The sequence below is a fragment of the Nycticebus coucang genome, chromosome 3, assembly GCF_027406575.1.
Source record: "Nycticebus coucang isolate mNycCou1 chromosome 3, mNycCou1.pri, whole genome shotgun sequence".
Lineage (NCBI taxonomy): Eukaryota > Metazoa > Chordata > Mammalia > Primates > Lorisidae > Nycticebus > Nycticebus coucang.
Genome location: NC_069782.1, coordinates 83,907,867 through 83,979,955, shown reverse-complemented (window position 1 = coordinate 83,979,955; position 72,089 = coordinate 83,907,867). Strand labels below are relative to the sequence as shown.

Genomic DNA, 72,089 nt, shown 5'->3' with positions numbered 1-72,089 from the left:
GTGTGTTTTGAAGTATCTTGTTTACCATGCCAAGAAGTTTTGGTTTTATCTTGAAGATACTGAGTATTTACTAAAAGATTTTGTAGTAGAAACTTTTTAGAATGCCGTATTTCTAGTTTTGAGAGTTCTTGGCTAATGGTGACAAGCAGAGAGTATGATTAGAGGGAGAGATTCTAACCATGGTTAGTTTCAAAGTAAAAATTGAACTGGACCAAGGTAAGCGGGTAAGAAAGGCTTGATTCAAGACTATAGATAATAGAAAGAGACACTTAACTAAATTGAAACAAACTGACACTCAACTAAATTGAAACAAACAAACGTCTCAACTAAATTGAGACGTTTTGAAGCACTGGGGTGATGCAGTGAAAAACTACTAGTAGAAGTTAGGGTGGAGATTGATCAATGGATTGTGTTGAGCCCATGGAAACATTTGTGAGTATCCAAATCTTTCCCTTTGAGATTAGGGATCTGTGTTTGCTAATCAGCATACCCATAGACCTTAGGCTCTTACTCTCCTATGGAGATTAGAGGATATAAGTGCTATCTTCTTCATGTTTGCCTTTCAAAGAGATGATCCTAGAGATCATCTCTAGAGGTCCTAGAGAAAGAAAGACTTTTTCTGGATTGTAAACTGGCAAGGGGCTATTTATAGCCAGTAAAGGGGGCAGAGAAAGAATTTATAAATTGCAAGTTTTGGAGAGTAAACACTCTAAGGAAAAGGAGAAGAGGAGCCTAGTAGCAGAAGCCTGTTTAACGTTTGTCAAGCTAAGGGAAATAAGGCAATTTTGATCAATTGACATTTAATTTTTTTAATATTATCTTGAAATTGCATCAAGTTCTTTGTTTTTAATCTCATCAAATCTCACAGCAATTCTGTAAAGTATATTTATTCCCATTTTACAGAAAAAGGCACTGAATCTTTATGGAGTAAGCCATTTGCACAAAGTCATCCTGCTGGTAAGAGCACAGTTGTGATTTCCATGCAGCTCTCTCTGTTGGGCCGACACTCCTACTCTCACAGTGACATGGAGACTGCTGTGGATTCTGTTACAGTGTGCAAATGGAGGAAAAACAAATCCTGAAGTTGTGACAGCCAGGTGAAGAGTTGATAACATCTGAGGGTTATTCTTAGCTGAAGCAGAAGTCTTTGTAGCTAGATCAAGGGTCCATTAAATACCAGGCTTTTGTTTTAGTTTCAATACCAAAAGCTGATATCAAAATACCAGATTTCTGGATTTAAGAAATAAATAAGTCATGGTACCTTTTCACGAAGACAGAAAAGACAGGAGTAGTTGTCTGCAGAAGTAAGATAAATTTGCTTTGGGAAAAGAGAAGCCAGCCATGATAACCAAGTACAAAAGGAATAAGGGATGAAAAGGAGGTATGGATTCTAATAGTCACTGATACATACTTGTAAGTTGAAACCCTTGGGATAAAAGCAATTTCTCAGGAATAGTGAGTAGTGAGAAGAGGAAAGAATAAGGATATTTTAGTTAGGAACAAGCAATGTTTGAATTAGTCAGGCTAGCTGTAATGAACCATATTGTCAACTACTGCGACTACCATTGGTCTCATAAAAATGAAGACAATCACAATTTCCATCGTGCTGAAGGCAATGTCTTCCAAAAATATGGGTGTTTTATCAAATTACAAAGCACATCTATATTTATTCATGACAGCTGAGGATTTCTTATCTTGTTTGAACAAAATTGTTGAAACTCAACAAATACTTGGAGGGAGAGTAATTTTTAAATGTAATGGTCATGCATGGGGAACTCATTAAACACTGGTTAGAAATGTAGGGGCAGAGAGAGTGTGATAGATTTCCTCCCAATCATAGGCTCACAGCTGACACTTCTAATAAAGAAAGCCAGGTTAATGAAAGAAACAGGTAGCAAATTTATTTAATCATAATTTTCAGTGACACAGGAACCTTCAGAACAAAAACCTAAAGACCCAAACACCCAAGGGAAAATAGTCTATTTTCCATGCTTAGACTTAACGAGGAGTGAGCAGCCCTGTAGGAATGCGATTGGATGAAAAGGGAATGATATTAATAGTAATAGACTGAGGGGGGAAATTCATCAAGGCCTATCTGTTCAGATACTTCTTGGTCTGTCTATGCAGGATTCTTTCCTTTCAGGTATTAGGCAGTACTTTTTCTGGAATGGTTTGTTTTTGTTGTTGTTTGTTTGTTTTTATTATTATTAAATCATAGCTGTGTACATTAATGCGATCATGGGGGACCATACACTGGTTTTATAGACCGTTTGACACATTTTCATCACATTGGTTAACATAACCTTCCTGGCATTTTCTTAGTTATTGTGTTAAGACATTTATATTCTACATTTACTAAGTTTCGCATGTACCTTGTAAGATGCACCGCAGGTATAATCTTACCAATCACCCTCCCTCCCCTCTCTTTCCCTCTTCCCCCTACTCTTAGGTTATAGCTTTCACGTGATAGCCATACATTAGTTTCATAGTAGGGCTGAGTACATTGGATACTTTTTCTTTCATTCTTGAGATACTTTACTAAGAAGAATGTGTTCCAGCTCCTGGAATGGGGGGTTTATGACCTACTATCAAACAGGTAGGTCGGGGAATTATTTTTGGCTGGCTTTTACACAGAAAGACAGGGAAAGGTTGTAGTAATATTTTCAAGTTTTATGTATGGCTTTGGAGAAAAGGTTTTCTTTTATTAGTTATTGTGCGTGTGTGTGTTGGTTTCTGTGGCCCACCTTGGTGAAAAAGAATTCACATGTCTATGGCTTTCCCTGGCACAGAATAAGGGGCAACAGACAGGAGGGCAGGGGAAGATCACAGAGAAACCACGATTCTGAGGTTGCTTTTGAGGACTTCGTGTTAGAGCATCATTTCCTGAGTCCCAACACAAAACATGAAGGAAAAAATATGTAAGACCCCAGGATCAAAGTTCAAAATGTCAAATTACAGTTTAACCTATTTAAGACACTGAGTCCTCAGAGAGATACGTATTTGCCCAAAGACTCTGAGGTACTACTGATTAAAAAGCTAGTTGAAAGCTACCCCCATGCTTTTAAATGCTTACCCCTATTTTGGGGGAGATTATAAATAAAACCTGACCAGGTATGATGGCTCATGCTTATAATCCTAGCACTTTGGGAGGCTGAGGCAGGAGATCACTGAGGTAAGTAGTTTGAGACTAGCCTGGGTGAGAGTGAGACCCTGTCTCTACAAAAAATAGAAAAATTAGCTGGGCATGGTGGTGTGTGCCTATAATCTCAGCTACTCGGGAGGCTGAGACAGAAGGATCACTTGAGCTCAGGAGTTTGAGATTGTAATGAGCTATGATGATGCCACTACAGAACTAAAACTTTACCCTTAAAGGTATTTTCTTTTTTGGTTGTTTTTACCCAATTTGTAATGTAGAGATAAGTGCAAATTTTTTTCTTATAATTGAAAGAAAATTTAATCACCATCAAAACATAGTCAAACTGAAAGTTTTATATATATTTTAAAGGTAAAATTTGGACTTTTATGAAAATTGTGAAAATATAATGAAAAAAATTCAAAAGCAACAGGGTTGAAAACAATTCAAATTTGGAGTCATAATAGGTAATATTTGTGTCACAGAAGGAGTTCCTAGAAATCATTTAAAAAATCTTAGAGTTCCCATGAAGTAATTGTGATTTTAAACAAATTTTCTTAAGAGTACAACACAAGAAGAAATATTATGTATTAAATAAATATAGCATTGATAACAAGTAAAATATGACTAACTACTGAGTAATTATTTTAAAAAGCAAAAAAATTCCAGATACTGTCCAAAAACATGAAGGAATTAAAAGAGACATGAAAAAGTTAATAACCTTAGAAACATTAATTTTACTCACCTGAAGTTACTGTAGGGCAATAAACCAAAAAAAAAAAAAAAATGCATGCGATATCCATCACATAGCTATAAGAAACAAGTATACACCCACACACTCACATATGTATGTGCTCTGAGATTTGTTATTTTTTTTCTTCTTCTGGGTTTGGGTTTGGTTTGTTCTTCTTTCTTAGTTCCCCAAGAGGTGAACTTAGGTTTTTTTTTTTTTTTTTTTTTTGGTAGAGACAGAGTTTCACCTTATCGCCCTCGGTAGAGTGCCGTGGCCTCACACAGCTCACAGCAACCTTCAACTCCTGGGTTTAAGCAATTCTCTTGCCTCAGCCTCCCTAGTAGCTGGGACTACAGGCGCCCGCCACAACGCCCGGCTATTTTTTGGTTGCAGTTTGGCCGGGGCCGGGTTTGAACCCGCCACCCTCGGTATATGGGGCCGGCGCCTTACCGACTGAGCCACAGGTGCCGCCTGAACTTAGGTTTTTAATATGTGACCTTTCTGTGTTTTTTGATGTAGGCAAGATATTACTCAAGATGTTACCAAGAATAATTTGGTAAATAATAACTCATACATTACAGAATATGATACACCAATAAATTATTAGACTATTATATATAATATATTGTTTCCACAAAAAAAAATCCAAGGAGAAGTCATTAGTCTGTCAGAAAAATTTCAGAATGAGAGTGGTGCCTGTGGCTCAGAGGAGTGGGGCTCTGGCCCCATATGCTGGAGGTGGTGGGTTCAAAAAAAGAATAAAAATTTTGGAATGAACAATAGGCAAAAATTTCAGAATTAGCAATAGGCAATTTACAAAAATAAATTAGTATTTAGGATGTATCAAGGATTTTAAAAAATTAGTTAAAAAGATAAATCCAAGGAAAAATGATGAGATAAAGTAAGAGGCAAATTGCACACACATAAAATAAAATAACTGTAGTGGTCAAAAAATAAAAAATAAAAAAGCTAAATCTCTTCAGTAGCAACTGAAATGGAAGGACAAAAATTCTACCACAGATTTGGAATTATCAAAATTTTATAGAGAATGCCAGAAATTGAAATGGCTTTGGGAGTGAGGTGGCCAAATAGAAAATGGTAGGTGACATCTCTTCACACCAACATCAAATTAAAAAGCTGTCTACCCAAGGAAGCAGCTTCAGAAAAGCCAAAATCAGATAAGAGATGAAAATACCTATTTTTTTAAACCGATATCAAAATATTAAGGGGGTAAAAAAATGTTTTTGTTACACGGATATCTTGTGTAATGCTAGCGCTGGGGCTTTAAGAACCATCATCATAATAGTGTTTACTGGACTCAACAAGTAAGTTTTTACCCCTCATCACGCTCCTACCCTACCCCCTTACTGGTTTTCAATGTCCAGTACATCTCTTTGTACCCATTGTTTAGCTTCAAATTATTAGTGAGCACATGTAGTGTTTGTTTTCTATTCCCAAGATGCTTCCCCTAGGATAAGGGACTTTTTTGTAACTTGAGACTTTACGGAATTTATCTGTTTTACAGGTGTTCCCATTTTTAGGGGGAATGCTTTCAACTTTTCCCATTCAGTATGATGTGGGCTGTGGGTTTCTCATATATGACTATTATAATTTTGAAATATGTTCCTCCTATGACTTATTTGTTGAGGGTTTTATTATTAAATGGTGCTGGATTTTTATCATATGCTTATCTGTATCTATTGATATGATCATATAGTCTTTGATTTTGCTTCTCTTTATGTGATGAATTGTGCTTACTGATTTGCATATTTGAACCATACTTGAATCCCTGCAATGAACTACACTTGATCATGGTGAATTATCTTTTTGAAGCACTCTTCAGTTCTGTTTGCTAGTATTTTGATGAAGATTTTTATTTCTATCTTCATAATGGATATTGGTTGGTAGTTTTCTGTTTTAGTTGTATCCATTTCTGGCTTTGGTATTAAGGTAATATTGACTTTATAGAATGAGGTAGGGGGAATCCTCTACTTCTTGATGCTATGGAATAATTTCTGTAGTATAAGTACAAGTTCTTCTCTGTAGATTTAGAAGACTTCAGCTATGAATCCATCTGGTCTGAGGCTCATTTTTGTTGGCAGTTTTTTTTTTTAATTATTATTAGCGCTTCAATCTTCTATTTACTATTATTCATTCACTATTATTTCTATTGCTTCCTAACTCAAGCTTGGGAGGTTGTTTCTAGAAATGAATACATTTCCTCTAGATTTTCTAGTTTATTTGTGTACAGATTTTTATAGTATTTATGGACAATATTTTCGATTTCTGTGGCATCAGTTGTAATGTCTTCTTTTTCATATATAATTGAGCTTACTTGAGTCCTTTATTTTCTGGTTAAGCTGACTAGTGGTATTTCAACTTTGTATTTCAAAGGACCCATTTTTTTTTTTCATTTATTCTTTGTATTATTATTATTTTGGTTCCTATTTCATTTAGTTCTGCTCTGAGCCTTGTTATTTCTTTTCTTCCTCTAGCTTTTGATTTGGTTTGTTCTTTTTTGGTTCTGTTGGATGTGACCTTTGGTTGTTAATGTGTGATCTTTCTGTGTTTTTGATGTAGGCATTTAAGGCTAGGAACTTTCCCTCTTAGTATTGCTTTCCCTGTATCCCAGAGATTTTTGAAAGCTTCTATCTGCTTTGTCATTCAGTTTGAAACATTTTTTTGATTTCCATCTTAATTTCACATTGACTAAGGAACCTTCAGCAGTGAGTTGTTTAATGTCCATGACTATTGTGTAGATTTGCATGTTGCTCTTGGAATTGATTTATAGCTGTATTTCACTATGGTCTGAGACTATACATGGTATAATTTGATATTCTTAAATTTGTTCAGACTTGTTTTGTGGCCTAAGGTATGATTAATGTTGCAACATGTCTCATGTACTGATAAAAAGATGGCATAGTCTGTAGTTAATGGGAATAATATTCTATGTATGTATGTCTGTTCCATTTGTTCTAGAATTCAGTTAAATTCCTGTGTTTCCTTGTTGATTTTCTGGTTTGATTATCTGTCCAGTCAGTGGGATGGTGAACTATCTGGAAATTATGATGTTACTATTTATTTCTTTGCTAGATATAGTAGAATTTGATTTAAGAATCACAAATCCTGTGTTAGGTGCTTATGCATTTAGGATTGTTATGTCTTCTTTTTGAATTATTCCCCTTAACACTATATAACGACCTATTTGACCCTTTCTACCAGTGTTGACTTAAAGTCCATTTTATCTGACATGAAAATGGCTACATCTGCTCACGTTGGATTTCCATTGGCTTGGAATGTTTTCCATCTCTTTTACCTTGAGTCTGGGAGAGTCTTTAGGAGCTCAATAAATTTTACAGAGCTAATGTATCTTTTTTCATTCATTCAGCCAGTCTATGCCTTTTATCTGGTGCAATAAGATTATTCTTTTTCACTGTTAGTATTAACAGTGGGATCTGTTCTGTTCATGTTTCCCAATACCTTCATGTTTTGTTTTCCTTCTTGTGATATTGTTTCCTTACAGCTATGACCTTTAACTTTGTGGTGAGTTTACACTGTTATGTATGTATTATGCTGTTGCATTGGTAATGCAGTTTGGAGTGTTTCCCATAGGGCATGTCCAGTAGTGACAAATTCCTTTTGTGTTTGCTTTTCTGGCATACTGCAGGTGTCTTATTCCAGTTTTTAGGGGGAATGCTTTCAACTTTTCCCATTCTATGTGATGTGGGCTATGGGTTTCTTATATATGGCTATTATAATCTTGAAATGTGTTCTTCCTATACCTAATTTGTTGAGGATTTTATTATTAAATGGTGCTGGGTTTTATCATATGCTTATTTGTATCTATTGATATAACCATAAGGTCTTTGTTTTTGCTTCTCTATATGTGGTGAATTATGCTTATGGATTTGCAGATTTGAACCATACTTGCATCCCTGAAATGAACTGCATTTGTGAAACTTAATTTTGCAGGTAAAAAATACTTCGCTGGTAGTTGTTCTGTTTAAGAAGTCTAAAAATGGATCCTCGGCCCTTTCTGCTTATAAGGTCTCTGCTTAGAATTTTGATGTTAGCCTGATCAGTTTCTTTTATAGCTTAGTTATTGTTTCCATCTTGGAGATTGTAGAATTTTCTTCTTCATTTGGACTATGACCAGTTGATAAGTATGTGTCTTGGAAATGTCCTAATTGCTAGAAATCTTTTCAGGGTTGTGTTGAATGACTACCTTGTATTTGGATATCTGAATCTCTGAGTTTTCCCACAATATTTCTCCTAAATTAGTTTTCCATGCCTTTTGCTTTTTTGTCTTCTTCAGGGCTCAGTTTATATAGTCCCACATTTATCATTCTTCTTTAGAGTTTTTTCTGCATCTTTGACTGGGTTAATTTCAAAGCCATTTTCAGGCTCTGAAATTCTTTATTCCTCTTGGTCTATCCTGCTGTTGAAGCTTTTGAAGTTCAGTAAATGACTGTTTTATTTCTGAAATTTCTGTTCTATCCATCCTTATGCTGGCTGCCGATTTTTCATATTTTCATTAATGTCCTAAAATATTTTTTTGGCTTCTTTGTGCTGGTTTTCAACTTCCTCTCCAATCCTATACATCCTATTTGCCATCCTTATTCTGAATTCCATTTAGGGCATTTTAACAATCTTCTTTCAGTTTGTGTCCTTTGCTGTGTGTATCTATCATGGTCATTTGGAGGTCTCATGCTAGATTGTTTTTTCATGTCACTAGAGTTCTTCTCTTGTTTCTTCTCATCTGAAGTGAATTGTCTCAATTCAGGGCAGAGAGGTTTGTGGCACACGTGTTCTTCTTTGGTGGTAACTTTCCTACTTAGAAGAAGGAGGGCTCCTAGATAGCACTTTTGTGAGCTACTCCAGAAGACTGACTCAGCAGGAGGTAGATGCACGGAAAGCCTAGGATGCAGCTATTCTGTGTTGTCTCCTCCTTCATCACTGGCACAGTCCAAGCCACCTCTGGGTGAATTCCTTTGCAGAGCCATGGTTATTCCCCAGGCTGCTGTTGAAAATTGGATGGGAAGCTGGGTAAGTCCCTCTCGACTGATGCTGGCATTGTGGGGGTGTGCGTTGCCCAGATCTCCCTGTAGTGGTGGCAGTGGCAATTGGGTGAAGCTATCTAATGAGGTGTTGTGGGTTATAAGTGGTAACTCCTCCAGGTGCAAGAGTGATGCTGGCTTGCAGCTAGCATTCCTTTGGTGGAGTGTAGGACTGAAAGGTCAGCTTATAACAGGGAGTTGGTTGAAACCTGGGGCAAAGCTACAGGTTGGGTCAATGGCAATGTGAGAGAAGGGGTAGAGCCTTGGGTCTGGCAGCAGCATGGAAGCAGAAGGAGTAGAGCCATGGGCCTGGCAGTAGCACAGGAGCTTCAGAGACAGAACCATATAGTCAGTCTGGCAGCATTGTGAAGGTCACATAGGGGGCAGGCGTGGAGCCCAATGGCAGTGCAGCAGTGGGAAGGGAGGAGCTGTTGGTCCAGAGACACGACCATGGGTCCCAATGCAATGCATAATCTTCTGGGACTATGCTGTGAAGCTCAGCATTGCCCAACTTAAATCCTAGAGGTAGGGTCATGTGGCCTGATGGTGCTGTGAAAGCCTTGGGGGCAGGACCATGGTGCTGGGCCATATGACTGCCAGGGATCACTCCCTGCCAAGATCCCACTGAAGTTGTTGCTGTGGGTCTTCTCTGGTGGCTTCTATGGTTTCTGTTCTGCTCCAATTTCCCTTGAGGGGAAGGGATTCTCAATTCCCAGTCACGGGGCATGTGAGAGCATTTGCTCTTCCTGCTCCCTCCGCAGAGCGGGAAGAGTGATACAGATGCAGTTTCAGCAAAGCTGAGCACTGGGTAGACCAGGCTTTCTGCACCTGAGGGCTCATAAAGGCATTAATCTGTGACTGAGAACAGAAACTACCAGGTTCCTGCCATGCCCATTCTCCAGTGCAATGTCACTGCACAGACTCCAGTCAGTTCTCAGATCAACCCAGAAGTCTATGGTGGTGGTGGTGGTCGAGTTCCCCCCAGCCCCCATGGCTTGGGCTGCAGTGTACACAGGGAGAGTGTGGAGCACCTGAGTTCTCTCCTATCCTTCCCCATGTGTGGATGCCTAGATACGTTCTGATCTTGCTAAGTGGATGCCCCTCATTTTCACCTTCACTCTGATTGTCCCTCTTTGCTTCTCTGATAATTCACAATGCTCTCTTAAGAAACACTTATGTCTAGGGACACTCATCTGTAGGTGGCCATCCACCAGCAACTATTGATTTTCTCCTTGAAAACAAATGCACCGGCTGCTTCCAGTCCACCATCTTCCTTCGTCCCTGTGGGTTTAACATTATATCAAGAAAAGATTCACTGAAAAGAGCAGAAAAGGATCTTTTTATTTTTTAAAAAATAAAAAAAAATTTCAAAAATTAAAAATAAGCTATACATCGAATTGTTTGTTTTCATTATTCACACAGAACAAATGCTTAGAACTAACTTTATTCAGACACAGTAAATTAGGATCTGCTATTGAGTGATGTGAACAGTGTGACTATTCTAGAAAGATAAATGTTATAGCAATGGTTTTGCTCTGGCTGTATTTGAAAATAATCATTAATGTTTTTAATACAAAAAAAGGCTTTTGTGAGAATAAATTAAAATTAAATCATTTGGGGAAGTTATTTGATAATGCCTAGTAAATTTGAACATGTATATTCTGTGAGAAATATAATTTCCAACAGTGTTTGTTTCTGCTGGGACAACAATGATAACAAACTTTCAGTGGCCTGAAATAACACAAGTATATTTTGCCTTCATTTCCCAGTGTAATAAGTGTAACAGGGGAGGCAGGAGCTCTTCCCTACATGTCATTCATAGAGACTAGGAGTCTTTCACCCAAATGATTCTACCATCCCTATAGCCTGAGTTGTCCACTTGGCCATCTATATTTGCCTGGAAGATGAGAGATGAAAATTAGAACGTAGATGACTGCTTGAGATGTTTCAGGGGTCATCTAGGAAGAGCATTCATCACTTCCATTGAGATTCTGTTGCCACAATTCAGTGACTTGGTTCCATATAAGGGAAACTATAAAACATGGCCTAGCTTTGTACTAAGGAGAAAAAGAAAATTAGTTCTCGTCACCAATCAACTTCTAAAGAAATTTAAATACATATACACAGGAGATAATAAAGGAATTCTAGTATAGCATTTTTAATAAGAAGAAAACTAACTCAGAAAGGAAAAAAAAACTATGTCTATCAACAGAAGACAGGAATAAAAAAATTTGTGACTTAGTCACGCAGTGAAATATTATACAAATCTTCAAATGAATGAACATACATATGTATATATCAATCAGTCCTCAAGACACATAAGACTAGTAAAAAAAGGATGTTACAAAAAGATAAGAATTTTTTTTTTTTTTTTTTTTTTTTTGAGACAGAGCCTTAAGCTGTTGCCCTGGGTAGAGTGTCGTGGCATTACAGCTCACAGCAACCTCCAACTCCTGGGCTCAAGCGATTCTCCCGCCTTCGCCACCTCCCAAGTAGCTGAGACTCCAGGCACCTGCCTGAACACCTGGCTATTTTTTGGTTTCAGCTGTCATTGTTGTTTGGCGGGCCCAGGCTGGATTCGAACCCGCCAGTTCAGGTGTATGTGGCTGGCACCTTAGCCGCTTGAGCCACAGGCACCAAGCCAAAAACAAAAAAAAACAAAAAAACAAGATACAAATTTTATAACACTTATGTAAGTAAAAAACCACGATTAAATTATATGTGTATGTTCTAAATGAATGTTCAAAAAGTAAAAAAAATACAGATGAGAAAAATATACATATAAGCTGGCTGTGCAATTGGAAGCAAGAAAATGATTGGTAAGTTTAAAAAGAACATTTGTCCTTGCACTGGTGTTTTACTGTTAATAACAGGAAGTTATTAATTCAGAACAAACTTGAAGTTGAAAATGATACTAGAAAAAAAATTGGAGGAAATTCGCAAAGAAATTTTATAAAGCATCACACAGCTACCAAAGATAATGAGGCATGATTCGACCCAGTTCTGGGATAATAAAAGTAAAATAGATAATGGAAACTGAGAGAATGAGATCACTTCCTACACCCACTTTTGTTCTGGGGCCTTTCCCAATAACAAAGAAGTGGAAGAGAGGCTGAACTGCACTTCGGGGAATGTGCGAAGTCAAGAGCATAAAAGTCAGACTCTAGGGCATCCCAAATTAGGAACACCCGGTCAACACCCACTGCACTGAACTGCACTCGCAGAGAAAGGGGGAACTAGGTGAACCCCTCTGATGTACAGTAGACCTTTAGGTTATCTATAGCATCTTGGCCATAAATTCTTAAAATTTGTTAGGTGAGCTCAGAGGGCTAGTATACCTGAATACCTGCCAGAAACAAGCACTTTCTCCAGAGTTAGACACAATTTTCATAGAGCTCAAATTATTTCTGCAAATAATTTTTCAAAATAATACACAGAAAAAAGTTTCTCTGGGCACATAGGAGGACAAGTCACTGTAAACAAGAAAAAAAGAAACTTGAACAACAAACAATTCGAATTGAGTCACGTGGCCAAAATTATGAGACAGACTTTAATACTAGTTTTATTTTGTTCAAGCAAATTAGAGCTAATCCTAAAAATCCTAGGAGGGAATAAATAGGAAACACAATGTTATCTTTGAAAAAGAACTACATGGTACACAATAAAATTAAGAGCTCAAAAAACAAAAAAAATTAAATCAAGAATTAGAAAATGATGACTTCTGGGTGGCACCTGTGGCTCAGGGAGTAGGGCGCTGGTCTCATACACCAAAGGTGGTGGGTTTGAACCTGGCCCTGGCCAGTTAGAAACAGCAATGATAACTGTGAAAACAACAACAACAACAAAAAGATGGATGACTTCTGAGCTGAATCTAGCCAAGAATCTATTTTTTATGTAGCATATGAGTTAAGAATGTTTTTTACATATTGAAATATTTACACTTTAAATGGTTATTTAAATGGTACCTTCTATTTTAGTTATTGGCTTGCAAAACCTAAAATATATGCTGTCTGGTCCCTTAAGACAAAGTTTGCAAACTTCTGGGTCAAACAATAAAATTTCTCCCACTGTATCTAAACAAAGTTGAAGTCAGAATTTTCAAAGATATTTTATGGGCCCAAAGTTCAATAGTAGCTCCCTAAAATGAATATAGAAATAATGAAAAAAATAAAGAACAAAAAATAAGAAATGAAAAACTTGGAAAAACATGACTAGTGAATATTTAATTGAAGTTAGAGAAGAAGAGAAAGAGAATATAACATATTTGAAATGATTGTCATTGAAAACATAACACAGCTTATTAATGACAATACTCCCAGATTGAGAAGATAAAAATCCAAATTCACATAAATAAAAAAGAAATCCACACATAGACCAATGTATTAATAGCAGAAGTTCATAAAAACTCCATAAAACCAAAGATAAAAGAGAAAATCTGCAAGGCAGGAAGAAGGAAAAATGAATAATTTTATCTTCTAAACAAAAGTTAAAGTTGAGAAATGACTTTGAAAAGCTGAAAGGGGTAATGTTATAAACTGAACTGTGTTCCCCCAAAATTCATAAGTTGCTGTATTTAGAAATACATTCTTTAAGGAAATAATTCAGATTAAATACAGTTATAAGGGTGAGATCATAATTCAATAGGACTCACATTCTTTTATGAAGAGCAAAGGATGCTACATTTCTCTGTAACAAGTATATCAATGGAATAGAAAAAACAATCCTGAAACACCGCCAAACATACATAATCTTTTTATTTTTGACCGAAGTGTTGGTTTAATTTAAAAAAGGGCAGTGCTATACCATCTGATGTTTATAAGAAGAGGAAGTTTAACCTCTCTCACCAAAAGTAATTGGCATCATATATTAATTAGTCTAATATTATTTGTAGACCAAAATGTGAAAGATAAATTTCAAGCATACAGAATAAAAATATACAAGAACATTTTCAAGACTTTTGTCAAAAATCTCTTACAATAAGAAAGACACTATCTTTATAAAAAGAAAAAGTGAGTTATAGTTCATCACAAATAAAATTTTCTTCTGATTAAAAATGGTTTTTAAAACCAAACAAGTTACACACATGCAGGAAATAATGGCAATCCATAATCCTACAAGAGAATTCATTTCCATAGTAAATGGAAAAATGCTTTCAATTTAATGATTAAAAGACAATCAACCCAAATAAATCAAATACATTACAAACATAGAAATGACCCTTAATCATATGAAAGTTATTAGTTTGGGAGTAATGTAAATTAAAGGGCAGTGGAATAGTGCTATATATCAACAAGAACGGCTATAAAAATTAGACTGACAGTATCAAGTACTGGGAAATATACAGAGCCAAAGGCATTCTCATACACAGCTGATGAAAGCATGAAATTCATAATCAATTCGGGAAACTATTTGGTAGTTTCAGAAGAAGCTAAATATACACCACCCTAGGATCCAGAAATTCTATTTTTATATAATCATAAACAACAACAAGAAAAATAAAACAAATGCTAGGGGATAGGTTTAAAGACTATATAGTGCAAAGAGTAAAATTAATGGGGGAACAACATCAAGATTTATGTGTTACAATAAGTAAATACAGTTCTAACACGTTAAATCGAGCCACGAAGAAAAATAGAAAAGTAATGGAAAAGAAATTGTATTGGCAGAGGCAATAAACAATAATTTTCTAAATCTCCTAAGAGATATTGAACGACAAACATTCAAGAGTTACTTTTTTTTTTTTTTTTTTATTGTTGGGGATTCATTGAGGGTACAATAAGCCAGGTTACACTGATTGCAATTGTTAGGTAAAGTCCCTCTTGCAATCTATAACGAAATACACTGAACTAATCATACCATGTAAATTATGGTACCATGGCTTCAAACTACCCAAGGAGAACAATCTTGCTTCTAAAGAAGCCAAAGTGAGGCTAATTGCTGACTTTATAACAGAATATAAATAAATGATATCTTTAGATTTCAAAATAATAACAAAAATAATAATCTTAACCTATATTCTAGGGAAAAATGTAGAAATAGCATACAGAAATAACAAAGCTAATGGCATTTGCACGCATTAGACATGGTATTGTAAACATGCATGCTATGCCAAAAGACTAAAAGAAAAATATACAAATAATAAAAATGGATATAAGCAAGAACTAGAGTTTTTAGAGGTTAAAATATCTAATTTCTGAAATAAAAATTGTATTGAATGAGAATAAAGTAGATTAAATACCACAGATGAAAATAAAAATGTACTGGAAGACATAGCAATATAAATTATTTAAAATGATGACAGAGATGGAAAAAGAGAACAAAAAAATGATCAAAAACAGGGTCTTGGGAGTTTATAAAGATATTACAAGGCATATAATGTGTGTAATTGAAAATTGTTATACCTAGTATAAGAGGAATAAGGGATAAAGAAAAATTACTTGAAGAGAAAAATAACCAAAAGTTTCTAAATCTGATAGAAACTCTGAAGTAACAGGTTTGAGGAGTTCAACAAATTATATCCAGAGTAATCGATTGCATGTGCCCACACACACACAACACATATCAATGTATGCACATCCTACGCAAATGACAGAACACTAAACACACAGAAAGAATCTTAAAAGAGAACAAAGGCATAATATGTAAAGAGAAACAACAAGAAAATATTGAAGAGATTTTGCATCAGAATTATGAATGTCATTGTTTAATTGAACACCATGTTTAAAGTGCTAAAGGGGCAAAAATATACAAATATTACATTTTGCCTTTTAAAAGGTAATATGAAGATCTGTTTAAGCAAAAGCTGGAAGAATTCAACACCAACATACCTAAATTACAAATTGAGGAATGTTAAAAGGATATTCATCAGGAGGAAGGCAAATGCTACCAGTAGGAAAAATTGGCCGTACTCGCAAAAAGAAAGAGAACCAGAAATGGTAAATAAATGGGTAAATATGTCATGTAAGTTAGAATGTCTTTAAAAGGTAATTGATGATGTAAAGCAATATAGTGTGTTGTGTGGGTTAAAACATCAAAGCAAAATAAATGAAACAGTAGCACATAGAACACAACAGCATCAAAAACTCATGTATTATTGTCAGGTTTTTACATTATATAGGTAGTGTCATAATGTTATGTGAGGAAAAACTCTGTTAAGTAAAGTCACATATTTCAACACTACACAGAGATTGAGATACCTAATTAAGTCAGGATAGATGTAAGGATAAAATGAAACCCTAAAAATAATGAATTAGAATAAAGCCCATAGAGAAGAAAAAGCACATTAGAAAATAAAGTAGCGGGCAGCGCCTGTGGCTCAGTTGGTGGGGCGCCGGCCCCATATGCCGAGGTTGGCGGGTTCAAACCCGGCCCCAGCCAAACTGCAGCCAAAAAATAGCTGGGCGTTGTGGCGGGCGCCTGTAGCTGCTCGGGAGGCTGAGGCAGGAGAATCGCTTAAGCCCAGGAGTTGGAGGTTGCTGTGAGCTGTGTGAGGCCACGGCACTCTACTGAGGACCATAAAGTGAGACTCTGTCTCTACAAAATAAATAAATAAATAAGTAAATAAATAAATAAAGTAGCACAATAGGGTGATTATAGTTAATAATTTATTATATGTTTTAAAATAACTAAAAGAGTGGAATTAGAATGTTCCTGACACAAAGAAATAATAAATATTTGAGGTAACGGATGCTCCAATTACCCTGATTTGATCATTACTCATTATATGTCTATATCAAAATATCACACATAGAGTGGCGCCTGTGGCTCAAAGGAGTAGGGCACCGGCCCCAAATGCCAGAGGTGGCAGGTTAAAACCCAACCTCGACCAAAAACTGGAAAAAAAAATACATATCCCATTAATAAATATGGCTATTATGTAACCATAATAACTAAAAATAAAAAAATTCAGAAAAAATAAAAATTAAAAGAATAACAGGCAAATAAAAAGATATAAAAGAGAAAATAAGCGGCACAATAAGTTTTAAACTTAAATTTATTGGTTTTATGTTTAATATAAATGGTAAATGGCAGATATTGACAGCCTGACTAAAAAGCAAAATACCCCACTTGCTATATATAAGAAATTAGATTTAATTATAAAAGGCTAGATAGGCTAAAATTAAATGGACAGAAAAATATGTAACAGGCGCACATAAAGAGAGTTATTTCACAATGACAAAGGGGTCCAGAGGACATAAAATTTCTAAACATCCATTTTAAATCTCAAAAACAGAGCTTTAAAAAACACAAGGCAAAAGCCTGATCAAACTGAAAGGAAAATTAGACAAATCTACAATTCTGGCTGAAGATTTCAATACTCCTTTCTCAGTAATTGATAGAATAAGTCAGAAAATCAATAGAAAAATCGAAGACTCTGGAATATCTAATTGACATTCGCAAGGCCTGCGCAGGAAAAGCAGAATGCACATTCTGTTCAATTGCATGTGGAACATTCACCCTGATAGACCATCTACTAAGATCTAAAATGAGTTTTAATTTCAAAAATGTATACAGGGGACATTTTCTTAAGACTAGAAGTATATTAGAAGAAAGTTACATACAGATTCTGAAAAGCCCCCAAATAATTAGAAATTAAGCAAAACACACCTATATAATTATATAGTTCAAATACATTATGTGTTTATACTAAAATGAAAATGAAAGCATTATATATCAACATTTGTGTAATTTATAGGAAGTAGTTGAGAAAAACATCTAAAAAGGAAAATGCTATCAGCTGATGTTTTTATGATGGTAAAAAACTGGGTATTTTTTCTTTTAAAAACCATGGTTTGCTTTTTTTTTAACTATGTCATGCTATTACTATACATTAAATTTGACATATTCACACACAAAAAAAAGTTAATAAGCATCATAACCATGATATTTCAGCTCTCTTCAGGGTAGTGGTCCACCTGTAAGAAAACAAGCTCTGTGCATTTTAGAGAGGGTTTATCTTACAGTTTGGAAGTAACCACCTTTTTCCTGGGTCTAGGCAGACAAACAAAAAATTCATGTTACGGTAGAAAAAACTCAAGCTAAGGACTTGCTCTCCTCGACAGATTTGCATGTTTCAATTCAGTGTTTGCTGATGGGAGAGGGTGATTGTCATTAAACTGTTTTTATGCTTTATACAGATGGCTTTAAATCAACAGCTAGGAGCTTATATTTATGTTGTGGCAGGCTGTCATTTGTTTTCAATACTATTCTTATATTCTTTTTTATTCCAAAAGTGTCAACTCATAAAATACAGAGATGAATAAAATTTACCTAAAATGTTCATTACAACATTCACTAAAGATTCCAGGGTTAAACAAAACATTAGCTAAAACTAGGAAGTCTCCTTCACTCAAATTAGAGTATATCACTATAAAACATAATTTTGGGTTACCAACTAACACCTAAAAACTGGTCTAACAGAGAAATTTTATCTAATCTAACACAAAATTTTTTTATGTACCAGCTATTCAGCAGCCACTCTGGTGAGAGCTGCATAGGTCACAGAGAGGTATAGGTTCGGAGAGGGCAGGGAAATGGGTCTCCCCTCAGGACACACTTGGACACATGCACGCTTTGTAGTCTCTGATGGATTCCTATTGAAAATGCCAAATGCAAGATCAAGTGGCCCATGTCACTTCCCCAAAGTGAAATCTATCTCAGCTCAATTTAGCAGCAGGAACACACCCATGTGAGCTGTGTGTTACTTGCTTCCCTTCCCTTCCCTTCCCTTCTCTTCTCTTTCTCCCCATCCACTATGTAATGAGCAGGTCCCAAATGGCTCTCTGCTTCCTGAGTCATGTTGCTATCCTCTTTGGGATCTGGGAATCATAAGCTTAATCTTTTCACTGTTTTGCTTTGAGTAGCCCTTACTGTTCCACCCCTGACTACACAAAACCTAACTTAAATACCCTACTTAAAAAGTTGTAACACATAGAAAACACACACACAGAGATGCACAATAACATGACTCACCTAATAAATCATTTGAATAACCTCATAACAATTAGAAAATTAAATTTATAATTTAAAAACTTTCAAAAAAGAAATCTCTAAGCCCAGATGGTTTCACTAGTGGATACTACTAAGTACTTAAAGAAGAATTAGCAACAATTACCCCAATATCTCCAATAAAACATAAGCACATGAACATATCCCAATTCATTTTATAAAACGAGTATTACCCTGATACCCAAACAATACAAAGACTGTTTAAAAATTACCGAAAAATTATTTCTCATAAATAGAGACAAAAAATCCTTGACAATACATTGGCACATAGAATTTAGCTATATACATATACATACATACATGTATGTGTATATATTAATGTATATTTACACATAATATAATCAAATGGAGTTTGTTGTAGGGATGTAAGGCTGGTTTAATATTCAAAAATCAGGCTGGGTGCAGTGTAATCCTAGTACTATAATCCTAGTACTCTGGGAGGCCAAGGCAGGTGAATTGCTTAGTACTCTGGGAGGCCAAGGCAGGTGAATTGCTTAAGCTCAGGAGTTGGTGACCAGCCTGAGCAAGAGCAAAACCCTATTTCTATTAAAAATGGAAAAACTAGCCAGGTCATGGTGGGCAGCTGTAGTTCTAGATACTTGGGAGGCTGAGGTGAGAGGATCGCTTGAGCCCAGGAGTTTGAGGTTGCTGTGAGCTGTGACATCACAGCACTCTACCCAAGAGCAATAGAGTGAGACACTGAGGAAAAGAAAGGAGAAGAGAGGAGAGGAGGGGAGGGTAGAGGAGGAGAGAAGAGGAGAGGAGAGGAGAAATGAAAAGAAAAAACTAGCCAGGCATTGTGGTGTGTACCTGACGTCCCAGATACTCAGAAGGCTGAGGCTAGAGGATGGATTGAGCCCAAGCTTTGAGGTTGCTGTGAGCTATGATGATGCCACAGCACTCTATACAAGGTGATGGAATGAGACTTTGTCTCAAGAAAAAAAAAAAAAAATCAATCAATATAATTAACCATATTAAATAGTGAAAATAAAAAATATTATATAGGGCAGCACCTGTGGCTCAAAGGAGTAGGCGCCAGCCCCATATACTGGAGGTAGCAGGGTTCAAACCCGGCCCTGACCAAAAACTGCAAAAAAAGAAAATTATATGAACATATTAATTTGACATAATGCAATATACAGTCATATTTTTTAAAATATTCACAAAATGAGATAGAGGAAAAAATTCTGAACTTAAGACTATATACAAAAATCCCAGAACTAAAATTATTGATATTAAAATTATAAAAAAGAATGAAAACTGTGGCTCACACCTGTAATCCCAGAACTTTGGGAGGCCAAGGTAGGTGGATAGCCTGAGCGCATGAGTTCAAGACTAGCCTGAACTAGAGTGAGACCTGTCTCTAAAAAATTAACCAGGCATTGTGGAGGGTGCTTGTAGTCCCAGCCACTTGGGAGGCTGAGTTAAGAGAATCACTTGAGCCTAAGAGTTAGAGGTTGCTGTGAGCTATGATAGCAGAGCACTCTACCGGGGGCAACAAAGTGAAACTCTGTCTAAAAAAAATGAATGAAAACTAAATACTTCCATCTAAATTTGAGAGCAAGGTAAGGATATCCACTTTTACTGTGCTTCTACAATGTAACAATAAAAGAACTAGCTTCTGCAGTAAGCGAAGAACAAAAAAGGCATACTTTCTAGAAAGGTAGAAATAAAAATGTCATTATTTCATAAGACATGATTGTGTAGTTCCAGGACATTTCTAAAATCCTCGTAGAATGAGTCAAGGAGTTCAGCAAAGTCCCAAGATAAGAGATTGAAATATAAAAATCAATTATATAGCTATATACTACAAAGGAAAATATGGATACTGAGATTACGAATACGATATCAGGGCCTCTTTGCTCTTTTCTTTGTGCAACAATGGGGAACTATTTTCTGTCTATGGGGAACATGTCTTTCTCTGTAAGCCTATACTTTGTCCTTTCTCTACAAACTTATCTTTCTCTTTGTCAATAAAACTTCCCTTCCTTGCTAAAACTTGGAAAAAAATAAAACCAACATCAGGCCTGTGCAGTGGCTCACATCTGTAATCCTAGCACTGTGGCTGCAAGGCAAGAGGGTCTCTTGAGTTCAGGAGTTCAAGACCAACCTAAACAAAATGAGACCCTGTCTTCCCTCAAAAAATGAAAAAATTAGTTGGGCATTGGTGGTGCGTACCTATATTGGTGGTGCGTACTCAGATGATTGAGGCAGGAGATTCCCTTTAGCCCAAGAGTTTGAGGTTGCTGTGAGGTGGGCTGAGACCATGGCACTCTAACCTAAGTGACAGAGGAAGATTCTGTATCAACACAAAACAAAACAACAACAAAAGCAGCAGCATATACAACAATTCAAAAAAGGAGAGAAACACTGAAGTAGGAGTCTAACAAAGAACGTAGAGATCTTTATGCTAAAAACTGTGAAACACTGATTTAAGAAATCAAGTGAGAGACATACTGTGTTTATGGACTGGAAGATTCAATTTACTAAAGATTTCAACTTTTTCCAATTCAATACGTAGGTTTGACAAAATTTCTATCAAAATTCCAGCAAGATTTTTTTATGGATATAAACATAATTATTGTAAACTTTATATTGAAATAAAAATATACTAAAATAGAAAAATACTTAAAAGGAAGAATAAAATGGAATAAACCAGTGTATGCACTTCTAAGACTAATGATATAGCAACAACAATGAAAACATCATGGTATTGGCAAAAGGAAAGAAACAAAGGTCAGTGGAATAGAATAGAGAACCCAGGGATGAACCCATACAAATATGCCCTATTATTTTAACAAAGGTATAAAAGCAATTCAATGGAAGAAATATACTTTTTCAACAAATTGTATTTGATCAATGAGGTATCCACAAGGGAAAAAAAATCTTGACATTATGACAAAAATGTTAGACATTATACAAAATTAACTCAAAATATATTACAATCTTCAATGTAAAATACAAAATGATTTATCATTTAGGGAAATAAAACAAAGAAGAAACTTTTTGAAATCTAAAATGAGACAAAAAAATTCAGTTTTGATACTAAAAGTCTGATAAAAGAAAAAATGATAAATCAGGCTACATGAAAACTAGAAATTATTTTTAAAATCAGACCTTGTTAAGAGGATGAAAATACAAACTACAGATTGGGGAAAAATGTTTTCAAATAGCATATACCATGTATCAAATATCTAGAATATGTAAAAAGAGAAATTATTGAGGTAAGATAATAAAAAAGAAACTCTAGCTAGAAAATGGACAAAATAGATTAACAGACATTTTATCAAAGTGCATATAGAGATAGAAAATAAACATATGAAAATTTATTCTTCATAATTAGCACTTAGGAATATATACATATATATTGAATTGACAATAATTATCAATTCGTATCTATCAGAATGAGTAAAACAACAACAACAAAAAATGATGACAACACCAAATACTCGTGTGAATGTGGAAGACTGAATCATATGTTACTGGCAACGATGTAAAATGGTACAACCATTGTGAAAAACAGTTTGGCAGTTTCTTAAAAAGAGCTAAATATGTAACTGTCACATGACTCAGCAATTATATTCCTGGGCATTTATCCCAGAACAACAAAAACTTATGTTTGTGCAGAATCCTGTATGTTGATGTTTACAGCAATATTATCCATAACAATTCCCAAATGGGGAGGAAAAAAGATGTCTTTTGATGGGTGAATGAATAACCTGAATAATTTTCCAGGGGATTATGCTCAGTAGTAAAAAAAAACAAATAAAACAAAAAAGAAATCCCCCCAAATTGCATTCATATGATTCCGTTTACATAGCTTTCCTAAAATGACAATAGTATAGGGATGGAGAAGGGATTAGTGGTTGTCTGGATTAAGAAAGGAGTGAAGAGTGGGCAAGAAGTGGATGTAATAAAAGGACAACATGAGGTATCTTTGCAGCAAATAGAAATATGTTGTATCTTGCCTGTATCAATGTCAGTATGTTGATTGTGATATTAGACAGATTGAGCATTCCTCTTAATCCCCAAATCTGAAATTCATAATGTTTCAAAATCTGAAACTTTTTGATTTTCATATTTCTGAGAATAAAGTTTCTTGTAATATTCATTAAGGATTTTTTGGATTTCTGAGGAGTCTGTTGTTATTTCATCTTTGTCATTTCTGATTGATGAGATTAGAGATTTTACTCTTTTTTTCCTGTTTAGGTTGGCCAAACGTTTATCTATTTTATTGACCTTTTCGAAAAACCAGCTTTTTGATTTATTGATCTGTTGTATTATTCTTTTGTTTTCAATTTCATTTATTTCTGCTCTAATTTTGGTATTTCTTTTTGAATGCTGATATGATAACACCAGTACAGAAATTCTGCACCTGATCTTATGTGACAGATTACAGTCATAATGCAAGTGCACAACACACAAGTTTAGTCATTGTCCTTAAGGGAAAAAAGACCCTCCGAGTCCCTCATTTGCTGCAATAGATCTTTTCTGCACACACTCACATTCCCCAGGCAGACACAGCCACCAAAGTTAACAAAATGGCACATGTGCGGGTCAGACTTGACAACAGCAGATTCCCCAGGGTGCTCCATAGGGGGCTAAGTCCTACATGCATTGTGCACTGGTTGCTATATGTTTGTTTTGTTTGTTTATTTATTTTGCTTATTCTCTGCTCTGTGCATAACGATATTGTTGCAAATGACAAGAGGCCTGTAGATACTCCGATGAGTAACAGTGATGAGAGAAAAGGTAAGCATTTCTGCTAACCTACAGAGAGTCAGGCTGTTACAGAAACTAGGCAGTGGTATAAATATGAAAATATCTTACAGAAGAGTATGGTGTGTGTTCATCATATTGACAGGACATATTATGTCCATCACAATGACCCAAAGAAACAGAAGGATAAAATGTTGAAGTTCTATGCTAAAAATGATGCATGCAAGTTAATGAAAAGTAGAAAAATATTGCACAAATCTAAAATGAAGATCTTGATCATATATGAAAATGTGGACCCATCAGTGTCACAGTAAATACCTGTCACTTCATGGTATGTTTATCATGAGAAATCTATCACAATGAACTGAAAATTGAAATGAACTAGGCATATTCAACAGACTGATTGCAGAAATATTTAAGAAAGGACATTAAAAATTTGTGGTGATAAGGCATCTGCTGATCACAAAGCAGTAGAGAAATTCATTTATGAATTTTTTGAGGTTGTTGATGAAAATCTGACACCAGAACAAGTCTATAATGCTGATGAAACACCACTGCGTTATTGGCCCAGAAAGACACTAATTACAGCTGATGAGACAGGTCCTACAGGAATTAAGAATGCCAAGGACAGGGTAACTGTACTGGGATGTGCTAATGCAGCAGACATGCTTAAGTATAGACTTGCTGTAATAGGCAAAAGCTTGTCTTTGTGCTGTTTTCAAGAAGTAAATTTCTTACCAGTCCATTATTATGCTAAAAAAAAAAAGCATGGATTACCAAGGACATCTTTTCCAATTTATTTCACGAATATTTTGTACCAGTGGATCATGCTCACTGCCGAGAATCTGATAGGATAATAATTGCAAGATTTTGTTATTTGTTGACTACTGCTTATGCTCCAGCTGAATATCTCATCAAATGTATTGTTGATGTCACGTACTTTACCCTAAATGACTCTGCTATTCAGCCATGTGACCAATGTATCTTTCCTGCCATGAAAAGTAAATATAAAAATACTTTTTTGAACAGTGTGTTAGCAGCGGGGAACAGAGGCCCCTTTGTGGAAGATTTTTAAAAGAAATTTAGCATGAAAGCTGCCACCTGTGCTATTGCCAACACTTGGAACAGATTGACTAAAGACACAGTTGTTGTATGCCTACAACTTCTGGCCTGTGACTACGTTCGATGAAGATGATGAATAAGATGGTGACCTATAAGGATTCCATATGCCAAATGAGAAAAAAATAATGCCTGAGCTTCTTACATATGCAAAAACACAGCCTTCAAATCCATCCATAAGTTAAAGCGGATATCAAAGCAGTCTTTAACATCCAGAAAGAGGTTCTATTTTTTTCAGAGACATATTTCAGAGTCATATTTACACTTTTTTCAAGGACCAAAAAAAGGAGGAACCTAGAGATGGATTTGCTCACTTACCTTTGTGTATGCACTCTATTGAACACAGAATTATCTTGTAAGTCAAAAGAAGAGTGTGACCTATTTTTAGACAAAGGCTTTTGTAAATTTTATGCACCATGGTAGAAGGATATTTTAAGCCCTAATTGAACTAAACCATCTCATTACCTGGCTATACTGACCAATGAATGTTGCCATGGCAATGAAGCAATCAAGTCAGCAGAACCTACTGTGAGAATTTTCCATTTCCAGATGCTTTATCAACTTCCATCTTGCTCATCTCCAAACACTTTGTAATCAACTAGGATATAAATAAAATACTTTAATGGCACAGACACAGCCTCCACAAAGTGGGGAAAAAAGATATTTTTTTTAAAACTCTTATGCCACACATAGTGCTGTATAATTTACAAAAGAAGCATTTAAAAAAAATGCAATAACACTTAGGTTCTCAATAGCAAATTAAAATCTTTAGGGATCTAGGTATTAAAAAGTGTAAGCTTTTAGAAATAGTCAGATTAAAATCAAAGCTCCAACAATGAAATGTTTTGCTGGCTGCACAATTGGCCTCAAATATAATTATAGCATATTTAAATAAAAGGCTTTGGGCCTAAATAAGACTTATAGTTTAGTAGAAGTTAGATGTCGGCACAGAGTAGGTAACTGTCAGGCTCAAAAATAAAATCTAAGTATGGGAGTTCAAAGTAATTTCAATTTATATCCAAAAATTGAAATATATAAGCATAAAGCAACTATAAAATGTTTAAAATTTTTATCCCACATATTTACTACTAATACTCTTTCTCTAACTCAGCAGTTCTCAACCTGTGGGTTGTGACCCCTTTGGGGATTGGACAACCTTTTCACAGGGGTTGCCTAAGACCATCCTGCATATCAGATATTTGCATTACTATTCATAATAGTAGCAAAATTACAGTTATGAAATAGCAACAAAAATAATTTTATGGTTGGGGGTCACCACAACATGAGGAACTGTATTAAAGGGTCACAGCATTAGGAAGGTTGAGAACCACTGCTTTAACTTAAATGCCAATATAAATTGTTAAATCCTAAGTTATTGTAAAATTATGTTCAAGAGCAGAAAGAAGGGGGAAAACCAGAAAAATTGTATCCCTGCAACCGTTTTTTATTGTCATTTGCCATATGGGACAAAAACTACATGGAATAAAATGCTTATGACAGGATTTAAAAGAGAAATTTTGGATTAAAATAACAATAGATAAATCAATATGTGTTTTCTAAATGTCTCATTGAATTTTTCAAAAAGATGTGCTAAAATATAGTACACAATCACACCAAACCAAAATAACACAAGACAATATACTAGAATATAGAGTTAATTTATACTAACCACATATTGTATGCTACATAAGCAGGTGGTATCTATGTGCATTAGTGTACACCCCAAATCTAGAATAGTTAGTTCTTAGCACTTCTTAGGTTCTCAATAAACATTTGTTATTGTCATTGTTAACTGTATAATTATTGAGAATTGATTGAGAAAAATCTTTCTGGACTACATACCACGTGTTTTTCCCAGATATCATGGACAGCTGGCAAAGAGAGTAGGCAAACACGATTCCTCATCTTAGTAATGACACAGGCATGCACGGATCAGAGGAAAACCTACTATATAATTTCTATTATCTGAGCCTTTCAGAACAAGAATCATCACCCTATTTTCTTGTAATAATTCTCCTTACGTTTATTTGGCTCCACAACTCTCAAGATTCCACATAGCAAGAACAAGATAAAAATGCAAGGTATTATACGGCAACTTTGTAAATAGAAACAGAATTTGATATAAAATTCAGGAGCAATTCTTTCTAGGTTATTCATATTTTTACATCCTACATGATACAAAGAGAATTACAGCAAACAACATTTGCTACTTTGGCTTCATCCTACAATTGGACTGTCAGAGCAAAGTAGGTTCAATTGAAATTAATTCAACAATCCACATAAAAAAAGAATATCAATTCACACAACAAACCAACATGGGGTGATATACTCTCATTTGTATCAGATCTGATCTGAGTAGGAAAAGATATTAGTATTCAAGTGGACAACCATCCCTGAAGCTATGGTTGCTGGGTGCATGCTTTCCTGAGGCCAACATGACTGAAACAGAATAAGAGCCAAAGAAATTATTAATAGAACATGTGAAATACTACTTCAAAACTTGGAAAGATTCACAGAAAAAATTATCAAAAACAAATTTTCTAAAAGGAAATAAAAATTATATATGTGTATATGTTTATATACACACATATAATGTCATACCATTGACTTTGTATTTTATTTCTAGTTATTTTCACTCACTAAACATAAATATATGAGTTTATTCAATGAAATTAAAATGTAGCCTATAAGATTTAATCTTCCTAAAAATATGATTTTAGCAAAAAATGTCTTATAAATGTCTAGAACACTGTTTCTTTGATCACTGATGAAATTCTCCTACACTGCCTGGTTAGCAATGCTGTTCTATGACCATTTTGGCAATGTTATACAGTTTTTACAATCTTTCAAATCTTTTTGTTTTGTTTATTTCAAAAAGACTCCCATTGCAAAATGTGGTATACCTTGGACAAAGAGAAATAAAAGTGTCAGTTGGAAATTGACTTTTGTAGAAACATTTGTACTAGTACTCTATCTCACCAACTATTGGTCTGTGGCCGAGATGAAACTTTATCCCCTCAACCCAACTGATTTTCCATTGCTGGTCTCTGTGGCAGAACTCTGCTGTTATTTTCTTTCTCCTTTATGCACTTCATTTTCTGCATTACCAAGAAAGCCAAAAGGAAAACCTTTCCATAATAGTAATAGTTTGGATTAAGAAAAAGATATGTAGCTCAAGTGGCTAAGGCATCAGCCACATACACCATGGCTGGCGGGTTCTAATCCAGCCTGGGCTTGTCAAACAGCAATGACAACTATAACCAAAACACAGCTGGGTGTTGTGGCAGGTGCCTGTAGTCCCAGCTACTTGGGAGGCTGAGGCAAGAGAATTGCTTAAGCCCAGAAGTTGGAGGTTGCTGTGAGCTATATGACACCACAGATCTCTACCCAGGGCCACAGCTTGAGGCTCTGTCTCAAAAAAAGAAAAAAAGGATATAACTCTTGTAAGGAAAAATAAAATGTTAATTTACCAATTAATTCTTTCTTCTCTGATCTTCTAACCTATCTAGGCTCCCTTTTTCTCTCACCTTTCAAGACACAACCTCTCCAAAGTAATTATACTGTGAATTTATTCTGATTCATTCTTTCTCATTCTTTCTTACTTCTCATAAATTTCCATAATTACAGTTTTCTATACACTGGTTTATATTTTTATTTGGATGACATGAAGTTATCTCTTCCACAAATTTCTATGTCAGGAAGATAATTTACTAGACTTTTCTAGGATATGGGATAAAATCATCTCCTGTACTTTAATTTTATTTTTCTTCCTATACTCTGTTACGTATCAAAAATATTCCTATAAATATTGGAAGTATTACCTTAGTTATTTATATTTTTCTTTTTTCCTTTCTTCTAAACCCAATTATCCATAAGGCTAAATAGCTCTGCTAATCTTTCAGTAAATAAAATTTCGAAAATTTTTCTGGAACTATTTTATGAGACAAGATTTAGGGCTAAGTGCTTCTTTAGAATCACCCTGCCTAGTCAATCTTTCTGGTTTGAGAACGTAAACTCCCATCCCATCTCATGATTTAAAGTAATAACTTTGTGGTAAGAGCCAAAAAATACCTAATTAGCCCAGTTGTCATTAATGTGTTTTGTGGACAATTAAGCATGACCAGTTTACACAGTAGAGATGACTTTCAGAGATAGAAAATGTGACTTAAGAAATGTTAAGGCTAAATTACATGAGGGGATTCCTGATGAGATTGCCTAATGCATTAGAAAAATGCAAAATAATCTTGCTCATGGTCCGATAAAATCTATGCAGACATATTTCTGACTTGCAGTAAAAATTTTTAATCCTCAAATTTCCTGTTTTTCTATGCACACACTTCTTCCATTCTTTATATTAGCAAACTTTTCACTACTTGGCTTGTGTCAGGCACAACATTTTCAAGGCTTCCTCCCTGCTGATTTCTCTCTCCTGATGAAAAATTCAGTTGGCCTATAAAATGCTGTTTGTTTTGAACTTGATCAGTTTCCTTGAGACATGAGCTCACATCAGAAACATCTTCCCAGATGCTGAGGCACACACTTTCTCTTTCTGGATCCCTGGGAGACATGAACTTTGGTTAGCCATCCTGGCAATTGGAGTTTCTGTAGCAATATGTGGCTAGTTTTCTTCAAATCACGGCAATGTCCAAGTACCCACACATTTGCCTAACAAGGTAAGAGAAATGTTCTTTGACCCATTGATACACTGAGACATCACTCACCAGTGATGATTTTTCTGTGTGGTCAGAGGGAACAGTTGGGGTCTCAGACTGAGCATCTGATTATCACAGAACCATGCACGAACATAGCAAGTGTCTTTCCTTGGCTATAGCCAGATGTCAGCCTCAGGATAGCCACTGTTGACTAAACTTGATGCATTCTTAGTATTAGTAACTTCACATTGCTTAACAAACAGTGGAAGTAAAGACAACTACGGTTTTTTTGTTTTTGTTTTTGTTTGAGCACATATATATCACGCATAGTATATAAGCAATGTACAATGACCTTGTTGTCTTAGTCCATTTTTTAATTGCTGTATACAAATACCTGAGACTGGGTAATTTATGAAGAAAAGAAGTTTATTTGGCTTATAATTCTATGGGCTGTACAAAAAGCATGATGCCATCATCTGCTCTGGTGAAGGATTCAGGGAGCTTCCAATCAAGGCAGAATGCAAAGAGGAGCTCTGTGGGCAGATACCACATGGAGAGGCAGAAAGCCAAAAAGAGAGCAGAGAGTGACCAGGCTCTGTCCAGCAACAAGCTCCTGCATGAACTAAAAGGGTGAGAACTCATTCAGTGTCACTGGAAGGTCACCAAGCCATTCATGGGGCATCCACTCCCACAATTCAAATCCCTCTCACCAGGTCCCATGTCTAACCTTGGGGTTTCAATATGAGACCTGGCATAGCTAAACAAATCATATCCAAATCATAGCACCTTTGCTAGAAATACTATTATAACTCTTCAGATGAAAAACACAAGGCTCACTGGGGCTCGTAACCGATTCATGGCCATGTCACTTTCCATTTCAAATATAGTTTCTTTAGATTTTATCAGTTTAAGGGGTCCAACATCCTCCCCAATATACACTGGGGGCTTTAGAATCTCATCCACAGTTTTCATTTCTGCTCCAAACACCTGCCTTCATCTTAAGACATTTCAGTGATTTGATTTTTACTTTACAATCCAATCCTTATAAACACTGAATTTTTTAAATTTAGCAACTTTTGCTGTCACTTCTTAGAAATTCACTGTGCTGGTGACTGCAACAAGCCCTCCAACATTTAACCATCCATTGTCATCTAGTCCTCCAAGATCTAAAATGATCTCTCTACCTCATCCTTCTCTCTAAAGACCTACTTCTGAACTACCTTTTCTTGAGCCTTGTCATCTTTACACATTAATACCTCTGTTGTCTCTGCCACAAAACTCTAAACCTGACCCTGTTTATCCTACATTTCTACTCACTACTCCTTCTAGAATACACAGATATTCTGGTCAAAGAGATTCAAATGGGCAGACAGGCTCCGATATAAATCCGATATAAATCCATGATTCTCAAGTCTCTTAAAACTTTAAATCAGATTATGTTGTTGTATATTTTGTAAACCTATCTTTTCTCTCTCAGTATATCCTTCCAATTGACATATAAGCATGTCACATATTTCTCCCTAAAAACACATACACATACAAAAATATCAGAATCCTGTAATACCTTCTAGTCTTTGCCATTTCTCTCCTTTGCTTTGCATCCAGACTTCTTGACTATTCAACATGTTTATGTATTCTTTTTTATTCTGGATATGTCCCACACAATACCATTAAAAGAGCTCTTAATGACTTCACCTATTTTTGAGGCCAGCAGGCATTTTTAGTCTTCATCATACTCAACGTGTCCACAGCATTATAAACCATGTTTTTTGTCCTCCTATGGACATCCTTGTGTTGAATTTCTTTCTACCCTTACATCCTCCCCTTCTCTTCTTCTTTTTAAGGTTCATTTTGTTCTTCATAGAACTTGTTAATGACTATGAAGAACGAAATTTCTCAAAATAAGGCCATGCTGTAACTAATTTCTCCTAGCAAGTACATGCAACAATGTACATACTTTTAATTTCTAATTGGATGTAGTTGACTGACAAATGAAATCTCTATAATAAGCTACCCAAAATGAAACTATTTTCAGTGTTTAAAATGTTATATAATCCTTGCCATCTAATATCGAATACATATTGAAAAACTTTAATTTGTCTCATTGCTCTAGAGGTAAGCATCTTAGCATACGTTCAAGACCCATAGGGTTATGTCTCCTCATGCTCTGTCTTATTTTACCATCATCTTATGCTAACCTTTTTATTACGGATATATCCCACCCAGTCTTTCTCCCACTAAAAACTTTTAAATGCTTCCTTTGAAGCCTTTCTTTGTTCTCATTAATCTGAGTTATCTTACTAAGTCATCTTACTAATTCTCTTATTATCTCCCAATCATTTGTGTTAATTTGCATGATTCTTTGGTTAATATCTGACTATTTCATATGATAGTAAAGTTTTTTTGTAGATGTTTTGCTCACAATTTTATTCCCAATGTCTAGCTAAGTTGCTTGAATGTAACAGGTATTTGCTGAATAATTTCTAATAAATAAATCTTTCCCCAAATACTAGACTTCTAGATATCTCTAACTACTTCTTATATTCATTTTGTGTGTCCCAAATCCATCTTGTAATTATTTTATTTTATTTTATTTTTTGACAGAGTCTCACTCTGTTGCACTGGGTAGAATGCCATAGAATCACAGCTCACTGTAACATCAATGTCTTGGGTTCAAGAGATCTTCTTGGCTTAGCCAGAAGATATAAACCCAGGTGGTTTTATATCTTTAATAGACATGGGGTCTCAGTCTTGCTGAGGGTGGTCTTGAAATCCTGAGCTCAAATGATTCATCCTCCTCAGCCTCCAAAAATGGTAGGATTACAAACTGTGAGCCATTATTCCTGGTAAATTTATTCTAATACACTATATTCCTATTGCTTCACACACACACACACGTGTGTGCACACGCACACGCACACACTCCCCTACTACAGGCATGCCTCTGGATATTACAGTTCTGTTCTAGACTATCATGATAAAGTGATTATCAAAATAAAACTATTCACACAATTTTTTTTTTTTTTTTTTTGGTTTCTTAGTGCATATGAAGGTTGTGCTTGGGAACAGCTTCAAGATATCTGACAAGAGGAACCTGGCATTTGCCTCTACACAAAGAAGACCCAAAATAGCCAGAAAATAATTGCACTTCAAATACAGAAAGTGAAAGAGGTCATTGGATAGAACAGATAAATGACAAGAAATATTTGAAGTATTTAAAGAGAGAGAGAAATCAGCAAGCTGGCTTTGCTTGAACTTGATGGGAGAGGCTCCCAAGTGAGAGCAAAGAATAAGCAAGAGAACCTGTTTTCCACACTCCTACCACAAACTCTTACAATCATAGCCACTGGAGACACCTTTAATGCTCACTGCCTCTGAGCTGGCAGGAGTTCGTGTCACAGCATTAATTCAGAGAAGGAGCACATACTGGCTCCTCCACACGTGCCAAGAGCCCAAGCAGCTGAGTCATGTTTCCATCTAGAGAGCCCAGCCCCCACTACACTGCATCCTGCCCTAGGTCTCTATGACTGCTTCATCTCCACATCAAGGACTGTAGTGGTACAATATTGGTTTGACCCAGTAGTGGTCAGGAACCACAGCAATCTAGCTGGCAATGTCCTATACTCCAGGAAATGCGAAGTCCAAGGGACTGAGGCAGCCCCTGGTACTGCCCCTAGTCCAAGTGACTAAGCATGAGACCAAGGACCTGGGGCTTGTGCTGACCCATCATTCTCCTGGGATCTATGTGCACAGCACCATGGTGGCCCTAGCAACTGGCCCAGCATACCTGTGACTGAAGCCCAAGCAAGCTGTCTGAAGGACTGGGGGTTACTACACTCCATTCACCACAACAAGCATCAAGTATTCTTTTCCAGAAGTCTAGGGATGGGCCTACCAAGCCTGCTTCAACCATAAGAACCAGCACTCACTCAGACATGCCAGCTGAGATTGGGACATCTAGCCCATTATAGCTACTACTAACACCACTGTGTGCTACCTGGGAGCCCAAGGGTTGTCCCACCATTGTTCCTAACATTGCCAACATCATGAACACTGCCAAGAGGTACAAGGACACACATCCTACCTCTGCCATTGCTAGCACCAGAACAAGCTGCCAAGTCTTAAAAATCAGCCTTTCAGGATTTGTTAATACCAGCATGTGCATATGTAGATCAGATTCCCACAGACAGACACAGTTGGCCTTCCACTGCTACCACTGAGGCACAAGAACTAGACAACCTGTCATCCATATCCCCAGAAAAGCCTCTCCACAGCCTTCACTAACAACCACAGCCTAAGCTACTGAGGAAACCATAGACAGCATTGACACTATTCACAGGTGAAGAAATTACACAGAGACCATATCACTGCACTCAGAATCAAAGCAGAAGTGCCCTCCCAACCCATACCATAGACGTATCTCCAGAAAATAGTCTTCCTCTAAAAAAGCCAATTAAAAATATTGGAAGAAGTGACTATTACACCAGAAGCTCATATAACAACATAAGGACACAAGAAATAGAAAAAAGCAAGAAAATGTGACATCTTCAGGAACACGGTAATTCTTCTATGATAGATTCCCATCAAAAAGAAATTTATGAAATACCTAAAACAATTTTTAAATAATTATATTAAAGAAACACAATAACATACAGGAGAAGACTAATTACAGATACAAAGAAATCCTTTAAAAAGTTCAAAATGTGAATGAGAAATTCACCAAAAAGATAGATATCATAAAAACAGAATTGAATGAATTTTGTAACTGAATAATTAAATTAATAAAATAAAGAAATAAAATCATGACTTTCAACAATACATAGATGAAAAGAATTTCAGAACTTGAAGACAGGACTTTAGAAAAAAAAACATTCAGACAAAAAAATAAGGAAAAAAATAAAGAACAATGAAGAAATAAAATATGAGATATTACAGAAATACAAAAGATTATTCAAGACTATTACAAACAAATATATGCTCACAAAATAGAAAATCTAGAGTAAATGGATAAATTCCTGGACACATAAAATGCACCAAGATGGAATCAGGAAAAACTAGAAAAACTGAGCAGATCAATAACATGTAATGAGATTGAATCAGTAATAAAAAATTTCTCAACAAAGAAAAGCCCAGGATGGGATGACTCATTGCCAAATTCTACCAAACTTATAAATTTTAGCTAATACCAATTCTCCTCAAATATGTGAAGAGGAGGAAATTCTTCCTAACTTATTTTGAGAAGCCAATATCACTTTGACACCAAAGCCAGGCAAGGACAAAAAACAAACAAACAAACAAAAACTTTTAGGCCAATATACCTGATGAGCATAGGTATGAAAATACTCAACAAAATGCTAACAAACTGAATCCAAAAGCACATCAAAAATATAATACATTTTTTCCAAAGGGTTTGCTGCCAGAGCACAAGTGTTGTGAAAATTTCCCACTAAAAGCAAAAATGGAAAAGACTCATATTCCTTCATCATCACTGGACACAAAGATTCAGGTAAGTCTACCACTAGTGACCATCTGATCTACAAATGTGGTGCTATAAACAAAAGAACTATGGAAAAATTTGAGAAGGAAGCTGTTGAGAGAGGAAAGGGCTCTTTCTAGTATTTCTGGATTTAATATAAACTGAAATGAGCCTGAGCGTGGTATTACCATTGATATCTTCCTGAGACCAGCAAATATCATATGACCATCACTGATGCTCCAGGACACAGAGACTTTATCAAAAACATTATTATAGATACATCTCAAACACATGGTGATGGCCTGATTATTGCTGCTGGTGCTGGTGAATTTAAGTTGGTATCTCAAAGAATGGGCAGACTCATGACCATGATCTCAGCATACTAATTGTTGGTGTTAACAAAATGAATTCCATTTAGCCACCCTATGACCAGAAGAGATATGAGGAAATCATTAAAGAAGTCAACACTTACATTAAGAAAATTGCCTACAACCCTGCCACAGCAGCATTTGCACCAATTTCTGATTAGAGCCAAGTGCTAACATGCCTTGATTTAAGGAATGGAAAGTCATCTGGAAAGACAGAAACGCCAATGGAACTGGGCTGCTTGAAGATCTACATTGCATCCTACCACCAACTTGTCCAACTGACAAGCCCTTGGGTCTGCTTCTGCAAGATGTCTACAAAATTGGTGGTATTGGTACTTTCCTTGTGCATCAAGTGGAGACTGATACTCTCAAACCCAGTGTGGTGGTCAATCATTTTGCTCCAATCAATGTTATAACTGATGGAAAGTCTGTTGAATTGCATCATGAAGCTTTCAGTGAAGCTCTTCCAGAGGATGTTCATCATAAGGCTGTGGGATTGGAGCCAGCAAGTCCCCTGATCCGCTCTGTGAGTTTGGGCCCATTGCATCCTCTCCTTCAGAAAGGGCAAGCCAAATTCTCACATATTGTAAACAATTTCAAAAAGACAACACACACACACTCTCACACACAAAAAAACAATTTATAGCCAGAAAAGGATCTGAATAAATATTTCTAAAGAGGTGACATACAAATGGCCAAGGCTATGAAAAAAAAAAAATCTCAAAATCACTAATCATCAGAGAAATGCAAATCAAAACCATAATCAGATATCATCTTGCCCCAGTTAGAATGGCTATTATAAAAAAGATAAAAAAACAACAGATGCTGCTGAGAATGCAAAGAAAAGAGATATATGCTGTTAGTGGGAATGTAAATGAGTATAGCCATTATGGAAAACAGAATGGAAATTTCCATAAAAACTAAAAAAGAAACACCATACAATTTAGCAATCCCACTACTGTGTATTGTATTTACTCAAAGGAAGGGAAATAAGTATAACAAAGAGATGCATGCACCCCCCGCCTGTGTTTATTGCCACACTATTCATAACAGAAAAGCATGGATCAACTTAAGTTTCCCTCAAGAACTGAATGAAAAAATTGCATTATATATACAAAATGTAGTATTATTCATCCACAAGAAAGAATGAAATCATGTCACTTGGAGCAACATGGATGGAACTGGAGGTCATTGTGTTAAGTCAAATAAGCCAGGCACAAAGAGACAAACACATCTGTTCTTACTCATTTGTGGGGGCTGATGAAGTTGATCTCAAGGAGGTAGTGAATAGAATGGTAGTCATTAGAAGGTGGGAACAAGGATCAGGGATATGTGTGAAAAGAGGTTGGTTAATGAGCACAAACATACAGTTAGACAGGAAGATTAAGTTCCAATGTTCAACAACAGAGTAGGGTGACCATAGTTACAAACAATGCATTGTAGGTTTCAAAATACAAGAAAAGAATCTTTGCTTAGATTATGCATAGGAATGATAAATGCTCAAGATGATTAATAGCCTAAATACCATGCGTTGGTCATTACACATTCTCCAGATGTAACAAAATGTCACATGTACCCTACAAAAATGTATAAACATTACATATCAAGAAAAAAATAAAAAGCTATGCTTGCACTCTTCTGGAGACAAAGATTCAGTAGCATTATGTCTAAAATGACAATGTACATACCTTAATTAAAAAATATTGTTTTTCTGGGCAGCGCCTGTGACTCAGTGAGTAGGGCACCAGCCCCATATGCCAAGGGTGGTGGGTTCAAACCCAGCCCTGGCCAAACTGCAACAAAAAAATAGCCGGGCGTTGTGGCGAGCACCTGTAGTCCCAGCTGCTCGGGAGACTGAGGCAAGAGAATCGTGTAAGCCCAAGAGTTAGAGGTTGCTGTGAGCCGTGTGATGCCATGGCACTCTACCCCAGGGCGGTACAGTAAGACTCTGTCTCTACAAAAAAAAAAAAACATATATATTGTTTTTCCTGAAAAATGCTAAAGATCATTTACATCTTCAGCAACAATCCTTTTGCTGTTGGAGGGTCTTGTTTTGAAGTTGATGGCTGCTGACTATGGTGGTTGGCAAAGGTTGGATGGCTGTAGCAAGTTATTAAAATAAGGCAACAATGAAGTTTACCTCCATTGACTACCTCATAAAAGACTTCTCTGTAGCATGTGACACTGTTTGAAAACTTTTACCCAGAGTAGAACTTCTTTCAAAATTGAAATCAATCTTTTCAAACCCTACCTCTGTTTTATCAACTAAGTTTAAGTACTATTCTAAATCTTTTGTTTCCATTTCAACAATGTTGACATCTTCACCAATAGTAGGTTCCAGCTCAAGAAACTGGCTTCTTTTTACATCCATAAGTAGCAACTTCTCACCCAGTTGAGTTTTATCCTAAGACTGAAGCAATTCAGTCTTCAGGCTCCACTTCTAATTTTAGTTCTCTTGCAATTTCTGCCACATCTATAAGAACTTCATCCACTGATGTCTTGAACCCCTCAAAGTCATTCATGAAGATTGAAATAAAGGTCTTCCAAACTCCTATTAATATTGCTATTTTTCCTTCCTCCCATGAATCACAAACATTCTTATGCTTGTGCCATCTAGAATGCCATCTAGAATGGTAAAATTTTCCAGAAGGTTTTCAATTTACTTTTCTCAGACCCATCAAAGGAATTACTATCTGTGATAGCCAGAGCCTTGAAATGTACTTCTTAATAATAAAACTTGAAAGTCAAAATTATTCTTTGATCCAGGGGTTGAAGAATGAATGTTGCATTACCAAGCATGAAAACAATATTACTTTCTTTGTACTTCTCCATCAGAGATGGTGGGTGACCAGGCACATTGTCAATGAACAGCAATATTTTTGTATTGTGTGGGATTCATCTAGGGTACAAAAAATTAGGTTACACTGATTGTAGTTGTTAGGTAAGCAGCAATGTTTTCAAAGGGATTTATTTTTTATTTGAGCAATGGGTCTTAACCTTCGACTTAAAATATTTAGTGAACTATTATAAACAGATGCTGTCATACAGGTTTTCTTCTTCCATGTATAGAACACAAAACATAAGCACAGTAGACTTAGAATATTTCTTAAGGCCCCTTAGTATTAAATAAGCATTGAATCAACATAAAGTCACCAGCTGTATTAGCCCCTAACAAGAAAGCTAGCTTGTCCTTTGAAGCTTTGAAGCAGACATTGACTTCTCTTTAGTCATGAAAATCCTAGATAGCATCTTCTTCTAATAGAAGGCTGTTTGTCTACACTGAAAAATCTATTGTTTAGTATAACCACCTTCATCAGTTATCTCAGATCTTCTGCATAACTTGCTCAGCTTCTATCTCAGCACTTCCTGCTTTACTTTGCATTTTTATGTGATGGAAATGACTTCTTTCCTTAAACCTCATGAACCAACGTCTGCTAGCTTCCAACTTTTCTTCTATGGATTCTTCACCTCCTCTGCCTTCCTAGAATTGTAGAAAGTTATGGTCTCCTTCTGAACTAGACTTTGGTTTAGGGGAATGTTGTGGCTGGTTTATTCTTTTACCCGGGAGGCTCAAACAGTCTCTGTATCAGCAATAAGGCTGTTCTGCCTTCTTTTCATTCTTGCATTCATTGATGAATAGCACTTTTTATTTCCTTCAATAACTTTTTTTTTCCTCTTACAACCTTGCTAAGTGTTTGGCGTAAGAGCCCTGGCTCTCAGGTTATGTCGGCTTTCAATATACTTTTATCACTAAGTTTAATAATTTCTTTTCTAGCTTTTGATTTAAAATGAGAGACATGTGACTCTCCCTTTTTTTTTTTTTTTTTGACACTTAGAAGACCTTTCATTGTTGGGTTATTACATGGCCTAATTTCAATATTGTTATGTCTCAGAGGAGAGGGAAGTCTGAGGGAGGATGGGAGATGGGGGAACAGCCAGTGAGTAGAGCAGTCGTAATCCACACAGCATTTATTAAATTTGTTGTCTTATTTGGGTGTGGTTTGTAGTGCCCCAGAACATTGACAACTGCAATATCAAAGATCATTCATCACAGATAATGTCATAACACACAGAAAAATTATTTAAAAGTTTCAAATATTGAAATAATTACCAAAATGTGAAACAGAGACAGAAAGAAAACACATGCTATTGAAAAATAGTACCAATAAACTAACTCTATACATAGTTACTACCAAAAATCTACAGCATCTGCAAAGCACAATAAAAAGTGAAGTGCAATCAAATGTGGTGTATCTATAGAACAGCATCATGGACCTTGTCATTCAAAACCAAGATCAAAAGGTTTTTTTTACAATTTGTCTTTTAATTTCTTTAGCCTTTGATGGAGAAAATTACAAATTATTATTTAAAAACATTAAATAAATAAAGCTAGGGAGAAAGAAAACTCTATACTGTAAATACTATATGACTTTCCCCAAAGTTACCAGTAGATTCAGTGCCATTTTGAACATAATACCAGCAGGTCTCTTGCCACTAGTGGATAGGAATAGACTGATGTCCAAATTAACATTGAAATATAAAGATCATGAAATACTATAAAAAAAAGAAGAAAAACTTAGAGAATATGTTTAGAAGAATAAAAATAGTAGATATTAAGATATAAAATTGCAGAAATTAAGATATTATAGTATTAACAAAAGGACAGCTTTATTATTCAATAAAAGTGAACCAGAGTCCAGGAACATACTAACATATACACAGAACCCCAAGTTTGACAAAGATGTTATTGCAAAGTGACAGGAAAGCATAGCCTTTTTAAATATATGGTCCTTAGGAGGTTATGTGTGCTTAAAATGAAATCTGGAACCCTACACCCACAAATCAATTCAAGGTGGATTGTGCAATCATATATAAACAAATTTTCTAACAGAGAGCTTCATGACCTTGATATAGGAAAAGGTAGTACCAACAGAACTCCGAAAGCACTAACCTTAATGGTAATATTTTAATGTTGGTCTACATGAAAATTCTGTTTATCAAAACACACCAACAGGAAAGTTGACTGAGCAAATGACAAAATAGGAGAGCCTATTAGAATCCCTGTAACTTACCAAAATATCCTACATAGATTATAGAGAAATGAATGAGAAAAAGAAATACACACAATAGAAAAAAATGCATACACATTTAACAAGAATTTCAACAAAGATGATATTCAACTGGCAAATAAACATATAAAAAATTGTTCATTTTTAATGTAAACTGAAACCCCACCAGAATGGCTAAAATGGAAACAACTGATAATATCAATTGGTGAAAATGTGAAGTAACCCAATTCTCATGCTTGCTAGGGATTAGGGGTATATTTTGGTAAAACTGTGGAAAGTTTTCACCATCCATACTGAAGCATATGCATGTTGTATGACCCAACAATTTCATTTCTTTGCTAGTTTACAAAATTGTTTGCATATATATAGCAAAAACGATGTACAAAAATATCCATCCCAATTTTTAAAAAAGCTCCCCCAAACTGCAAACTACCAAACATGTCGATTAAAAAAAGAATGGATAAATACATTGCAGAGTATTTTATACAATAGAAGAAACTGTGAGAGAAAATTATCTATAATAATGCATAACAAAATGTTTGAATTTATCAAACATAATTTTGAGCCACAGAAATCAGACACAAAAGATTGCATTTTGTACTATTGCATTCATATAAACACAAAACAGACAAAACTATGATCTTAGAAGTTTGGCTGGTGGATAGTGACCAGGAGGGGGTGCAAGAAATGCTTCTGGGGACTGAAATCTTTTAATTTTTGGTCTCAGTGCTAGTTACTTTTTTACTTCACTTTGTGAAAATCCACCAACCTGTATACACTTACGATTTATGCATTTTTCAGTATATGAAATTCAAAAATAAAATAGTTAATCTCATTTTTCTAACATACCACATAAATATCAGTTGGATTCACACTTTTTCATCCTGCTTTTATTGTCTTACTTAAGTTTCTCTTCAAAATTGTGGTGGCTTGACAACTGGTCTCCCTCTACTCAGAGCTGTCCCCATGCAAATACCTACAAAAAGCTGTTTAATGGCAAATATAATCACCCCAGTGGTCTATTTAAAACTCTGTAGAAACTACCTACTTATAAAACCTGCTATTCAAGCTTCTTGCTGACACATCTCTTATTATATCTATTTGCCTGAAACTTCATGTATAGCTAACACTCATTTTCTTCTGTGTATTCTCTGTGTACAGTAGGAATTGTCATATATTGTTGTGGAATGTTCAATGGCTTATACTAAGCCGACAGCTGAAACCAGTTCTGCATGGTTCTGCAACTCATATTTTTCCATACATTACAATGCCTACCACTGCATATATAGAGATTAACTTTCATGTTATGGAATCAGTGTTCTTTAACTTAATAATGTTTACCTTGAAAGAACAAGATTTAAAAAAAAGAAAAAAACAAGCAAAGCTATTATAATTCATTTTAGTGCTTTTCGCCATCTCACAGTGCACTTAAAATAGCAGAAACTTTAACCTTGTCTTTAATCCTGAGAGCAAATAATAGGCCACGGGGCAAAAAAATTAGCAGGGAAGGAGAAAAACATAATCATATTAACTTTTTTTAAATTAGAGTAACAGTAGTGGTGAGGTAGATTAGAGAAGTCAAGGCTGGAAGTAAAAGGAATAATTATTCTATATAATTAATATAGGAAAACCCACTATTAGCTTAAAGACAAACTAAATAATTAATAAAGCCATATCTCATTTTATTCTGCCTTATTGTGCTTCCCTGATATTGCATGTTTTTAAAAATTGAAAATTTGAGGCATCCCTATGTCAAGTAAGTCCATTATTGCCATTTTTTAAAAGCATGTGCTCACTTTATGTCTCTGCCACATTTGGGTAATTCTTCAAACTTTGTCATAATTACAACATCTATGCATATAATTATTATCTCTTCTGATAATCTGTGATCCATAATATTTGATGTTACTATTGTAATTACTTTGATCCACAACCATAAAAGATGGCATTCAACTCAATAAATGTGTATATTCTAACTGCTCTGCTGACCAACTGGTGTCCTATTTCTCTACCTCTCCTCAAGCCTCCATATTCCCTGAGACACAACAATACTGAAATTAAGCCAATTAATAGCCTGACAACGGTCTCTAAGTGTTTAAGTGAAAGGAAGAGTCACATGTCTGTCACTTTCAATCAAATGCTAGAAATCATTACACTTAGTGAGGAAGGCATATCAAAAGCCAAGAGGCTGAAAATTATGCCTCTTGCTCCAGTTAGTAAAGTTTTAAATGAAAAAAAAAATGTTATTGGAGAAAATTAAAAGTACTACTCCAGTGAACATATGAGTAATAAGAAAGGAAAATGGCCTTACTGATGATATGGAGAAAATTTGAGGGGTATGAGTAAAAGAACAAACCAGCCACAACAAAAGCAACCAATATTATCTTAAGCCAAAGGCTAATTCAGAGCAAAGCTCTAATTCATTTCAATTCTGTGAAACCCAAGAGAAGTAAGAACGCTCCAAAAGAAACGTGGAATATTAGTGAAAGTTGATTCATTGAAATTTAAGAAACCATCTTGAGACAAGGAACAGAGGACTCCAGCCACCTCTGGGTGGGGTGTTCTGCCCAGAAACATCACTCTGGTAACACAGTGAAGTAGTAGGGGACTCTAGGAGCCAACAAGGAGGAGGTCAGGAGCAGTGAAAGACTGGCACAGAAGGTGAGTAACTGAATATGGGCAGAGGCTGGCTGGACCTTCTGCAGAGAGCTAGAGATAGGGAAAGCTTTTCCTGCAGTTTTTTTGTTTGTTTGTTTGTTTGTGTTGACTTGGGTGCTCACCAGAGCTGTCTTGAAAGAGCTTAAGTGACCAAGTGAACTTGAACAGCACCCAATGGCCATGACTGAATCACTGGGTGGGGTGGCACTCCCACTGGCTCGGCTACTAGCAGGGCTTCGTCATTGTGGGAGAACATCAAGGGAGGAACAGCCTGCAGAGTCCTGGTGCAAGGCTAGTTTGGGATGGGTTATGTGGTTCCCACAACCCTGGAAAAGTGATTTTGTGGCCTAGGGGCACTATTTGGAAGTTTGAGGTGTATCTCCTAACAATTCTGGCAAGAGTTTCAAGCTCACAACCTCACAATCCTGTGGGGATGGAATGCTAGCAAAGCAACCAAGCCATGATTGAAGAGCAAATAAATCAAGAAGATGGGGCCAGGTCTCCTTGGGAACTAGATAGTGGCTTCCTGCCCTCATCTAATACAGCAAAATCAGCCTGCATGCACTGCATCTTCAAACACCACAGCACTACGTGGGGTCCAGGAAATATACCACATTATACACCTTTTCCTCTTTTTTCCTATCTTCTTGGAGCACCAACTGAAGTTCAGGCTTATACAGGAATTTATTGCAATATATACATACATATAGATAGATAGATACACATCTTATCTCAGGTTTTTTTCTTAGGCCTTATTTTTTGTTTTTGTGGGGAGGGTATTTTATTTTTTCATTTTTACTTTCTTCAATACCAAGGGCTACATTTTTGCTATAGTTTTTCTGTCCTTTTTATTATTTCTTTTCTATTTCTCCACTTTTTACTCTCCTTTGGTAAAGATTTTCATACTTTTCTCAACTTTCCCACAAAAATTTCACAAATAACTAAGCTATTCCTTTTTTACACCTATGTAATTTTATTTTTAATTTTCTTAATCCATTTTATTATTATTATTATTTCTTTTTTTCTAATCTGTTTTATTCTATTTCACTCTGTATTCTATTTATGGAACAGAGCCTCATTGTGAGGTGTCATGGCACTGGTCTGGATCAAGGTGGCCTTGAGCCCCTAAATTAGGATGTCCTTCTAGCTGCTAATTTTTCTCCTATATTTGGTGGAGATGGGGTCTTGCTTTTGCTGAAGCTGGTAAGGAGCTCCTGACCTCAAGGACCCCAACATCCTACCTCTCCAGAGTCTGGGAATTGTAGGTGTGGGTACAGCACCTTGCCAAACATCACCATTTCTTTAGTCTCTCTCTTTCTGTCCTTTTTCACTCCTTTTTAAAATATTCTCCTTTTACCCACCCCTTTTTTACTCTTTGTCTTTTTCTTTCATTTCTACTATCTTGATCTTTTGCCTTCTCTTCCCTATGGCATTAAACCAAAAGGGTGCTTTAACATCTAAACACAGAGACAAGCTAATTTTGTGAGAAGCTTCTTCTGGTGAGAAGAAAAAGTAGTAGGAAAAGAAAGTGAACAAGAAGAAAACACACATGAGGAAGAACCAACAAAAAATTCTGGCAACATGAACAACCAGAACAGAGCAAGTGCTCCAAGAGGTCATGAGTTAGTTACCACAGAGGATTCCACCCATTAAAAAATAATGAAAATGACAAAAAGGAAATTTAAAATATGGATGGCAAAAACAATGAAGGGAATTGAAGAAATGTGAAAAATTGACAAACTGAAATCCAAAAATAAACTCAAATAATGAATGAAAGAAATGAAGAAATGAGAAATGATACATTGATGCTTAAAGAATTGAAGGAGTCAATCAGGGAACTTAAAGATGTAGTAGAAAGGATCAATAACAGATTAGAACATGAAGAAGAAAGAATCTCAGAGGTAGAGGATAAGGCTCTTGAGATAATAGTGGCATTTATAGAGGCAAAGGAATAAAAGAGAAATGACAGAGTGATTGCATAGAGAATGATGGGACTTCACAGGAACAAACATTAACAAATGGGACTTAATTAAACAGAAAAGCTTCTGAACAGGTAAAAATACTATAATTAAATCAAACAGACAACATATAGAATGGGAAGAAATATCTGCAGGATACCAATCTGACAAAGGATTGATAACTAGAATTTATAGAGAACTCAAATTAATTAACAAAAAAAGAGCAAACAATACCATTTATCACTGGCCATGAGACATAAACAGAACATTCTCTGGGGAAGATTGATGAATAGGTAACAACACATGAAAAAAATGTTCATTGTCCCTAATCATGAGAGAAATGCAAATCAAAACCACCCTAAGATATCACCTAAACCCACTGAGAATAGCCCACAACACAGAGTGGGAAAGGTGAAGACTGCTGGTGTGAATGTGGAAAGAAGGGAACACATTTACACTTCTGATGGGATTGTAAACTAACACAGCATCTTTGGAAAGAAGTATAGAGAATCCTCAAAGAATTCAATTAGATATCTCATTTGATTCTACAATTCCATTGCTAGGCTTCTACTCAGAAGAAAAAAATTATTTTATTAAAGGACATTTGCACTGGATTCTTTATTGCAGCTCAATTTACAATCACCAAAAATGTGGAAGCAACCTAAATGTCCATCAACCCAGGAATTAATTAATAAACTGTGGTGTGATGTATATACATATATATGTATATACACACACACATTCATACCATGGATTACTATTCAGCTACAAAAAGATGGAGACTTTACATCTTTTGTATTAACCCGAATGCAGTTGAAGCATATACTTCTTAGTAAAATATCACAAGAATGGAAAAGCAACCATCCAATGTACCCAATACTAATATGAATTCAGTAGATGATCTAATACATGCTCACACAAAAGGAAAACTCAATTCAATTCAAGTTGGAGACATGGGGAAGGGGGGAGGGGGAGAGGAAGGGAGGTTAGGGGAGAAGGGAGGAGGGGGGATTGGTGTGCTCCCATTTAAAGGACAAAATGTAAGGGTATATGGCAAAATTTTGGAATGTGGGACACAACTGCAACAGGGACTCTACCTAAAAAATGCAAACATTGTTACATAACTGTACTCTCACATTAATCTGAAATTTAAAAAATGAAAAAAATGAAAAGAAGTTATCTCTATCACATAATAGTGTAAAGTGAGGCAGGAAGTGTTAATATAGAAGCTGCAGCAAGTTATGCAGAACATCAAAGGTAATTGATGGCTACCCCTAAACAACAGATTTTCAATGTATATGAACATATCTATAGAAAAGTAGTCAATGTCTGGCTTCAAAGCTTCAAATGATAGGCTGAATTTCTTTGCAAGGATAATGTAGCTGGTGACTTTAAGCTGATTATTCTGAAAATCATATTGCCCTTAAAAATTAGGCTGAATCATCTATTTACAAGATGGTTTTCTAAATGTTTTAAACCTACTATGAAGACCTACTGCTTGGAAAAAAGATTCCTTTCAAAATATTGGTGTTTGCTGACAAAGCACCTAGTCATGCCCAAGCTCTGATGGAGATATACAAGGAGATTAATATTGTTTTCATGCCTAGTAATCCAAAATCCATTCTGCAGCCCATGGATCAACAAGTAATTTCAACTTTCAAATCTTATTATTTAAAAAATATATTTCATAAAATTACAGCTGTCAGAGACAGCAATCCCCTAGAGCTGTCATAGACAGCAATGAGTGTTGGAAAAGTAAATTGAAAACCTTTGGGAAAGAATACACCATCTTTACTAACATTAAGAAAATTTGTAACTCATTGGAGGAGGCACAAAAAAGCAACATTAATAAGAGTTTAGAAGGTGTTGCTTCCAGCCCTCATGAATGACTTTTGTCACAAAATCCTATAACTTCTCTTAATTCCCCTTATCAAGCACATATTCAACATTAAGAAATCTAACCTTTTTATTTTCCAAACCTTGCATTCCAATGGGCCTACTGACATGACTTAGTCTCGTGACTCTTGCCAAGGAACTATCTCAGAAGAAGAATGCAGTTTCTACATTCCTAAAAGTTCATCCCTCCAACATAGCCATAAAAATTCCCATAAAAAGCCCAGCCCAGAACTCTTTGGAGAGATTAATTTGTAAGGGCTACTCTCATCCCTTTGTTTGGCTGCCCAATGATTATTAATGATCCCAACTGTATTTTTATAAGTAAACAACTTATAAAATGTACAAAATTTTTTTAATGAGTCAGGAACACACTAAATCTTCTGTGGTTATATTGTTAGTGGAATTAGCAGTAATTATCATTTTTATGCTTAAAAATACATTTTAAATTATCAACAAAAAAATTATTTCTCATTCGATTTGTACATATATGTAAAATATATCTATTTGCACAATACTTGGATCAGCAAGGGTCCGTGATGATGAATGAAAATGAAGACAAAAATTAGAATCAGAAGAGAAAATTATAAAGAAAACCAGTAAACTTAAAAGAAAAATGTGTACATGCAGTAGTATAGATCACTCTGAAAAACATAGTGTTAGACAAAAGAGGCAGAAATGAATTTAGATTCTGTTTATCCAGAAACATACTAGATGATTTACAGTGTTAGGAATCAGTAATTGGTCTACTGAAGAAGTGGGAGGTAGTAAGAAAAAAAATAAACAGAAAAGAGGCACAAGAAAATGCTCTGGGTTAATGGAAATTATTGAGATATTGTTTGGAAGGGGATGACCAGGAATATCCAATTTTTAGTAGAACACTTAATAAATTTATCTTTCCAGTTCTTGAATCTGGGTTAGCCTGATTTGCTTTGCCAATAGAGTTAGGTAGAACTGACTTTGTGCTAGGTCTTAGCCTTGACCCCAGGGCACTGCACCTGTCTTTTCTTTCTGATAACCCTGTGGCTGTCATCTAAACAAACCCGGATTAGTCTTTTGGACAGGGAACAATCACTGATGGAGAACCTAGTTTATGCAACCTTCCAAATAGTGGCCATCCTAGGCTAGACAGCTCTCAGTCAACTTCCAGCGCACCGTACACACCTGATTCTTACTGAGACCAGAACTGTACAGAAGAGCAGACTAGTGAGCAATAATAAATGCTTATTATTCTAAGTCACTGAGTTCTGTTTGTGCCATTGTATAGCAATTGCCACTTATGAGCCCACAATTTAATGACTTCCCATTTTGTTTTGAAGAATAAATTGGCTGAAGGACTTAAAAGAGCATATAAAATTGAAAAATACTACGAAATATAACACACTGATCAGACAAATGCCTCTTTTACATTTTCTTCTGGGCAAAAAAAGGGACTAAGGAAAATAATCATAAAATGTTAGAGCTATATTTGAGATCTGATATTCAGAGATCACACATGTATTTTATATCTTATCCAAAATCCCATTGAATAGTGATAACTTCTTGAATGGTAAGCTCTAAAAGATTGTTCAGTTATATCTACATTCACGAGAAAAAAAAATGAATTGCCAATGCTTGAATTTGGCATAGAATACACAAGTTTTGTGGTGTTATCCAATTTCCTCATTTGGTTATATGAAACTGATATTTGGAGAGAGATGGTCTTGGAAAAGACATTTGGAAAAATCAGTAACAGATAAAAGTGTTTAACTCATGTCTTTTGAGTAAGCCAATCCAAATACTACCATGACCATATGTCATTTTGAAACATTGCAACCCAGGCAATGGTTTCTACCTAATAATTTTTGAAAATAATCATTCCTTGCAGAGGGCAGAGACAAGATGGCTGACTGAAGCCAGCTTTCCACAGAGGCTTCTGTCCAGAAGGAGAGTTAAAGGACAGAAATTTAGCAAGTAACCTGGTGCATTAGAGCTGCACCAAGAGAGAAGGTTAAAGAATGCACATCAACCCTGCTGAGGTGAGCTGAGACCCAAAGGATACAAACAAAAGGTACAAAATCCCTCACTAAGCAGATGGGAGTCCCCTTCCCCATGAGAATGGCTCACAGTACCCCACAAACAAACGAGCAGAGTTCAAAAGTCCTCCCACTGTAATCCACAGGAGAGACCCTCTAAAAAATGGATCTGCCTCCCCTACTAGGGTTCCATGGCACCCTCCTGCCAGGCATCAAACTGTGTAAAACTGTATATATTCTCTACCTACAATTCTGAGCACCCAGCACTCTCCTCCACTCTTACACTGAGGTCTGAAGGCCTGTCCCCCAGGAGTCCAGATTCTTGGGTGATTTCTTGAGGGGTGTGGACAGGACCTGGACTGAAGCTGGTCAGTGCTGATTCTGTGTCACGGAAGTGAGGAGAGGACGGTCGGCTGAGAGGGTACCACATCGGAGTGGCGGTGCCCCGAGGCGCAGAGCAGCAACCATTTTTGGCAACAATAGGGCTCACCCCTGGATATTTCAAAGCCACACTCCCTGTCTCCCTGGGCAACCAGAGGAGGCCAGGCATCTTCTCAGGTGGCAACCACCATGGAACACATCTGGGATGGAAACGCAGGCTCTATGAGTAAAGGGCTTGCCTGAGGCAGTACCAGACTGGGTGGAACTGGGGACTAGAAAACACATGCACAGAGCCAGGAAATTCCCAGGGCAGGGCTGACCCAGAGGACCACTTTACTGAGCCTAACATACACCTGATGCCCAGGGAACCATCAGCTTAAACAAAGGAGGGCAGGCATATGCTGGATCTGAAAAGTAACCGTGCTGCGAATACAAACCACACCTGAGACTGTACAGCAGCACAGACAGGACCTAAGGCACAGGTTCTGGGAACTCAAAACAGCTTCTCTTCTGCAGGGGAATTTAGCAGGGACAGAAACAAATTCCCACAAAGTTGTTCTGTTCTGTCAGTAACATCAATCAGGGGCAGGCTTGAACTGAGTGAATAGCCCCATGCTCCCGAGGTTGTCAGGCCTCAACTCCCCCTGCTGGATAGAGGCAGAGAACAGCTGCCTGGCTGAGCAGACATAGATCACCTTGTGATTCAGGCAGGTGCAAACCCCTGGAGTATCTGCTCATTGGAGACAACTGGGTCACAGCCCTGCAGGTTTATCAGTGACTGGGTGTGACATAGGTGCAAGGTGGGGAAGGAGGCATCAACCTTCCCTAACTAATCCATTTGCTGGGTGGGTCCTCCTGACTTCACGGAGCAACAGAGCAAGTCATATCTGAGTTGTCACCAGACCCCTGAGATACAGTTGCCAGAGACCTTTTAAACTCTCCCACCTGAGACAGGTGCTGACTGAGACAATTGATTGGAACCTTTTGAACTGAGCCAGTCACCCGAGGACTATCCAAGTGGTGCCCTAGGGGGTGTCGTTGTAGGAAGATTTGATTTTTCTTTTCCAATTGTTACCTGTGGGGGGCAGGGTGACTTAATTGCTGGTATTTCTCCATAGCTGAGACTTCAACCAAGAGTAACTGTATCACTATGGTCAAACAGAGACCAGCTGAAAACAAGACAGAACCACTTAGCCCCACCACACCAAACAGGTCCCCAGTTTCTCAGTCCGTAGCACTGTACAGGTCCTTGACAAAGCTCCAGGGGAAAGGTCAAATGGTGTAAAATAATCATGGGGCAGAATCAGCGGTAGAACTCTGGTAACATGAATAACCAGAATAGATCAACCCCCCCAAGGAAAGATATGGCAGATGTAACTGAAAATCCCATTCATAAACACCTGGCTGTGATATCAGAAATTGAATTCAATATTTGGATTGCAAACAAGATTAATAAAGTGGAGGAAAATTTGGAATTAGAAATTCAAGGAGCAATTCCAAAGTTGAAATTAGGAATTCGAGAAGAAATTCAAAAGTTGTCTCAAGATTTCAACTAATTTAAAGACAAAATCACCAAAGATTTTGACACACTGAAGTAAGAATTTGCAGCCCTCAAAGATCTGAAAAATACAGTAGAATCCCTCAGTAACACAGTGGAGCAAGCAGAAGAAAGGGTTTCTGACATTGAAGACAAAGCTTTTGAATGCTTACAAACTCTCAAAGAGGAAGAGAAATGGAGAGCAAAAGAGAATCATTCTCTCAGAGAGCTCTGGGATAATTCTAAGAAGGCTAATATCTGCCTCATTGGAATCCCTGAATTAGATGAAGTGGATTCACAACGCACAGAGGCTCTTCTCCATGAAATTATGAAAGAGAATTTTCCAGCCATTCCAAGAGATTCTGAAATTCATATAGCAGACAGTTCCAGAACCACAGCACGACTCAATCTGCATAAGACATGCCCAGGCACATCATAATTAACTTTACTGAAGTTAATATGAAGGAGAAAATTCTGAAAGCAGCCAGACATAAGAAATTCATTACCTACAAAGGAAAGAATGTTAGAATGACTGCATATCTCTCTGCTGAAACTTTTCAAGCCAGAAGAGGGTGGTCATCGACATTTAATCTCCTAAAGCAAAATAACTTTCAATCCCAGATCCTGTATCCAACTAAACTGAGTTTCATTTATGATGGAGAAATTAAACACTTTAATGACATTCATATGATGAAGAAATTTGCCATAACCAAACCAGCTCTTCAGAATATTCTCAGACCTATCTTCCATAATGACCACCCCCATCCTCTACCACAAAAGTTAACTCACTCAGAAACTTTTGATCAAACTCCAACTTCCACAGTTGCAAAAGGATTAAAAATGTCCACTTCACTTCCAAAAAACTTGATACCCCAAATTTTACCAGACTTATCAATATTCTCCATTAATGTGAATGGCTTACTGTGCTCTAAAGAGGCACAGTTTGGCTGACTGGATACAAAAATTCAGGCCAGATATTTGCTGCATATAAGAATCACATTTTACCTAAAAAGATAAATATACACTCAGGGTGAAAAGATGGTCTTGAATATTTCAGGCAAATAGTAATCAGAAAAAGCAGGTGTTGCAATTCTATTTGGAGATACAATAGGCTTTAAACCAACAAAAGTAAGGAAAGATAAGAATGGTCACTTCATATTTGTTAAGGGTAATACTCAATATGAGGAGATTACATTATTAATATTTATGCACCCAAACAGAATGCGCCAGAATTTGTAAGAGAAAATCTAATAGACATGAGCAACTTGATTTCTTTTAGCTCTATAATAGTCACAGATTTCAACACTCCTTTGGCATTGTTGGATAGATCATCCAAGAAGAAGCTGAGCAAAGAAATGTTAGATTTAAACCTAACCATTCAACATTTGCATTTAGCAGACATCTACAGAACATTTCATCCCCAAAAACTGAATACACATACTTCTCATCAGCCCACGGAACATACCTCAAAATTTATCACATCTTAAGTCACAAGTTTAACCTCAGTAATTTAAAGGAATAGGAATTATTCCTTGCATCTTCTCAGACAAACATGGAATAAAAGTTGAACTCAGGAACAACAGGAATCTGCATACACATACAAAAACATAGAAGTTAAATAACCTATGCTGAATGATAGCTGTGTCATAAATGAGATTAAGAAGGAAATTGCCAAATTTTTGGAACAAAACAACAATGAAGAAATGAATTATCAGAACCTCTGGGATACTGCAAAGGCAGTCATGAGAGGGAAAGTTACAGCACTGTAAGCCTTCCCCAAGAGAACGGAAAGGGAGGAAGTTAACAACTAAATGGGACATCTCAAGCAACTGGAAAAGGAAGAATATTCTAACCCAAAACCCAGTAGAAAAAAAGAAATAACCAAAATAATAGCAGAATTAAATGAAATTAAAAACCACAAAATTATGCAACAGATCAATGAATCAAAAAGTTGGTTTTTTGAAAAGGTCAATAAAATAGAAAAACCTTTGGCTAACCTAACCAGGAAAAAAAGAATAAAATCATTAATTTCATCAATCAGAAATGACAAAGATGAAATATCAACAGACTCCCGAGAAATTCAAAAAATCTTTAATGAATATTACAAGAAAATTTATCCTCAGAAATATGAAAATCTAAAGGAGATTGACCAATACTTGGAACTACATCATCTTCCAAGACTTAGCCAGAATCAATGGAAATGTTGAACAGGCCTATATCAAGGCCTGAAATAGCATCAACCATACAAAATCTCCCTAAAAAGAAAAGCCTGGGACCAGATGGCTTCATGTCAGAATTCTACCAAACTTTTAAAGAGGAATTAGTACCTATATTACTCAACCTGTTCCAAAATGTAGAAAAAGAAGGAAGACTACCCAACACGTTCTGTGAAGCAAACATCACCCAGATCTCCAAACCAGGAAAAGATCCAACAAGAAAAAAACATATATATATATAGACCAATATCACTAATGAATATAGATGCAAAAATATTCACAAAGATCCTAACAAACAGAATCCAGCAACACATCTAACAAATTACACATGATGACAAAGATGGTTTTATCCCAAGGTCTCAAGGCTGGTTCAATATACATAAATCTATAAGTATTATTCAGCACATAAACAAATTAAAAAACAAAGACCGTATGATTCTCTCAATTGATGCAGAAAAAGCTTTTGATAATATCCAGCATCCCTTCATGATCAGAACACTTAAGAAAATTGGTATAGAAGGGACAGTTCTTAAACTGATAGAGGCCCTCTACAGCAAACTTACAGCCAATATTGTACTGAATGGAGTTAAACTGAAATAATTTCCACTCAGATTAGGAACCAGACATGGCTGCCCATTGTCTCCATTGCTTTTTAACATTGTAATGGAAGTTTTAGCCATCGCAATTAGGGAAGAAAAGACCATCAAGGGTATCCATATAATTATGGTCAGAAGAGATCAAACTTTCACTCTTCGCAGATCATATGATTGTATATCTGCAAAATACCAGTGATTCTACTACAAAACTCTTAGAAGTGACCAAGGAATACAGCAGCGTCTCAGATTACAAAATCCACATTTGTAAATTCATAGCCTTTATATATTCCAACAATAGTCATGCTGAAAAAACAGTTAAGGACTCTATTCCATTCACAGTAGTGACAAAGAAGATGAAATATCTGGGAGTTTATCTAACAAAGGACCTGAAAGATCTCTATAAAGAGAACTATGAAACTCTAAAAAAAGAAATAGCTGAAAATGTTAACAAATGGAAAAACATACCATGCTCATGGCTGTGAAGAATCAACATTGTTAAAATGTCCATATTATCCAAAGAAATATACAATTTTAATGCAATCCCTATTAATACTCCACTATCATACTTTAAAGATCTTGAAAAAATAATACTTCGTTTTATATGGAATCAGAAAAAAACCTTGAATGGCCAAGACATTACTCAGAAATAAAAACAAAGCAGGAGGAATCACGCTACCAGATTTCTGACTATACTACAAATTCATAGTAATCAAAAGAGCATGGTACTGGCAGAGAAACAGAGAGGTAGATGTCTGGAAAAAAACAGAGAACCAAGAGATGAACCCAGGTACTTACCATTATTTGATCTTTGACAAGCCAATTAAAAAAATTCAGTGGGGAAAAGATTCCCTATTTAACAAATGGTGCTGGGTGAACTGGCTAGCAAACTGTAGAAGACTGAAACTGGACCCACACCTTTCACCATTAACTAAGATAGACTCTCACTGGATTAAAGATTTAAAATTAAGACATGAAACAATAAAAATACTAGAAGAGAGTGCAGGGAAAACTCTTGAAGATATTGGTCTGGGTGTGTATTTCATGAGGAGGACCCCCCGGGCAATTGAAGCAGCTTCAAAAATACACTACTGGGACCTGATCAAACTAAAAAGCTTCTGAACAACCAAGAACACAGTAAGTAAAGCAAGAAGACAGCCCTCAAAATGGGAGAAGATATTTGCAGGTTATGTGTCCGACAAGGGTATAATAACCAGAATCAACAGAGAACTCAAACATGTAAACAAGAAAAGAACAGTGATCCCATTGCAGGCTTGGCAAGGGACTTGAAGAGGAACTTCTCTGAAGAAGACAGGCGCACGGCCTACAGACATATGAAAAATGCTCAATATCCTTAATTATCAGAGAAATGCAAATCAAAACTACTTTGAGATATCATCTAACTCCTGTAAGATTAGCCCATATCACAAAATCCCAAGACCAGAGATGTTGGCATGGATGTGGAGAAAAGGGAACACTTCTACACTGCTGGTGGGAATGCAAGTTAATACATTCCTTTTGGAAAGATGTTTGGAGAACACTTAGAGATCTAAAAATCGATCTGCCATTCAATCCTATAATTCCTCTACTAGGCATATAACCAAAAGACCAAAAATCACATTATTACAAATATATTTGTACCAGAATGTTTATTGCAGCCCAATTCATAATTGCTAAGTCATGGAAAAAGCCCAAGTACCTATCAATACATGAATGGATTAATAAATTGTGGTATATGTACACCATGAAATATTATGCAGCCTCAAAGAAAGATGGAGGCTTTACCTCTTTCATGTTTACATGGATGGAGCTGGAACATATTCTTCTTAGTAAAGTATCTGAAGTATGGTAGAAAATGTATCCAATGTACTCAGCCCTAGTATGAAACTAATTTATGGCTTTCATGTGAAAGGTATAACCCAGTTATAACCTAAGAATATGGGAAAGGGGGAGAGGAAGTGGTTGAAGCAGGGAGGATGGGTGGAGGTTGGGTTTTTAGTGGGATTACACTTGTGGTGCATCTTACAAGGGTACATGTGAAACTTAGTAAATGTAGAATATAAATGTCTTAAGACAATAACTAAGAAAATGCCAGGGAGTCTATGTTAACCAGTGTGATGAAAATGTGTGAAATGGTCTATAAAACCAGTGTATGGTGCCCTATGATCGCATTAATGTACACAGCTATGATTTAATAAAAAAAAATACTTCAGAAACTATATCATTGAATAAAAAATATTATTGATGTTAAAAAAAGAATCATTCCTTGCATATAATAGATATTATTGCTAAAACATCAGAAGTTTTATTATGTGATCAACCAGCTCCCCTGGGTCCTCTAACCTCTATTTTTTAAGCCTATGATAGGAAAAAAAGAAAATAAGACAAGCAGAGATATCTTATAGTAGAGCACTGATACTATGGCCCATTTCTGAGAACCATTGACCCAGAACTTACCATGGTCAAAACATTTGTTATTAAGTCCATTCTTATCTCTGAAAAATTCACTTATAGAAAACACTGTGTCATCCCAATGTCCTGGCTGCTGGGTGATTCAAGTTTTTCCCTTGTGGCTAGTAAAGTCCAAGGCAAGCAGAAAGGAGAGGGACTCCTAGAAAATCACTGACTCTGCTATAGCTGTAAACCAAGAAGGGGCTCAAAAGAAAATTTAGTCAGAAAAGTCTAACTGATTTTAGGTGAAAAAGTTTTATATTTGGCAGGCGAAGCCAATTTTACACATGTTCTTTGTGATGTCCTTAAAAGATAAACAACAGAAATTGGTCTAGTTTGGCCACAAGCCAGCTGGATCCCAGAACACACCATCTCATTTCCTCTGAGTATGAATAAATTTTCCATTAGGGGTGATCAGATATACCGATGAGGCTCCCGAATCCAGATCAGATTGACTCTGAGGTAAAACATTTAGGTATATTATTCTCATCTGCCCATTTAATCATAGATGAGAAAGATCAGGCCTTCCTGCCCTGTCACACAGACTCACACTGGGATAGCCTCATTTATCAAAGTTATAGATTTCAGATATGAAGATGTCAAAGGGAATTTGCAGGCTCCTTGGCAGAAGCCATTTGTACACTGCACCTTGTGGTCTGCCAATAGGTGACAGATGTGTCCAGTTTCTAGGCCTGGCATCTTCTCTTGTTCTGGCTTGGGCTCCAGCAGGTGTCAGGCACTTCTTCAATGTGATGAAGTGGAAAAACTATTGGCTTGAAATCAAATAGACGTGGATTTAATTCTGGCTCTGACAAACTGCTTGACTTTGCTCAAGTGTGTTCACCTCATGAAACTTCAGTTCATCATTTGCATAATGTGGAAAATACTACACAAGGGTGCCATAACATTGATGAATTACTGTAAGCAATGCAAGTAAGTCATGTATATGTATAAGAAGAATGTCTATCCTATATTGTCTGCTCAGTAATGTCAGTGCTCTTCCATCTGGAAGGTGAACAGTGCTCCTCTCCATCATTGCTCTCATCAATAGACAGAATAATATTCAACAAATGAGAATAAAACAGCTATCTCTGTTTATAACATCAATACTTTTAGTTGAACTTGGAATGTTTTTAATTTTCATCTTCCTGAATCCCTTAGTAACTATAAAAATCAATTGGATGGGGTTTAACCTTAAACTATAATTGGCTAGAGTGCTAACCTCAATTATGTGATCTGTAGCCAAGGCGCTGACTCTTACTAAACACTAGAGTTGCTAATTTATGAAAACATTATATATGCTTTTGGGTTAAATCAGAAATAATCTTATATTTTCCAGGGTAGGGAAGCAATCTCAGAAATAGAAGTTTGCGTAAATAAAGAAAATTCTGTCCATTAGCAATCTCCTATATGCTTTGATTAAAAAATACCAGAATTTATACTGTCATATAGTTTCACATTGTGATAGTCTCATTCATCAAAGTTATAGATTTGGGAAATGAAGGTCTGACAGTTTTCGCAGGATCCTCAGGAGAAGCCATTTTTGTGTTGTTAGTCTTACATACACAATTGTAAAAAAACACCCTAGTCCAGCTGAAGAGATGCTAGGCTAGCATCCTGGCAACCCTTGGCCCAGTTGGTACCAAAAATCTTTCCATACCTCCTATAGAACTCCCCCAATCCCTGTCCAGAGTTGTTTTTTGTTTGTTTTGTTTTGTTTTGTTTTTTGAGACTGAGTCTCACTCTGTTGCCCTGGGATAGAGTAAAGAGGCATCATCACAGCTCACTGCAATCTCAAACTTCTGGGCTCAACGGATTCTCCTACCTGAGCCTCCAAAGTAACTGAGACTACAGGCATGTGCCATTACACCTGGCTAATTTTTTCTATTTTTTGTAGAGAGAGGGTGTTGCTCTGGCTGGTCTGCAAAGAAATGCTGACCTCAGAAAGCCTCTCAGCTTGACCTCTCAGAGTGCCAGGATCATAGGAATGAGCCACCTCTCCAGCCAACTTTTCTTATGTACTCTCTTTAGTACCACAGAGTCACAAACAAGAAAGGGTGATTTTGACCATAAAAAGTCAGGCTAGTTGAGGGGGTGGAGACAAGATGGCTGACTAAAGCCAGCTTTCCACAGAAGCTCCCATCCAGAAGGAGAGTTAAAGGACAGAAATTTAGCAAGTAACCTGGTGGATTTGAGGTGCACCAAGAGAGAAGGTTGAAGAATGCACATCAACTCCACTAAGGCAAGCTGTAACCACAAGGATACAAACAAAAGTACAAAATCCATCACCAAGAGGATGGGAGTCTCCTCCCCCATGAGAACGGCCCGGAGTGCCCCACAAACAAATGGGCAGAGTTCAAAGGTCCTCCCACGACACTCCATGGGAGAGATCCTCTAAAAACTGGACCTACCTCCCCCACTAGGGGTCTACAGTGTTCTCCTGCCAGGCATAAAACTGTATAAAACTGTATATATTCTCTACCTGCAACTCTGAGCTCCCAGCACTCCCCTCCACTCTCACTCTGAGGTCTGGAGGCCTGTCCCCCCAGGAGTCCAGAATCTTGGGTGATTTCTTGAGGGTTGTGGACAGTGCCTAAACTGCAGCTGGTCAGTGCTGACTCTGGGGCATGGAAGTGAGGACAGGACAGTTGGATGAGAGGGAACCACACCAGAGCAGCAGTTCCCTGAGGCACAGAGCAGCAGCCGTCTTTCAGCAACAATATGGCCAGGCATAAAACTGTATAAAACTGTATATATTCTCTACCTGCAACTCTGAGCTCCTGGTACTCCCCTCCACTCTCACTCTGAAGTCTGGAGGGCTGTGCCCCAGGAGTCCAGAATCTTGGGTGATTTCTCAAGGGGTGTGAACAGTGCCTAAACTGCAGCTGGACAGTGCTGACTCTGGGGCATGGGAGTAAGGAGAGGACAGTCGGCTGAGAGGGAACAACACCAGAGCAGCAGTTCCCTGAAGCACAGAGCAGCAGGCATCTTTTAGCAACAAAACAGCTCACTCCTGGATATTCTGAAGCCACACCCCCGCCTCACTGGGCAACCAGAGGAGGCCAAAAACCACCACGAACAGACCTGTGACGGAAACCAGGCCCATGAGTAAAGGATTTGCCTGAGGCGATACCAACCGGGTGGAGTGCAGGGACTAGAAACTCACTCTCAGACCCCAGAAGTTCCCAGGGTGGGGCTGACCCAGAGGACCATTTTACTGAGCCTAAGACGCACCTGGCCCTCAGGGGATCATCAGCCTATAGACAAAGAAAGGCAGCAGGATAGAACTGACAGACAACCAAATACAAACCTGAAGGAGCAAAGACAGGACCTGAGCACGGGCTCTGGAAACTCAAAACAGCTTCTCTTCTGCAGGGGAATTTAGCAGGAACAGAAACAAAATCCCTCAAAGTTGTTCTGTTCTGTTCTGTCAGTAACATCAATCAAGGGCGGGGCTGGAACTAAGTGAACACCCCCCAGCCTTCATCAAGAGTCCTAGGTTGTCAGGCCTCACCTCCTCTTGCTAGATGCAGAGCACAGCATCCTGGCTGAACAGAAATAGGTTTCCTTGTGATTCAGGCAGATGCAAACCCCTGGAATATCTGTTCACTACAGGCAACTGGGTCAGCCAACTGCAGGGCTATCAGTGACTGGGTATGACAGAGGTGCAAGCTGGGGAAGGAGGCATCAACCTTCCCAGACTGACCTATTTCATGGGTGGCTCCTCCTGACTCCATGCAGCCTTGGAGCAAGCAATATCAGGGTAGTCACCAGATCCCTGTGATCCAGTTCCCAGAGACCTCTTAAACTCTCACACCCAAGACAGGTGCTGACTGAGACAATTGATTTGGAATTTTTGAACTGAGCCAATCGCCTGACTACCATTCAGGTGGTGCCCTGGGTGTGTGGTTGTAGGAAGGTTTGATTTTCCTTTTCTAATTGTTGCTGTGGTGGGTGGGGTGACTTAATTGCTGGTATTTCTCCACAGCTGAGACTTCAACCCAGAGTTAACTGTTTCACTAGGGTCGAACAGAAACCAGCTGAAAACAAAACAGAACCACTTCGCCCCACCATACCAAACAGGCCCCAGTTTCTCAGGCCATAGCACTGTATGGGTCCTCGACAAAACTCCAGGGAAAAAATCAAAGGGTTTAAAACAATCATGGGGCGGAATTAGTGGAAAAACTATGGTAAAATGAATAACCAGAATAGATCAACTCCCCCAAGGAAAGATATGGCAAATGTAACTGAAGATCCCATTCATAAACAACTGGCTGAGATGTCAGAAATCGAATTCAGAATTTGGATTGCAAACAAGATTAATAAAGTGGAAGAAAATTTGGAATTAGATATTTGAGCAGCAATTCAAAAGTCAGAATTAGGAATTTGAGAAGAAATTCAAAAGTTGTCTCAAAAATTTAATGAATTTAAAAACTAAACCACCAAAGATTTAGACACACTGAAGCAAGAATTTGTAGCCCTCAAAGATCTTAAAAATACAGTAGAATCCCTCAGTAACAGAGTGGAGCACGCAGAAGAAAGGATTTATGACATTGAAGACAAAGCCTTTGAACGCTCTCAAACTCTGAAAGAGGAAGAGAAATGGAGAGCAAAAATTGATCATTCTCTCAGAGAACAATGGGATAATTCGAAAAAGGCTAATATCAGACTCATCGGAATCCCTGTAGCCTCGCTAGGCACAGAGGCCCTTCTCCATGAAATTATGAAAGAGAATTTTCCAGACATGACTAGAGATTCTGAAATTCAGATAGCACACACTTTCAGAACCCCAGCATGACTCAATCCCAATAAGACATCCCCCAGGCATATCATAATTAACTTCACTAAAGTTAATATGAAGGAGAAATTTCTCAAAGCAGCCAGATGTAAGAAAGCCATTACCTGTGAAGGGAAGAATGTTAGAATGACTGCAGATCTCTCTGCCGAAACTTTGCAATTCTATTTCAAGCCAGAAGAGGGTGGTCATCAACTTTTAATCTCCTAAAGCAAAATAACTTTCAACCCTGGATCCTGTATCCAGTATAACTGAGTTTCATTTATGATGGAGAAATTAAATGCTTTAATGACATTCATATGATGAAGAAATTTGCCATAACCAAACCAGCTCTTCAGGATATTCTCAAACCTATCTCCCATAACAACCAACCCAATCCTTTACCACAAAAGTAAACTCACTCAGAAACTTTTGATCAACATCCACAGTGGTGAAAGGATTAAAAATGTCCACTGGACTTTCAGAAAACGCAATACCCAAAATTTTACCAGACTTATCAATATTCTCCATTAATGTGAACGCCTTAAACTATCCTCTAAAGAGGCATAGGTTAGCTGACTGGATACAAAAACTCAGGCCAGATATTTATTGCATACAAGTGTCACATCTTACCTTAAAAGACAAATATAGAATTGGGGTGAAAGGATGGTCATCCATATTTCATGCAAATGGTAATCAGAAAAAAGCAGGTGTTGCAATTCTATTTGCAGATACAATAGGCTTTAAACCGACGAAAGTAAGGAAGGATAAGAATGGTCACTTCATATTTGTTAAGGGTAATATTAAATATGATGAGATTTCAATTATTAATATCTATGCACCCAACCAGAATGCACCTCAATATATAAAAGAAACTCTAACAGACATGAACAACTTGATTTCCTCCAGCTCCATAATAGCCAGAGATTTCAACACTTCTTTGGCAGTGTTGGAGCGATACTCCAATAAGAAGCTGAAAAAAAAACTTTTAGTTTAAACCTAACCATCCAACATTTGGATTTAGCAGACATCTATAGAACATTTCATCCCAACAAAAATGAATACACATACTTCTCATCAGCCCACAATACATACTCCAAAATCAATCACATCTTAGGTCACAAGTCTAACCTCAGTAAACTTAAAGGAATAGAAATTATTGCTTCCATCTTCTCAGACTACCATGGAATAAAAGTTAAACTCAGTAACAACAGGAATCTGCATACTCATACAAAAACATGGAAGTTAAATAACCTTATGTTGAATGATACCTGGATCAGAGATGAGATCAAGAAGGAAACTGCCAAATTTTGGAACAAAATGACAATGAAGACACAAATTATCAGAACCTCTGGTACCGCAAAGGCAGCCCTAAGAGGGAAATTTATAGCACTGCAAGCCTTTCTCAAGAGAACAGAAAGAGTGGAAGTTAACAACTTAATGGGACATCTCAAGCAACTGGAAAAGGAAGAACATTCCAACCCCAAACCCAGAAGAAGAAAAGAAATAACCAAAATTAGAGCAGAATTAAATGAAATTGAAAACAAAAGAATTATACAATATATCAATAAATCACAAAGTTGGTTTTTTGAAAAGGTCAATAAAATAGATAAACCTTTGGCCAACCTAATCAGGAAAAAAAAGACTAAAATCTCTAATCTCATCAATCAGATACAACAAAGACAAAATAACAACAGACTCCTCAAAAATCAAAAAAATTCTTAATGAATATTACAAGAAACTTTATTCTGAGAAATATGAAAATCTAAAGGAAATTGACCAATACTTGGAAGCACGTCACCTTCCAAGACTTAGCCAGAATCAAGTGGAAATGTTGAACAGGCCCATATCAATTTTGGAAACAGTATCAACCATACAAATCCTCCCTAAAAAGAAAAGCCCGGGACTAGATGGTTTCACATCAGAATTCTACCAAACTTTTAAAGAGGAACTAGTAACTATATTACTCAACCTGTTCCGAAAGGTAGAAAAAGAAGGAAGACTACCTAACACGTTCTATGAAGCAAACATCACCCTGATCCCCAAACCAGGGAAAGACCCAACAAGAAAAGAAAATTATAGACCAATATCACTAATGAATATAGATGCAAAAATATTCAACAAGATCCTAAAAACAGAATCCAGCAACACATCAAACAAATTATACATCATGACCAAGTCGGTTTTATCCCAGGGTCTCAAGGCTGGTTCAATATATGTAAATCTATAAATGTAATCCAGCACATAAACAAATTAAAAAACAAAGACCATATGATTCTCTCAATCGATGCAGAAAAAGCTTTTGATAATATCCAGCATCCCTTCATGATCAGAACACTTAAGAAAATAGGTATAGAAGGGACAGTTCTTAAACTGATAGAGGCCATCTACAGCAAACCCACAGCCAATATCATATTGAATGGAGTTAAATTGGAATCATTTCCACTCAGATCAGGAACCACACAAGGCTGCCCATTGTCTCCATTGCTTTTTGACATTGTAATGGAAGTATTAGCCACCAAAATTAGGGAAGAAAAGGTGATCAAGGGTATCCATATAGGGTCAGAAGAGATCAAACTTTCACTCTTCGCAGATGATATGATTGTATATCTGGAAAACACCAGGAATTCTAGTACAAAACTCTTAGAGGTGATCAAGGAATACAGCAGCGTCTCAGGTTACAAAATCAACATTCATATATTGGTAGCCTTTATATATACCAACAATAGCCAAGTTGAAAAAACAGTTAAGGACTCTATCCTATTCACAGTAGTGCCAAAGAAGATGAAATATTTGGGAGTTTATCTAACAAAGGACGTGAAATATCTCTATTAAGAGAACTATGAAACTCTAAGAAAAGAAATAGCTGAAAATGTTAACAAATGGAAAAACATACCATGCTCATGGCTGGGAAGAATCAAAATTGTTAAAAAGTCCATACTACCCAAGCAATATATAATTTTAACTCAATCCCTATTAAAATTCCATTGTCATACTTTAAAGATCTTGAAAAAACAATACTTCGTTTTATATGGAGTTAGAAAAAACCTCAAATGGCCAAGACATTACTCAGAAATAAAAACAAAGCAGGAGGAATCACGCTACCAGACCTCAGACTATACTACAAATCAATAGTGATCAAAACAGCATGGTACTGGCACAAAAACAGAGAAGTAGATGTCTCGAACAGAATAGAGAACCAAAAGATGAATCAGCTACTTACCGTTATTTGATCTTTGACAAGTCAATTAAAAACATTCAGTGGGGAAAAGATTCCCTATTTAACAAATGGTGCTGGGTGAACTGGCTGGCAACCTGCAGAAGACTGGAACTGGACCCACACCTTTCACCATTAACTAAGATAGACTCTCACTGGATTAAAGATTTAAACTTAAGACGCGAAACTATAAAATTACTAGAAGAGAGTTCAGGGAAAATCCTTGAAGAAATCGGTCTGGGCTAGTATTTCATGAGGAGGACTCCCCCCACCCCCCGGGCAATTGAAGCAGCTTCAAAAATACACTACGGGCCTGACCAAACTAAAAAGCTTCTGCACAGCTAAGAACATAGTAAGTAAAGCAAGCAAACAGCCCTCAGAATGGGAGAAGATATTTGCAGGTTATGTCTCCAACTAAGGTTTTATAACCAGAATCCATAGAGAACTCAAACGTATAAGCAAGGAAAAAACAAGTGATCCCATCGCAGGCTGGGCAAGGGACTTGAAGAGGAACTTCTCTGAAGAAGATACGTGCATGGCCTACAGACATATGAAAAAATGGTCATCGTCTTTAATCATCAGAGAAATTCAAATCAAAACTACTTTGAGATATCTTCTAACTCTAGTAAGATTAGCCCATATCATAAAATCCCAAGACCAGAGATGTTGGCGTGGATGTGGAGAAAAGGGAACACTTCTATACTGCTGGTGGCAATGCAAATTAATACATTCCTTTTGGAAAGATGTTTGGAGAACACTTAGAGATCTAAAAATCGATCTGCCATTCAATCCTATAATTCCTCTACTAGGCATATACCCAAAAGACAAAAATCACATTATAACAAAGATATTTGTACCAGAATGTTTATTGCAGCCCTATTCATAATTGCTAAGTCATGGAAAAAGCTCAAGTGCCCATCGATGCACAAATGGATTTATAAATTGTGGTATATGTACACCATGGAATATTATGCAGCCTTAAAGAAAGATGGAGACTTTACCTCTTACATGTTTACATGGATGGAGCTGGAACATATTCTTCTTAGTAAAGTATCTCAAGAATGGAAGAAAAAGTATCCAATATACTGAGCCCTACTATGAAACTAATTTATGGCTTTCACATGACTCAGTTACAACCTAAGAATAGGGGGAAGGGGGAAAGGGAGTGGAGGGAGGGTGATTGGTGGGATTACACCTGCGGTGCATCTTACAAGGGTATATGTGAAACTTAGTAAATGTGGAATGTAAATGTCTTAGCACAATAACTAAGACAATGCCAGGAAGGCTATGTTAACCGTGTGATGAAAATGTGTCAAACGGTCTATGAAACCAGTGTGTGGTGCCCCATGATCACATTAATGTACCAGCTATGATTTAATTAAAAAAAAAATCAGGCTAGTTGTAAGATTCATTGATTCCTCTTTATCTTACAATTTTGGGGTCTCAGTGAGTAAATCAATTAATTTATCTGACTTGGAGCAACCCAATTCACTTCTGAGCCTCATTTTCCTGAAATAGAAAAAAAAATATATCTTCATTATTGGACTAATTCTGAGGCCTTTTTTGAATTGTTTTCAGTTCCCTTTGCAGGGCCACCTTTTTCCTATGGGACCAATCTGTTTTCCACAAGAGCGATCACAACTCCCAGCTGTGGACAAGCAGGTAGAAGCCGACACAAAAGAGTCATTGTAAGATTCTTTCCTCTTGGCATTAGCTGGTCAGTTACAGATCAAGAAATCCCAGCTGCCAAGTTTTCAGAACCCCGACAGTCTTCCCTTTGAGACTTCACTACCTCCACTTGGTAATTTCAGACTGTGCTCTGAAATTCTGTGTTTTGATTCCACTTCTATTTTCATATAGATTGTCCACCATTCTTTTTGCTCTAAGCTCTTCAGTCAGATGGACTGTGCATGCAAACTGTTTTGAAAACTCAGAGTGCACTTCTCAGGAACAGCTGCTCTGAGTCAAGGTTGTTTCTGTTCCACAGCAGTGATTTAGCTCGGACTAACTTTTCTCCCCACAATTGCAGACTTGTTGCAGTCATCCTGTGGGATGCCCATCTGGCAGAAGGAAGAATGTGAGCACAGCAAGGAGAGGATATGGAACAAGCCAGCAGCCCCGGATGACAGGTCTCCCCATGAGAACCTTCTCCAGCTGGAGCCAGCCAAGCCTAGCCCTTTTTCTGACAGATGTTCCTTGTTCCTGCTTCAGCCATGTGGCTCCTGACATGCTGTCTGAAAAGACCTGTAAAGTAGGTCTGTGGCCCTGATGTCTAAGGCTCTCCCGGGAAGCCAGCTTTCTTGGTGACTGCATAATTTATGGCACCACCCCTCCTCCAGCTTAAAAGCTCTCAGGAACTACCTGTAACTGAAATAATAATACATGAACACTTTAGCGTGACTCACAAAGCCAGTTTTCTCATCTGCTAAATGGGGCTAACAATGCCTAAATGTCAGGGTTGCTCTGATAATTTAAACAATATACTAATATGCCTAACTCACTGCATGGTCAATGAGGGCATTCAAGAATGACCAGTTTTCTTCCCTTTCCTACTTACCGATTTTGGGTCATTTTCAATCTATCTTATAGGCTTCTCTCCTCTTACTTTCATTCTTTACTTCAGTTATCTAAATACACATATTCTCAAGTATTGTTCAATATTCACATCAGAATATGTATATATATGTATATATGGTATATATATTTATCTATACACACTATATGTAGAGATAGATGTTGCATAGTATATATATTCACAGACAGTATGTCTTGAAATTGATGCTTCCCTTTTCTTCTTAGGGATAAAAGAAACAGCCCAGCACTTTAGTGAAACCCTCCTTCACCCTCCCTTTCTCTCCAAGTATAAGTTGCTTTCTCCCCCTTCCTTCCAGGGTACCACTGCTATGATGCACTTCCCTTACTAGAAACACTTTGCATTAATGTAATGATGATAACAGCTATCATTTCTTAAGTGCCTATTATATATCAGAAACTGCATTTTTCACTTTACAAACAGTAGCATTACTCTTCAAAACAAATTCTAAAATTATTGATGTTTAGCCTGCATTTTAGATAAGAAAAATGAAGTTGAAAGGGAATCGTGTTTCTAAATTACCTAGCCTGTACTTCTCAAATAACTAGGTAAGAAAGCCTCTCCTCAATAAATGACTGCTCATCAAAGACCTGTGTGACTCAGAAAAGTCCCCCCTTTGCTCCGTGGTTCTTTTCTCACCTGCATCATGTTCTTTTTTTTTTTTTCCCCTAAAGTATATGTTTCTTTAACACAGTTGTGTTTCACTGTATCCCATCAAAGAATAACGGAAAGAGTTGATAGATCATTCAAATGAAACTTTTCTTGTAATACAGATGTAGATACAGCCTCAGAGACATTCAAACATTTCCTGAGGTTGAAAGTGAGGTAGCAAGGGAATTGGAATCCCAATGACATACACTTTGTTCTCAAGCTAGTGTTCTTTGCACAGCTGTGTTTAGTAGGTCTGGGGAAATGACTTGCTTTCAAATCTGTAAAAGCTGAGAAACAACTGGAGAGGCTTCAAAAGCCAACATAGACATCACTTCCTCTAAGAAGCTGTCTGTTGAGGGCTGATCTAAGTTAATATGGCCATCTATGTTTAGAATATTGGTAAATATTGGTATCTTCCCCCCAATTAGAAAAAGGTATAAACTATATGTCTGCTCTGTCTACAAGTTCAAATGAGTGGCATTCAATGAAAGCAAATTTTGGAGCACATACTGCCACGGAAAGAGACATTCATTTTTCTTTTTCTTTTTTAGAGACAGAGTCTCACTTTATCACCCTTGGTAGAGTGCCGCAGCATCACAGCTCACAGCAATCTCCAACTCCTGGGCTTAGATGATTCTCTTGCCTGAGCCTCCTGAGTAGCTGGGACTACAGGCGCCTGCCACAAGGCCTGGCTATTTTTTTTGTTGCAGTTTGGCTGGGGCTGGGTTTGAACTCGCCACCTTTAGTATATGGGGCCAGCCCACTGAGCCACAGGCCCCACTCCAAAAGAGATGTTCATTAACTAAGCAGTATATAACCGTCTTATGATCAGTTCTGCTAAGTTTGTTGAAGTCCTGACTCTTTGTCAAGCATAGAGGCATGAAGCCTCTGCATTAAAGCCTTACCCCAAAGCAAATGCAACAAATATTTTGATAGCAAAATCAACTATTATTCTTACAAGGCTCAGTGGCAGAATCTCTTGTTAATTGGGGAATAAATGGAATTCTTGTTTTAGAAGACAGTATGAGGATTCAAGTTCCTGGTTCGCCAAATTCTTATTCACCAAGTATAAAAGTGTGGGTGTATGAGCATAATTTATTTATTTATTTTATTTTTTTTTTTTTTTGGCCGGGGCTGGGTTTGAACCCGCCACCTCCAGCATATGGGACCGGTGCCCTATTCCTTGAGCCATAGGCGCCACCCGAGCATAATTTATTTTAACAAAAAAGCCAAGCATATTTTATACATATATGTGTATGTATATATATATATATATGTTAAACACTGTAAGTTTCCACTAAGAAAAATTATTTCTAACATATATTATGTAATTGGCAAATCCCTTTGATCGTATTCCATACCAATATTTGAAATGCATGCCTGTAGAGTGGTGTTTTTCAACCTTTTTTAATCTCACAGCACACTTGAACTTATAGCTAACCTTCCACAACACACTTAAATTATGTTGATCAAAAACAAAAGAGTAAAAAATATATACTTACATGCTTTGAAGTTCTTTCAAAGGTTATTTAATTAATTATCTGTAAAGATTTTCTTGGCCCACCAGTTGAAAACCACTGCTCTAGTGTGTATGACCCTTGCTGGGTAGAGGTAACTCACCACACCTGGGACCTAAATTCTTCATTAGAAGTCCTTGGGTACCAACTGATCCTCCTGAGGTATAGATTAAATATATTTACATACTCACATGCATTACCTACCTTGTGTATAGACAAGTAAATCATGCATGATATACCACCCTCTCTTTTGTGGTCCCACTACTAGCTTCATACCTCTTTTGTTAGAAACTTCAGTGCATGGAGTAGCTGTTAATAGGTCATATATCTGCCTCTGCCACCAAAACTTAGCTATTTCTATATTTCTTTTGAGAAGTGCATGTGATCATTGAATAAATGACTAGTGAATAAATTAGAATAAGCAGATTTAGGATCTATCACTTTGATCTGCTGTCTCCACTGTGGTCATTCTGACTAAAAATAAAGCAAAAACGGCAGAGAAGGAACTCTTCTCCCTTACATCACAGGCCATGACAAAGGGCTAGATAAGAAAAGCTAGAGTTCCATGTAAAGTTAGATAATGCTTGTATCTGACTTTGTCCTCCCTCAGAGAAGCCAATATGCCCCTTCAAGAGCTGATGCGATAAGGTAGGCTGACCTCCCTGGGTAAGGCAGAATCTTCATGATCCACCCCGTCATGCAGCAGCTGGGGAGTATGCTGAAGGAGAAAGAAAGCCCAGCTTATTAAACAATTTCTCCATCCAAGGCCAGGCCAGCTCTGCCCGTTCTGTTTACTTTACTGAAAAAGTTGTTTCTGTTGCCACCCAGGCATAGAAACTAGCTTTCAAAGTTTCCTGCAGGTCCCGAATTAGTGGGTTCTCACTGTCTAATTTGCATTTGAAATAAGTGCACAATTGATTCTTAAAACTTTGGTGTTGCTTAACAGGACAAATGAATCATTTGCTTTCCAAATGACAGGCAGCATTTGGGGTCAGGCAGCCTGGATGGCCACAGAGCCTTTCCCTCCGTGACACAGAGGAATGAGAACAAGCAGCCCCCAGCTTTGGGAGCCATTTCCATTTGTGCGGTCAGTGCCATCATCCTCTTACAACACCCCAGGGACCCAGAGAATTAGGGCGCTTAAGCCAACATATGGTCCACATCTTACTAATGCAATCACAGGACTCCAGCAAGCTGTTTTTCAGATAATTTGGGCCCCTGTGAATAGCTATCCCTCTTCCCAGTTTCTGCTCATCTCTGGGAGAATGGTGTATACACATCTCCTTTGTCCAATGAACTCCAAAGAAATCTTGCCAGTGTATAATACCTGCAAATCCCCTGTGTAAATAACACTTGGGCCACACCAAACAAACTGAAGCCAAGAAGCTCAGTTCTGCCTGACAGCTTTTCCCCAAATGATTTGTTTTGCTGTTAGAAAAGAAGAAAAACTCCTGATCAGAAGATTCACAGCAGTCTTTCTTATGTCTGTTTACTGAAGAGCTTTATGTCTACCATATATACATTTATTTAAAGATAAAATAAATTCAGCTTCTCTATCTGGAAGCCTATTTCTTTTTGTGCTGGTCAGTGGTAAGTTTAAATAAACTTTTTTAAAAGAGTAAGATTAATATTAAAGTGAATCTTAATTATAAAACTGGCATGCACCTTGGTTTGTGTTCAACCAAGGAACACAGACCAAGAGAGGCCTCTTGTTAATTCCTATCTCTTTAGTCCTTCTGACCAAGAATACCAAAGATTTCAGGAGATTCTTTGGCTAACAGTGACTTGGAAAACATCTGTTCTGGAAAATTATAAATATATTAGAGTCGTATCTTTAAGATGGAATGAGAGGCTCCAGTCAACCTACAGAAATTGTGTTTGCAGGTTACCAATCTGACAAAGGGACAATAACTAGAATTTATAGAGAAGTCAAATTAATGAACAAAAAAAGAGCAAACAACCCCATCTATCACTGGGCAAGAGACATGAACAGAATCTTCTCTAAGGAAGACAGATGAATGGCTAACAAACATGAAAAAATGCTTATTTTTCCTAACCATCAGAGAAATGCAAATCAAAATCACCCTGAGATATCACCTAACCCCACTGCGAATAGCCCATAATACATGTCCCAAAATTACAGGTGCTGGCACTAATGTGAAGAGAGGGGAATACTTTTAAACTGTTGGTGGTACTACAAACTAATGCAGCCTCTTTGGAAAGAAGTACGGAGAATCCTCAATGAACTCAAATTAGACCTACCATTTGATCACACAATCCCATCAGTAGGCATCTACAGAAGAAAAAAAAATCATTTTATCAGAAGGACATTTGTGCTAGATTGTTTATTGCTGTTCAATTTACAATCACCAAGATATGAAAACATCCTAAATGCCCATCAACCCAGGAACCGATTGACAAACTGTGGTAGACGTATACCATGGAATACTATTCAGCAATAAAAAGACAGAGACTTTACATCTTTTGTATTAACCTGGATGGAGTCAAAACACATTCTTCTTAGTAAAATATCACAAGAATGGAAAAGCAAGTATCCAATGTACTCAGTACTAATATGAAGCCAGCAGATAATCTAATACTAGCCCTCATAAGAGAAAAATTCAATTCAATTCATGTTTGGGGGGAGGCCTGGGAGTGGGGAGGAAGGGAGGGAATTGGTGGGCTTCCACTTAATGGGCACAATGTAAGGGTGTAGGGAAAACGTCTTGGGTGCTTGACATAGCTACAAGAGGAACTCCACCTAACAAATGCAAAAATTGTCAGCTAGTTGTTTGTAACTTCACATTAACCTGAAATAATAATAAATAAATATCAAAAAAGAAATGTAAATAATTGATTTTGTTATTAATCTTCTATCCTTCAACCTTGCTGAATTGATTTATTCCTTTTTATTTCAGAATATTTACAAGGGTAAAAATGTTTTGGTTATATGAATTGCTTATGTACAGTTTGAATCAAATTATAAATGTGCCCCTCACCTGGATAGTGTGGCCTGTACCTGTTAGGAGTGTATTTACCTCCCCTGTCTCTCCTGTCACTTACTTGCTTTCTGTTGAGTTTTACTACCAAATGTGTGTATGGTTATTGATCAACTAATTCCAATTTAGTAGTATGGATGGTTTTTTGTTTTCCCATTTTTGAAATACTTCACTTAGAAGAATGGTTTCCAGTTCCATCCAGGTTGTGAAAGGTATTAGTTTACTTTTTTATGGCTGAGTAGTACATATTTCATGGCATACACATGCCGCATTTTATTGATCCACTCATGTATTGATGGGAA

General features: G+C 36.9%; 1 pseudogene; it reads left to right on the top strand.

Annotated features, from left to right (window-relative positions):
- The first annotated feature begins 29,887 nt into the window (after positions 1-29,887).
- Positions 29,888-65,719, top strand: LOC128581047 (putative elongation factor 1-alpha-like 3; annotated as a pseudogene).
- The last annotated feature ends 6,370 nt before the right edge of the window (positions 65,720-72,089 follow it).